A 72,089-nucleotide genomic window follows, 5' to 3' on the forward strand; every position below is an offset into this window, starting at 1 on the left:
GTTCCGGTGATATTCATAATGTAGTTTATATTCAAAGAAGTAAATTGTGTCAGGAACTCGTTGGCTGCAGTAAATAAATAGTTTGTATCATATCCAATTTTAGTCGAAGTGCCGGAATCGAGCTCTTTGGTATTAACACCGCTTGAAAAAACCAATTATGTACATTGAAGACTAAACGCTGACTAAACAAAAGAAAAATATAAACTGATTGAAATTGCCATGCATTGCATACAATGACATACATGCAGTATTTTGTTTCTTTTACACAAAGAAAACTCAGACTATGCAGAAGCGGATCTAGAGGGGGGGGGGGGGTTGCAACCCCCCCCCCCCAAAAAAAAAAATAAAAAATCCGCGGACCATTTTTTAATTTAATTTTATTCTATTTCTATGTATTCATTTAACCTCTATACCAAAAATAGTGGAGTTTTAGATGCAAGAAAACGCCATTTTCACACACAGATTTTCAAAAAATTTCTCTCCTGTGGGAGGGGGGGGGGACACCCCCCTCCCACACCCTCTCCCCTCGCTCGGTCCGCTCGCTTGGACTCGGTCGCTTCGCTCCCTCGCATACCACCCCAACCCCCTTTATAAAAAGCTGGATCCGCCCCTGCTATGACACCCATCATGATTTTTGCTTACAATATGATTATATTTACATCACAATTTAGATGATTATAGACACCCCACGCACACATATGCGCTATGTACACAGTCCAATGTGAGTATGTTACATAATGCAATCTTGACTTAAATTTGCCTTTTAGTAATTCAGGAAAGAAATAATAATTCTCGAAAATGAAATCATTCATGTGTCAGGTTTATTCCGAGCATTTTCGAAAATCGTTTAGCCATCAATTTTCACAGATTAAGTGACAAAATTAAGCATTAAAGTGCAAAGTGATCATTACAAGGGAAAAGGTACGTAGAAAATATGACCTTACACCAGTATGGGACTAGATATCCGTCCCCGCAGACACGGCGATCAGCCAGTGTGCGCACGCTAAAATTTATCATTCTGCGGCTCGCGTGCTAGGAAATAACTGGATTTTTCTCTCAATTACGAAACTCATTGTGGAAAAGGTTATCCCCATGCATTGATATACTCGTAAAATTTAGCGTCATGTATCATTTACACACAAAAAATAGAATATAACCCTTCTTTTGGAGAACTATTAGTAAGTTGTTCGAATCTAACTATTTTCTTTTGAAAATATAAAAAAAAAATACCTGATTTCAAATGCCTGTCTTTTCCTTAAAAAAACTGGAGCACAAAATCCACTGCCGTTATCATTTATCAAAAATTCTAAAAAATGTACTAAGATGCTTTTAAAGAAAATGAAAATTTAAGGGGATTCGAAAATAAGGATTTTTCAATGTTATATCAAATTTCTGTTATATTTTCATCAATTTTGGGATTGCATCGAAATGACTGATAATTCGAAGTCTACCCACACAGTGCTTGTAAATTTGGTATATGTTGGTAAACTGATAGTTAACGTAAATGATAAACATTCATAGCCTCACTAAAATTTAACGATTCCACTGTTTTTATGATTTTAATGTCGCAGACATTTTAGAGAGTGAAAAAAGGGATGCTCACGAACGTCTCTAACAATACGGCTAAGCGAGAAGACCTTTCAATGGCGCGCTCCACTGATTTGAGGCCGTGAACATACGTGCGCCATATACACGGGGGTGTTACACGTAGGCCTACGTTGAAAGTGGACTGAGATCGGCCCTGTTGACGGCTATATAGAAGCATCTGTACCCCATCCATTGGGCCCTAGGCCTGGCCCCTTTAAAAATGAATTAAAAACATAGCCGAACGCCGTCTCGGTAAGTTCTCTGTATCTCTGGATGTGGTTTTAAAGTCGACTTCAATCCCGCTGTTTCTGCATCGGTCATGTCGGTACGCGTAACACCCCAGGTGGACTCAGACCGGCTAGGCTATACAAAAGCAAAAGCAAAACAAAACAAAACGATGAGCGATGTTTAAATTTAAAGTCAGGTGACATGGTGTACAATAATATACCTCGACCGGTCCATGTGTATCAGCCTATCAGGGGGATAATGATCTCAAAGCAGCTTCAAAATTTAATTACTGGCGTGAATGAGACTAAAAAAATAATCAGTTCTTCTATATAGCGCATATCACAATATGAATTAACACGTCTCTTAAAATCCGATGTTTTCTTGCTTTGATTAGATTTAGATTTCACTTATTGTTTACGTTCGACAAAATATAATCAAAGTAGCAATACATACTGTAATATAAAATATCACAAACAATCCAATTAATGTCCATTCATCATATTCATAAAAGAATATGAAAAATCTTTGAATCATTAAGTGAGTGCAATACTACATCATTTCATATTCCACCATGAAAAAAACTTTCCGGAGACGCTCTGCAAACAATGCAAAGCAATTCAACCAAAGCTTGGCATTAAACTCTTTGTAATGATTATGTCATTTAAGTCGACGCTTTATTCGGGGATAATTTACAACCTTTAAGACATGAAAGTAGGTAAGAAGTTGAAGATCTGAGATGACACCATTTTCATTGTGTTTTCTAGACGTAATGTCTTTATTGACCGAGCCATAAACAAACTGAATTGATGCTAATATGAAAATAATGAAAAGAGGATTTTATTTGATACTGGCAACATTATCTACAAAGTGGAGATAATTGCAATAATAAATCGTAAAACCGGTAGTCTTGTAAAGCAATATTACCACGGATATAAAACGATCGACATAAACTTTATGCCATCGTCACATTAAATTGTGATTTAATGATATGATAACAATGTCTATATACCTCTTGTATCAACATCATGTGACATTTAAAAAGTCTAGCATCGAATGAACCCTATATTCCCCCTCCCTATCATGCACGACCTATCTTGCCCTAAAACAAACTATTCAGTTCATTTCAAATCTACATTCATTTTTCTTCCATTTGACATTCCCAGTGGTTACGTAATATTGTACAAAATAAACTGAAAGAAAAGAAAAAAGAAAGATATATTAATAATAGTAGACCCTGTATTACCGTTATACAAAGTAAGAAAGAAAATGTAACTTTGCATTGTAGAGGATGCAAAAATGCAACACTGTGAATACACCTTCCGGGTATTATTTTGTGTACCATTTTTCCTGGACGACTATTTTGCCCCCTTTGCCCCCATTGATCTCCCGACGCAAGGTCCGATGATCTTGAGAATATGCATGGCATGCTATATATAACAGATCTTAACGGAATGATTCTGATGGTGTGATTTATTTCCATTTCATTTAGTTACATTCATTTCCATTTCCAACATTAATTAACAATAAATAATGCATTTGTTTCAATAATCAGAAAATAGATTATTCAAAGCGCATATTTCATTTACATTTTTTTCGTGCGTATAGAGTATCATGTAGGTAAGATCACATGACGCAAAATATCACACATTGAAATGCTGGTCATGAACCATGATAAAGGAAAAAAAAAAGAAATTTCATGAAATCTCGATAGCTCCTTTATTCAATACATGTTGGAAAATGTGATACTTCGGATACTATAGGTATACAAGGGGAAGGGGGGGGGGGTGACAACTAGTCAATTTGACTATTTTCGCCATCATGCTATATTTTTAACGTTTGTTTTCTTTAAAAAACAAATGAAAAGAGTAAAATTCAAATATTTTTTTTTTCCTTTCTTTTTCTTTGCTACGTTTTTTCTATCATTTCTTCTTTTTTTTATTAGGATATCTATACTAGGATTTAAAGTCGAGTAGGTGTGTCTCACAAATCAAAACCAGGGCCATTGCTAAAAATATGCTATATACATGATATAGGCCTACTAGTATGCAAGCAGGATGGAGATGACAGAGACAGAAATTAGGAAAGTCACAGCTCCAATCCTACACCCGTACCGGAATATGGGGATACGTCTGTCCCGTTGATGTGAACATCAACGTCAGAATGGTCAGTGAAGTCTCGATCTTTCCCGGAGACAAGACGCCTTTTCTCCGGACAGATCGGACAGTTATAGACGGCACATGAGAGTAATTCAACCGCGCGCAAAGCATGCCGGACAGGCGTAAGTAAAGATCACATGACTTTATTGATTAAAATAATTCATTAAAAATAGATCAAATGTTTGTATATCAAAAGAAAAATGATAGACATAATGCTATGTTCATACTCTTTCATAATCAAGGCGTTTGGGAAGGCTAGACTGCATTTTTGTATTTCATTTTAATCATTATTACCCACAATGCAGTTCTGGTTTTTCTGGCGATGAACTGGCCGGAATTATGGTTAGTCTTATTTCAGGCCATTTAACTTTTGATTGAGCTGGACAAGTACCTGTTTAACATATCAAGTCTTAATGTACTGTTAATTGTGACTGAAGTCAGTGAATTAAAGCAAGATCTATCGAGGGATTGATTTTTAATGATTTTTTGATGAGCTATGATATAACACGTGAGTAATGGGGGTCTGTAATACTCATGTGTGCCCTATATCGCGACTACACTTCTACACTGTCGTTGCTATGGCTGGGCGTCGTCTGCTAGAAATCGGTGGTGAGAATGCTTCAAACAGTTTCATGCAAAGTGATAGGTTATGTTTAACAACATTTGATAAGTATGTAATTCGGCATTTAGTGCATGCATTTATCGACTACGCTGCTTAAATGACGCTTTCAAATGTATATTCAATGCTTATCATTTATCATGCAGAAATGTGAGTTTCTACTGCCAATAGGAGATCTGGTTGGTTTGAGAGTGTGAAATGAAACAAGTACTAGTAGGAACTTCAAAATGATAAATAACTTCTAATTATCATCAGGATTCATATTTTCAATATTTAGAGCACGCAGAGAAAGAAAGATGAACAAAACATTAAAATACATAAACTTGTCTCAGTCAGATGTAAACATCATTGATTGCGCACTTGAATACTATTCACTTCGTTGAAAGCTACAGGAGGGGGGGGGTGCTGAGTCGGGGTACATACCCCCATCCTCCTGGCTTGTAAGCAGGGCGGGGTTGATGCCTATAACACCCCCCCTTCTTCCTCCAAATTAACGGTTATAATAGGGAAGAGAGGCGAAATGAGCAAAAGAAATGCTTACAATCTTTGTTATCAATTTTCTTTTATTTACTTTGTTTATTCTTATGCGAATACATAGGTAATAAATCACCTCGAACGAAATTAAACATGTAAACAAGAAGTTGTAAATCCACACAATACATATTTAGCCCATTGATGGACATCAAGCAAGTAGAACTTGTAGCTGCAATACCATAGGAAGCGCACAAAATATATGAATGGAACACTGCATTTTTACATTAAATTGAGGGGTGTCTAATGAGACGTTTTCTTTTCTTTTACACGTTTAGTCAGATTAGGTATTGAATGCAATGTATCAATCTCTTCAGGAGAACTCACTCTTTCTTTTGAGACCAAAATTTTCAACTTTTCGTCATTTGACCCACAGTATAGACCGCGCAATGAAACGCTCGGGAAGAGCGCCCCACAGCGTTGAGTAACGAACATTTTTACCTTGGCGTAGCGCGATATATGGTTGAGTACAAAATATAATGAGAGAAATAGTAAAGGGTAAAGCAATAGACGGGGTGTTTTTTCGTAATTTTTTCCCAAAAAAAATAGAGATATATATATTTCAGAGGTTTCTGGGTAACAAAAGGTGGAATTATTCCCACGAACCGCCCTCTCTATAGAACCCAGTCTCTCGAATTCCCCCATGTTTTATACCACTGATGAGTGGTTTCAGAAGCGTGCCGATGTGCGATGGTTACCAACGCTATTACGAGCACCCTTCCCCATGAGCATGCATCAATCGAGCGTTTAAAAAAATCGCCGAAGTGTCCGATCTTTCTATTATAGTATCTTTGTTCTTTTACAAAGGTTGGCTGTGAAAATGTTGGGGGAGGTGCAATGATGGTCCCTAAACACTTTGCGCGAAAAGAAAAACGAAAAGAAATGGCGCAGCAAAATTGCATTACTGTTTTTTCTTTGAAGTCTCGTGCAACTTTTGAGACCGAATTTACGATATATCATCGTGACGCTACGTGACTTTTTACGAGAAAGTTTCTTGCCGAAAATGGCTCATTTTTATACTTTGTGCACAAAGTCTTTGGTAGTAAACATTCAACCCTCGAATTTCCTCCTTATTTTTTATGAATTCTTTTTAAGTGCCACTTAACACACGGCCGGGGGGGGGGCACTCAGTATATAATGCATAGTGGGTATGTGCCGCGGAGGGGACCCCCATTTTCACACTCAAATTTCCGTTCCAAGGCATAGCATTTTTGCCTTGTTGAGAAAAAGAACAAAGAAAGCCGCTCCAAGACCTTGCATTTTCTTCTTATCGAGAAAAAAGAAGAGGGAAATCCGCTCCAAAGCTTCGCATATTTTTCTTACGCCGCTCCGATCGCATTGAATGAGTCGAATTTTGGTGAAAAGCGGCCGCAGAGCTCCCCCGGCGGAGGCCGCGCTAGCTGCATCATGCACGCATGACCGTTCCATAGGGATGCATACGCACTCACACGCTGGCGATCCGTTCCAAGGACCCCCGTTTTCACAAACATTTGTCGTTCCGAAGCCCGTTCCGAGGACCCTCCTTTTTACACACCCCCACCACATTTTTGGTCGAGTGCCCCCCCCCCCCCGGGACACACGGGTCTATGGGAAATGAATTAGGCCTGTGGTGCCGTAATCACAGCGATTTGACGAAGTACGCCCTCTACGTCCACTAGTGTAATAACAGCCTCATATGAAAAAAAACCACTGTACCCACTTACGAATATATTTCCCACAAATGTCATGGCGCACTTTACCAAGAGATGCGGTACACTTTACTCTCAAAATGCAATATTTTTATAATGTAATTCATTCACTTTTCCCTCAATTTTAAAACGACTGTTCCATAAGATATGAATGCAGGGGCGGCGATCCCGGCTCGGTGTAAAATTGCAGAGGTGAAAATGGCAGAGGTAAAAAATGCAGAGGTAAAGATGGCAGAGGTAATAATGGCAGAGGTAAAATTGGCAGAAGTAATAATGGCAGAGGTTAAATTGGCCAATGTAAAAATGGCAGAGTTAATAATGGCAGAGGTAAAATGGCAAGGGTTATAATGGAAGAGATAAAAATTACGGTTACACTTCGTAATTCCGAAACACTTAAATTGCCTGTACCTCGATGTTCTTTAATCCGAAAGCAAAATAGCGTTCGCTAATCCGAACATTAACTTTGTGGCGTTATTCCGAAACCGAAATAAGGTTCGTTGTTCCGAAGGTTCGTTAATCCGAAAACGAAATAAGGTTCGTTGTCCCGATGGCTCGATAATCCGAAAACGAAATAAGGTTCGTTGTTCTGAAGGTTCGTTAATCCGAAAACGAAATAAGGTTCGTTGTTCCGAAGGTTCGTTAATCCGAAAACGAAATAAGGTTCGTTGTTCCGAAGGTTCGTTAATCCGAAAAATGAAATCTGGGAAAGCAGAGGAAGGGCAAGTGTAGTGTGGGGAGGGGGGGGGGGGGGGGGGAGAAACACCGTTGCTGTTCAATTGTTATGAGAAAGGCAAGGGCGGCCGAATGAATTTTCGTTTTGGGGGTCAATTACTGTTAAAATATCATTATTGCGAGATGTTGCGAGCGTGAATTACAAGCTTAAACTTTAGGGCATTTCAATAAGAAATGAAAACAATTATTCCGAGCAGATTTTTGCTATCATTAAACCATTTAAGTCCATGAATTAACTAATGCGTTAACACGAGCGCAAAGCGCGAGATTAAATACACTGACCAGAAAAAGGAACCTGGTAAGGACTGCATTTAGTTACCTCTTTAGGATGCATGATTATTTCACCAATCGAATAATGCGAGTGCGAAGCGCGAGCTGAAAAAATTTTAATACTTCAGCCTGAAAATTAATCTAAAATGAATACTTTAAAGAGTAGCTTGGAAAAATAGCATTTCCATGTTATTTATTTTTGGGATGCAGGTGGCCCCTGCCCCCCCCCCCCGGCGGATCCAAGTTTCGCTAAGGGGGGGGGGGCGAAACATGTTTACCCATAATATCCTCGACCGGCAGCTCGAACTTTATCGTTGAAAATATGATGGCCAATATGTTGGTGATCTTCAAAACAAGAGCGCGAGCAGAAATTTTAAATAAAAGCTCTGACCTGATCTAAAAGGGACATGTTAAGGAATTTTTGCAGTTAGCCATGAAGACGATGCATGTTTCAACCAGGGGCGGTGGAACGTATTTTCCTGGGGGGGGGGGGGCAAAGCCAAAAAAAGTGCAAACTGATATTTTCACCATGAGATTGTCATCTGTGTTAAGTTGTATGTTTTTTTTTGTAATTACGTTGGGCAAAGTTGTTTTAATTGATTTTTGATTGATAATATATATTCAGGTTTTATTTTCGCGAGCAAGCGGTTTGGAAAAAAAATCAAATCTGAAGTTATATAACACGCTTTTAGGTCAATTATGGACCTAATCACTGTTAAAGGGCATCCTTGTGAAATATTGCGAGCGAATCACGAGCTCAAAATTTGGAAATTTCATGTAGACCTAATCACCTAATGATAATGACAATAATAATAATCTGGCCACTCCCCTCTTCCCGCCGACGGTCTCACACTGAGGCAGGGTTCCTTTCGGATATGGTCTGCTAGCTCTCCAGTCTATATACCGTCGTCGAGGAGGGGGTCGGCTAGTGTGAACAAAGACCACAACATTAAATAAATACAAAGACAATGAAGTTTATATAGATAGATTATTCTTGGTTCTTTAATTTTAAATATTAATTTGAAGTTGCCAGGGGAATACAAATAATCCCAATTGCTTCTTTTTAACAGTAACCAATTAATTAACATTAAAAGTGAACGGGTGTTAAATAGTTTTAGAAAGAAGAAACCTGTAGTTTCGGAAGATGGGCAAGGCCTTGTAGCAGTTCAGTCTATAAAAATGTTCAGTCCTCCCATGCAGCTGTTTTCTGCAGTCGTGTCCTAGCTCTCTGCCGCACTCGCTGTCTTTCCTTCTAATTGTTAGCATACAACGCTCTCCGAGTTCTCAAGTATTATCCGCAACCTCATCCTATTTCTAGAAGTTGCTGTCTATCGTCGAAAACGAAGTAGAAAAAGAGATGATATGTATTCAGCAGGTGAGGTACGATGGGATTAGATTCTGAGGAAAGATTAATTCTGAAGACATATAGTTCTGAAGACAAATAGGTTCTGAAGACAAATAGGTTTTGACAATTATGGTTGAAAATGACTTCCGATGATAAATGCTAGATTCCTGCTGGAGGGGAATGAGGTAGAATTCTGGTCTCTTATTTCTCTGTCCTGTTACTTTTGCCTGTTGTTTCTCCTCCTATTTCCTCCCGTTTCTGAAGATTCAACAGGTTTTAAACAGCTGGAAAACTGTCCGTGTGCAAATTGGCCAGCCCTTTTCTCCTAATTTACATGAGTACAGTCCAATGGAAGCACAGGATTTCGCCTGTACCACACCCTTTTCTACACCGCACTAAATACCCTGGGCTAAGATGACCCTCTCAACTTAACCTATCGTTCACATCGAAATATTTACTAATTATTTTAAAACAATAGTAGCTCACATCACTTTACTATTTTAAAGTCTAACATTAACTTATATTATGTATTCTTGATTGGAATGGGGTTTGTTTCGGTAAGCAGAGCATCAGGTGTTTAAAGATGGAGTATATTCAACCCAGTAATTAATTTCTTTATAGTAATTCAATTCTTTTTGCTCTTTCTTGTCTGCCTTCTTTTGGTCAGGTGACAGAACCTGGTTCACCTTGCCATAAACTTTCCTTTTTTAAAAATTCTTTTATATTATTGCTAGCACCCTAGGAACACTTTTAGAGTACCCTAGGAACACCTTTTCAATCCACTACAATAATATTGGTATTATCTACCAAGGGAAGCCACTTCAGTTCTGAAAACAGTTCTCCCAGAGGCCCCCGCTATTACCCCGGCTTTAGCTGGGCTGCCTATAGGCGTCCAAAGGACGGCATTTAATTAATTTCTTCCTACCGCTACCCATTCACCTCACCCGGGTTGAGTGCAGCGCAGTGTAAATAAATTTATCGTTGAAGGAAATTACGCCATTACGCCTTGGATTCGAACCTCTGTTTCGTAGTCAGTAGACTAATCCACCGGTCCACAACGCCCCACATAAAAATAAACATTCCGAGCATTTTTTGTAATCATACACACTAGGCGTAACGATCAATAAAACTTTACCAACATTTATATTCTTTATCCCCATTTTTATTATGATCATCATTAGTATTATTTTTATTTTTATTACCAGCAGAGGCTCTTATTAAAAAAGACACCCCCTCCGCAATCCTATTATCTGGAGGTTACTCGCACGCGACCAACATACTTAATCCCCTGCATCTTTAAACCATTTGCTTGGGCAGCAATTGCTCAGATAAAATAAAAATAAAGCGTATGCTTGATCCGGCCTCCTATTCTTAATGCACATGCCGGCCACAACACACACATGTATCAACGTTCGTTATTTTATTATTGCATAATCTCTTGTAAGGACAACACCGTTCTTTTTACCAAAATGAATTAATTTCATTTGCGGAAGTACGAACCTTATTTAATTTCGGATTAACGAACCTTATTTCGTTTTTCGGACTAATGAACCTTCGGTATTACGAACCTCATTTCGTTTTCGGACTAACGAACCTTCGAAATTACGAACCTCATTTCGTATTCGGATTAACGAACCTTATTTCGTTTTCGGGCTAATGAACCTTCGGAATTACGAACCTCATTTCGTTTTCGGACTAACGAACAGTCATTTTTCCTCATTTTTAAATTTACCCTTTTTTGTACTTCTCTTGGCATTAATCAAAATGGAAAAGACGCTATATAAATCAATTACGAATCTTATTTCGTTTTCGGATTAACGAACCTTCGGAATAACGAGCCTTCGGAATATCCGAATGTATGCGAAAATCACAGCTCTATAGGTAAAATATGGCCAGCTTTAACATGTCAAACCCCCATGCAATGAATGGTCAAAAGCCCCCGCATGTACGTCAAGGTTAGGCATTTCATCATCATCATGTCTTCATCGGCCTAACAATGTTATTTACGAATTCGGTGTACCGTGAAGGCTTTATAAAAAGAAATTAAACGACTTTTTTTTCATCAGTTTATCAGGAGCAAAATGAAACTGCACTATTCTCATTCATCATTTTATAACATTCCTTTTTGTCTGGGTGGTTTTTATATATCTAAAGTTTTGCCAGGTTTACCGTTACAAAAAGGAGGAAGAGTAGATATAAGAGAGCTGGAGAGACAGAGAGGGTTAGGGGGCGGGGGAAAATGTAGAGAACATAGCGGGGAAAGCTTATAGACCTTGAAATTGTCACGAATGATTGTGGTTAAATATAATGTCCTTATTTGTTGTGTCGTCTGTACTATTCTTTTTAAATATTTGAATGACAATAAGCATGCGTTCCCAGGCTTGGCACTGAATATGTAACTGATTATGAAAATCAATAATAATCTTGTTTTGACTGGTAAACCAATTTGGGGTCGATCGAGGGGACCGTCTGGTTCAGATTCTTGTAGAAAAATTGTAGAAAAATAGTGAAAAATCCTCCTGTTATTATAATTTACAAAATTATTTTTTTCCGTAAAACCTCTTTTTAATTTTTTCTTCTGAAGAATCTACTATTTTTTCTAATAATGTACCTCGGCCACCTTTACCTCTGCCATTATCACATCTTCCATTTTTACCTCTTGTCATTTATGCCTCTGCTTTTTTTTTTTTTTACCTCTACCGTTTTTACCTCTGCCATTTTTACTTCTGCCATTTTTACCTCTGCCATTTTTACCTCTGCCATTATTACCTCTGCCATTTTTACCTTGCACCGCGATCCCGGGGGGGGGGGGGTGTCGCACAGTGCCCCCACTTTTTTAAGCACTAAAAAGTTTTCCCCTTTTTACCCAAGAACAATACCCCCTTAGAACGCGTTCAGTGCCCCTTTCATCTTGAATAGAAGTACCAGTTTTTCTCCTACCGGATAAGTTTCCACTCTTAAAACCGCCCTTTTAATGCCCGTTTATCGCCCGTTTTCCTTATTTCGCGTCCTTATCCTTTCTAAAAGTGCATTTTTAAATAACAAAAAATCCTTTTTAAATATTCTCCTTGCCCCTTTTAGTTGCCCCTTTTCAGAGAGAAATTCTTCTCCTGCAGTGTGCACATTTCCACCTTTGATCAAGTGCCCCATATGAATATGCCCTTATTTACCTCTGATAAATGCCCCTTCTGTTCTGGTTTGTTCAAGTGTCCAGTTTGTTAATATGAGGTATATGCATTTGCAATTAGCGTTCTTTCTTTTCTGCAGGGGCATCTAAACCGGGAGAGGGGGGGGGGGGACTTGCCCCCCTTAAAAATTGACCTCGATCCATGGACCCCCAAAAACTTTTTAAGACCAAGAAAAAAAAAATGAAGAAAAAAGGAAAGAAAAGTGCTGAAATATGATTTTGTTCTCTATCTCAAAACCTATCACAAATTATCACAAATGCTATTTTTTCATTAAAAGTGTCAACATTTTGCTCGCTCACTTCGCTCGCTCGCTCGAAGCTTTAAAGAAATTTTGCCCCATACGCCATGTCTGTCCCCTCAATAATTTTTGCGCATTACACTACTAGAGTACATATCCTTTTTTTTTTCAAGTGCCCTTTTTCCCTGTGCCCCCCCCCCCTTTCAATTTCGCTCCGCCGACCCTGGAATCAGATGAATGTTTTTCTATTTTCTCAGACCTAGTGGACTATTCTGTATGAGACAAAGGGTGCTACTCTAAATTTTCGACCTTCTGATTTGTGACAAATCCATACCATTCCATTCCTTGTTTTTATTTGGCAATAAGTCATAATTGACTATTTTACGAAACGAATGCTGGTAGTCTCTTTTCCAGACCCAATACGACCGTACCATACAAGATGAATGTTATTAGTCTATTAATTTGAGACTACTACTTTGAGACTCTTGTCCATATAATCTTCCAAGCAACATGATAAACGCTATACCTGAGCTAGATTAAAGCGTAGTCTTTACTCAAATACTAGGTGGTTAAAAATGTAAATAAACTTTAAAACTTAGACCTCACCATCTTCCAAACCATTGCCATGTATCTAGCGTATGGATATAGACAGTATTCATTTTTCGAGACATTAAAAAAAATTGAATTGAAATTGAAAACTAGAAATTTCAAGCATTTTGTAAATATGAATACACTTTACAGTGGTTAATGCTCTTTAACAGTTAATGCGAGCTGAATAATTTTAAATAAAATGTAATGAAAAGGCATGGGGTTTGTGTTTGCTTATATAGAATAGAGTACATGGAGTACTCACCAATCAAATACGAGCGCGCAATAGGCCTACGTTTTGACAGTCACATCTGAAAATTGATATTTTGAGAACTTTATGGAATACGCGAAGGGGAACTTGGCCAATCAATTAACGCGACCACGCAACATGAGCTTGAATGTTGAAGACCATATTAACGGACATTTTACAGAGTGCATTACATTTGTAAATGGAGAAAATAATGAAAGCTCGATGTCCGGCCGAGATAAAATGTTTTGTATATTGACTTCAAAACTTGATAGTTTAAGCTCCATATCAGCCTATTGAGCAAGATATGAATTTCATCGTTCGAGCGCGATGCGCGAGCGCGAAGCGCGAGCGAAAATTTTATTTAGCAACATGATAGATTTTTTGTTTTGCAAGTCTTCCCACGTTATTTTATTCAATATCGTCTTCCTCCTATTTTTTCCTTCTGTCTTTCTCCCTTTGATAATTCTTCTTTCCCTTTTTTTGCTCCGCCAATTTTTTCAGGGGGGGGGGGACGTGCCCCCAGTCCCCCGTAGCTACGCCACTAGTACCCACAACCCTGCCTCTTTGAAAAGCTTCTCCACGTACTATATATGCAGGCAGGTTTCACATTATAAACAATAATGTTATGTATTTCATGAGAGCCTTAATATTGCTAAAAACAATGATTTGAACCGATATCCCGGAGGTGTTTGCACATTTCCCTTGAAAATTGTTCATTTGCACATATTATCCCGTCGTCATGTTTGCACATATGCCGTTGATGGACTTTGACAGATTTGCATATTTCCCCCACGTGGCGTTTGCACAAATACCGTTGTTTGCACAAATCCCCGGCGAAATTTTGCACATGTACCTACCGTTGTTTGCACAAATCCCATGCGAAATTTTGCACATATACCGTTGTTTGCACATATCCCGGCGTTCGCACATAAACCACCTCCACGCGCGTACCCCCGGCCCTTAATTACTTCTCAGATGGATTGGGTTGAGTCCTAGCTTGTTGGAGGGAAATGCTAAGTTGTGGGAAACGTGTTGGCATGAAAAAAATGCATACAATTACTGTGACAATGGAGCCAGGCCTGAATGCAGCTGACAAATTATAGCTATTGTAATTTGAAATGGCTGTCTTGACGATTTCAACTAGATAAAACTAGAAAGACGCGTCAGTCATAATGGTAGTCCACTGGATCCAACCTGAGTTTGAGCACTCATCACACAGACTGTTCGATTCTTTTACGAGGCTCTGAGAGTCTTCCATGCATCACTTCTACCCTACCCAGCTCTGATGATTGTAGCTTCAAAGTATCAGGTATGCAAGAGCCTTAGTGATATTGATATTTGTGGCTGATATCCTAGTGTTTGTATAATAGCCCGGGGGGGGGGGGGGTACTTCCATTCACGAGTGGATACAATGCGCCGGGCAATGCGCACCCTAAACACGTAATTTCCATATTCTGAAAATGCACCCCTAACAAGTATTGGCGTGTGAAACCTTACCCTTAACAATTATCGGAAACAAAGCGATGCTCTTGGCAAATATTCCCTGAAATGAACCCCTAAACAAGTACATAGGAATGTTTTATTGTTACCTGGTCCTTTGGTCGTCGGCTTTACCTTATTTGGTTTAGTACGACCCCCACCTTCTACACCTCGCGCAAATCGGACTCTAAACACGAAGTGTTGGGGGCAAAAAGGACTTCCTTTTTAAAACTTTTTAATTTTGTTTTATCATCCCCGCAAATTCGACCCTAAACACGTAATTTTCTTATCGAAATAGATACCTTTTTTTCATTAATTGTGTTTTTGACACCGTTATCACGTTACGTATACGTAACGTGCCCTACCTGTTTTTCTGGTCGCGCATGGTATCCACTCGTCAATGTAAGTGCCCCCCCCCCCCGGGATAATAGCAAAGACACTACAAGGCCCTTGTAGTGTCTTTACTTGCAGTACAGAGCAATGTCTGTGTTTTAATACATAGCAACAAAAACTTGTTTAGGGGGTTATTTTGCACACAGAGATAAACTCGTTTAGGGGGTGTTTGGAATCATTGGTCACGCGTGTGTACAGCAATATATTTGACTGCCCCCCGGCTTTGATAATAATTGGAAGTAACTCGTGGCGCTACGAATGGGCACACGCATATGTCTATGACATAGGTTACACACCTAATAATATAAGGAAAATCCCGGCTTGCGGACCACGTAAGTTAGCCCACAATCTAGCTGGACCAGAGATCGTAGGCGTGGTGCTATACAACGCGTGCCCAATTGCTGCGCCAAGGCACGTAATAAACAAGACAATAAATGGAGCTGTAGCCTCAGTTCTTTGGCTAAATTAATTCTGCTCCCCAGTAGGGTCAGCACGGCAAGCTCAATGTTTATTTCCAATTTCATTGGACACACAGACCCTCAATCATTTTGAACTGACAATAGACCTAGGGATACCCCCCCCCCCCGTACTGCTGCCATATTGAATTGTGCAATGCAGGCGATACTGCCAGGGGCGTTCCATTTAGACATTTAAGCTGAACCTAGACTTCTCCGTATAGTAAGGTAGAACCAAAACATAACCGTCAAGTTCCACACGACTGCATTTTTTTGTTGGAAGTTGTAGTATAGGGTGTCAACTCCAAGAATCTGACGGTTGCCAACTGGGCACCTTTGGGCATGTTTTATTGACGTTATAGACCACGCCCACTTTTTACATACCTCTTAAATATGATTTCCATATTTTACGGAATTAATATGTCATGTTTGGTATCAAATTATAGCTAATGAAAAATCAAACGCAGTTTTACGAATTACTGGACATTTAAACCATGCATTGGTCAGTTAAAGGTCATTTAAGGTCATACAGATCGAAATGGTTCATGAATGCAAGTAGTGCAAGATAATGTGGAATATGTAATTTTCGGAATACGAACATGTTAGGTATCATATATAAACTACCAAGGGATTGATTATAATGTCTCTCAGTAGCCAACAAGGTCTTTCAAATTCCATTAACTTATCAAGCATTATTTGCCTTAGGTCATCAAAGGGTTAAATCTACTGCAGTTCTCAGAAATTCAAGGCATTTTTTTCAGAACTACGGCTACGTTTTTATACAAAGATTTAATAACTAAATCATCTATATCGTATCTTTAAAATGGAGCATTTATAAGGAGGAGAAACAATTTGGGATCTATGCTGCCGGGGGTCGTATGCGTGTGTGTGAGAGTGACTGCAGTAGATGGGTGAGGGCTAACTTCTCCACAAGACTCCATTAAAAAATTAATTATGTAAATTTGTGCAAATTTCTTCGAAAAAAAAGAATGTTACCTCTCTGTATCGCAGCGGATTTTGACTTTGTTTTAACTGCTGGAGCTTATAATTGGTAGGGGCTTTCAATCTTCTAGAAAGACTTATTTTTTAATTATGCAAACTTATTCAAATTTCGCTGATGTGGTTTACGGTACACCATGTGGAGTGTTATAGAAACAGCGGAAAGAAGAAGAAAAAGGAAATGGATAGGCGAGATTTGAGAGAAGAGTATTCTTTCTTGAATGTAGTACTGAAAAGGACTGTAAACCAGAAGAGATTGATGGGTTAAAAAAATAGCTTGAGTAGTAGGGTGGATGGGGAGATCCTAGCTTGTGTCGGCGAGTAGAAATGATGAGTAGAAACAGTAGAGAGACTCGACGTTTCGGGCAGGTTGACAGTCCTTTCTCGCCTATATCCATTTCCCTTTTCTTCTATCCACTGTTTCTATAACACTCCACATGGTGTACCGTAAACCACATCAGCGATTGTACATGCCACCATGCAAACCTTCAAACAACATCTTATGCAAATTCATTGAAAATTTACATAAAATTTCACATCTGCATTATACAGCGGATATTGGTTCTGTTTTATCTGAAAGGATTTAATGGGGGCCTGCTATAAAACATCTTACTAAAAATCTGAAAGATAACTAATTTCGTGTGTACATGTATTTCATGATCGTTTTCTATATAAGTTTTTGCTTACTCTTTCAACAATTCTTCCCACTTCGTCAAACCTCCAGAAAAATCCTGGAAATTCTAAAACAATCTGGAAAATTCCCAGGGATTCAACGGTTTCTGAAACAATCTTGGAAAATTTGAAAACATCTTAAAATTTGTCTTTTTTCGGGAGAAGTTACAAATTGTCTTCATATAAACATGGCCACTCGTTATGGCTGACCAGGAGTTGAATATGCTCCTCTTTACAAAGAAAATTCTGCCTGAACTGTGATATACTTTTCATTAGTCACTTAGCAATTAGCGCGTAGATCTTTTGGATTAAAGAGGTCACTTTCTATCTGTTGCTCATTGTATCTCTTAAGTTTATTTTAAAACACAATTAACGGTACTTGTTTTGTTTTTTGCCTTTCCCCACCTCAGGATGAAGTTCCTAAGATGCATAGGGCTATTGCTGCTCTTGGTAGCAGTGGTCAAGAGTCAGGGAAAGAAAAGGACATCTGCTATGACTGATGTGACCTATGATACAATAGTAAAGCTCATCGAAGGTTCTTTCAATGTTGCATGTGCTCAAAGAACCACCGAGGAAAAATCCGCCATAACGCGATACAACAGATACAGAGGAAGGTTCAGTTTGCAAGGTGATCCGCCAAAGCTATACTTAGACGAAGAAATGGTATTGAAAAAGTCGCAAATACCAGACATTGTCATGGAAGAGTACTTCAAGGCAAATGGAGCAGGAGCAAGGCGGATCTACCATAGGCTTAAGAGAAAGTTTTCCGGAATTTCAGAAGAAGTAGTTCGAAATATATTGTCTCAATGTTCAATGCATCGGCGCATGAATGTGACATTTACAAACAAGGCACCATATATACCCATTACAGCGAAACATGTCATGGAAAGAATCCAGATAGACCTTCTGAAAATGAGAACAGCAGCCACGTACAAGAAAAGGACTTACAGATACATACTGACCGCAATTGATGTGTTCAGTCGCTATACATGGTTGAGGCCTATGGAAACTAAATCAAGCACCAATGTGGCACGGCACTTGTCAAAAATTTTTGACATGTTTGGTACTCCGACCTACATACAACATGACCAGGGAACGGAATTTAAAGGAAGAGTAAAAATTATGTTAAGTCGTAGAGGAATTCAAGACCTAACGAGTGCCCCATATCATCCTAAATCACAGGGAAAGGTTGAAAGGTCTCACCGGTCAAAGATACTTTTCGACCTTATTTCTAGAAGATATGGCGTAAATTGGGTACCTAAACTTTCCAAATGCGCGAAGGTTCTCAATGACGAACCTAAGGAAGTATTGGGTTGGAACACCCCATTCAGTGTCTTCTTTGGCCGATGCTCCGATTCTTCCTGCAGTAAAAACATTACTGAAAGAAATCTGAAAAGGCACAAATATAAAATTGCTTTAACAAATCCACGTACGAATAACAAAACAGAGCAGTGGTTTAGTCTGGTTGACATAACTGCTGATACTTTGTCTTATCCAAACCAACGCGAACGAGTCACCATTCCAAGAAGGGAGCACGTTGAGAAGTACTATATAGTTATAACTCGGGAAAGTTGCATTGAACAGTTATTCGAAGACTCTGGACTCACTGTACGTCTAAATCCGAAGGGCAATGGGAACTGCCAATTCAGTGCTGTATCTGATCAGTTAGCAACTTTGGGAATCTTTAGATCCCATATTACTATAAGACAAGAGGTTGTTCGATTCCTGGCAAGTAACACATATCTTGGGAACGGAAGAGAATGGACAGCATTTCTTACTGAAGTGCCCGAAGATTACCTTGCTCGTATGTCAAGCGATGGAAGTTACGGAGACCACCTCACCTTGCAGGCAATTGCTGACATATTTCACATCCAAATCCTTGTCATAAGTTCATTAAACGGAGGAACAACATTAATTTCACCGGAAGTCAATGAGGGGAATATTTTCACATTAAATATGCCATACATTGTGTTGGGACATCTGTCAGAAGGCAACGGAGAACACTACTTGTCACTTACAAGCAATCAAGAGCAGGTACTTAGAATAATTCGTAACAGTGCCCAGATTGTGTTTGAAGGAGACATGACTCCGCATGTCGAAGGACAGCAATTAATCGATGAAGACACTGATGGCCGAGTAAACGACGAGGTTACCGACGAAGGCTTCGACAATGGAGTAAGAGATGGCTTAGACGAAGGAGTAAGCGATAGCTTGGACGAAGGAGTGAAAGATGGCTTGGATGGAGTAAGAGATTGTTTACACGAAGGAGTAAGGGGTGGCCTAGACGAAGGGGAAAGAACTTGCAATGAAGGCTTAATCAAAGAAATCAACGATGGCATATGCACATACGGTGAAAACAGTGTGTAGCTGAAGACTTGTTTGAGAGTTCGAAAATGAAAACAAAGGTCTCAACATGAATATAAAGTTTCATGTCATCCTTTTATTTCTTAATTCATTTTCTTCTGTGTATTTTGACATGAAGCAAATTCCAAGTAAGTACAAAAGCAATTAACCTTTACATCATTTATGACTTTTACCATTATAAATTGATTATTTTGACCTGAATATAAATCACAATCCAGTTTCAAGATACGTCGACATAATAGCACTGAAAAGCTTCTCACCCAATTGTAATACAACCAAACAACTTCAGCAATCAACATTAAATTAATCTTGTGAAATTCATGTACTTAATACAAATATATAATTGTCTCTTAGACATCATTTAGAATTACTCTATAGCATTACAGGTGTTAACCTTTCAAGTGATATGCAGTTGACAAACATGCTTTCTGTATAAACTGGGTATGTACTTTCACATACATTAATGCATTAAGCTTACTTGTGCCATGCCAGTATGCAATTCAAATTAATATATCAGTCTTTCTTGCAATGTACATTCAAAATTCATGAAGTACATATAAATCAATGTTTTAACTAACCTCTTTGCCTCCAAAAATCTTCTAATAAATAGCATTCCCGTTTAGGATGCTTCAGATTGGTGAAGATTAACTCCCAAAACAAAATCTCCAGCACTGATTCCATGTTATCACCTCTATCACCTCAGTTGACCAAGAGATGGCGCTAACAATAGAAACCTCAGGCAAGGCATACACATCACATGCATTTAAAAACATGTACTGTGTGTACTATCTATGTACAATATATAAAAAGGTGTGTATATGCTCACCCAAGCACATTACATACAAAACTAGCAGATCAAACACAATTAGTCTGATCCTCAGACCCAAGGAGATTCATTTATAACTGTTGATGGTTTTTCAGAACAAAACAGATATGTATATGTATATACACATATTGTGTATGTGTGGGTGTATATGTGTATATATGTATATCTGTCGCCTGCATGCTTATCACTCCCTTCTATTATTTATGCCATGAGGCATTTATAAGGAGACATAAATTGTTTCTCTTTTTGACGAAATACTATTTTGTTTTTGTTTATTTGAATATATTCCTTGAATTGTATATTTGTTTTGTATTATTTTGTACTTCTTGTTTTGAAGAAAATATTGGCGAATGCCAGTGACATTCTAATACATTCAATTCACATCCGAAGACCATAGCGATTATTATAACATTTTTTTTCTGGGGGAGGGGGGGGGGGTGGTAGTGGGGACATTGTAGTAGTTTATGGACCAGTGATTTATCACACCAACTTAACAATTTTACAACTATTCAGGAAGCTACAGGTTACAAGGTAAAGACTACGTTCTATATCTATGATTTATTACTAGGGTTAGTTATGAAGATTTTTTTTAATGGGTCTGTGGTAAAGACTATATTTTACACCTAATATGCTTTAAAATGCATCTTTGGCCAAAAATATTTCTTGATAAGTGAAAAGATAAGTGAAAAGGTATATTTCAGTAATCTATTCCACCAATACTTTGCGTAAAAAGGTTGCATATACGTAAAGAAAGATACAATCAAAGTTATAAAAATATGATTTGAGTGCTTACCAGTTTCACCACAGGTAATCCAACGTTATGAAGTGTATAAATGCCTGAGGAAGCTGAATACACTTAAAGCCGGGCATCCAGCTGATTGTCCAACACGCCTCCTGAAGGAATTTGCTTTTGAGATATCTGAGCCATTTCAGTTAATGGTTCAGATATCTCAAAAGCAAATTCCTTCAGGTTCTAGGTTTAAATATGCATGACTATTAATCATGATATTTTAAAAGTGTGAATGTTGATTTATATATGTTTTTAATACTCGCAACTTTGCTGATTTAATTTTGACAATGATAGTTTTACAATGTTATAATTTCAGTTTTATTTTCAGATTGTCCAAAGTGATTTTTTCTGGCTTTATTTGTTGATTATTTATCTAGCACTAGAATTGTGATTATTGTAATCTTTTAATAATGTACATGTACATTTTTACTTTGTAAATATGATAATATGAGTCTTCGGACTTTTGTCATGTACCATTTTCACAATAAAACCAGAATTGAATTGAATTGAATTGTCTGACAAAAGTACTATATCTTGGCTATCGTTTTCCTGCTGCTTAATCTTTCCTGGTTCCCTGATCCTATGCTGGTTCCGTAATCCCTTGCTGGTTCCTGTGAACACACACACAAAAAAAGTTTCTTCTTTCAGACCTCATAGTCTAGTACTATTTTTTATCATTAAATCTTGTATTATTGCTTTACTTATTGACCCAATTTTCTGAATAATGGTGGAATTGAACACTAACTTGCACCCAACTCTTTTCACATGTCTAAAAACAATATTTGGGTAGAGATACACATTAAATTTATATTCTAATTTATTACCTTGTGGGTGCTGCGTTTGCTTTACTGTATCTTTTAGAAAAGAGTATTATTACATTTGTGGATAGAGATTGGGTGTTTTTTTTACAGTTTTGTGTCAGTAAAGCATTATTATATTGTGAGTATAATTTTCCCGTGCCTGAGTTGAAAACAATACTCTTGGGCCCATTCACCCATTTGCTTTAAAAGTGCCCGATACCGTGTTCGAAACAGTACTGAGTGCTCCACCCTGGCCTCTTTGAAAAACGATGGTCGATGGTCCTGAATCTACTGCCCCATTCAGGCAGAAATAGTATTGATAAAAACAGTGATTTGCACATATCCCGTCGTCATGTTTGCACATATGCCGTTGATAAATTTGGACAGATTTGTGCATGTCCCCGCGTGGCGTTTGCACAAATACCGTTGTTTCCACGAATCCTGGCGAAATTTTGCACAACGTTGTTTGCACATAATTATCCCGGCGTCTGCACGTAACACGCTCCACAATCCCTCCTGCCCTCAAAGCTCGCCGGAATATCCTAGGCACTGATCATGAAGCCTTCAAACTCCGCAAGGATAGAGGTGCATGTGTCTACCAAAATTGTTGAGCAGGGAGTAAATGTAGTTCTCAAATGGATAAAGAAAGGATATTCGAGGTGGAGTATTCATCGGTGATCTATGGGTGTGTCCATATACTGACACTCCGATTTCTGGCACCCTCTTTCCAAGTCACGTTTGGACATGTAGTGAATATTCATGATGTTTCATGTATTTTTTCATTAAAAGAGGCGTGGCCAATTCCCTTCCTGTGATTGGCTTTTATTAATATTGCTAATATCCATTAGCCATCAACGCTTATTCGCGCGAGGGCAAGAATGGGAAATGGTAACGAGGTCTTGTCCCAGTGATCTACCAACCTTGCCGGCAGGCGCGCCGGAACACTCAGTTTTTTTGGGGCAAAATCCCGAAGGGGGCACAATATTTTTGACAGCGTGAGATACCGAAGCGATCGAGCTGGAGAGGCTGTGGGACCCCCCCCCCCCCCGGTAAGGACTTTGTCTAAAAATGGAGTATAAAAGTTGCGTTTCTAAAAGCATTCAAAAATAAATTTCTTGAGAATTAAATTACAGTCCTGAAGTTCTCTTTGCTCCTTCTGTTTCCTCCCTTCTGACCCAGACTGGTGTTTCTTCATGATCAGGGTCGCAGTTCCAGCAAATTACGAGCCTTATTGCAAACGAAATTGTTTCAAACAAACCAATGTAATATAAGCCTTTTAAAGACTTTAAGATGACAAACATGACCGTACGCAGCCGGGGGCCGCCGATCGAGAGGGCAAAATTCACAAAATTCACCAAAAGTGTGCACGAAATCCTTCAATTTTATTCTAGAAAATGCAAAAGCTCCCCCATCACAAACCCCCTCGCTCTTAAGTTTCTTCGAAAATTTAGGTCTTGCAGCCCCACCCACTCCCGGATTGTTTTTTTTATTTTTGCAAACGTCCATGAATAACAAAGCTGGGATGAACCAGAGCTAGCTGCCATCTCGATCTGATTAGTAACAGGTAATGGGAAGAAGTTTTGGAATCTAAAATACATAAGTGCTATATCATATGAGCTGAAATAGTATCAGACAAAACGCTTTCCAATCATGCCAATGAAAAGGAATAGAGGAAAATACGGGGCTGTGAAAATATCTTAAGATTTTTTTTTATAGTAGAGCAGTACTGTAACGCTTTTTTTCTTTTATATTCTTTATTTACATTTTTATTCATATCTCGGATAATATGAGTCCGGTCAAGAAGACACTTTCACAGATGATTTTATTTTTTTCATGTCTAAACATTATCTCTAAGTTGCTTTCGAGTGGGATTCACCATTTTCACAAATTATAAATTATAATCCTCTACACATGATTATTCTGTGTGTAATTTTCTGATAACATGTCTATATTGAGTTGAAATGACCTTGGTATTTTCTTTAGGGCACTGACTTGTTATCACTGTATTAACTCAATTTATATTTAGTTGAAAATGAAATAATTGAAACAAGTTTCTCGAAATGTTATGGTTTCTGGGCTTGACAGCTATGACATAGATTCCATATGTTGCTCGAGTAACTATAGTGTTCACGCGCGTTAGTGATATCGGGTCCGGTCTGAGCGTTTCTGGGCGACCGCGCGTTTGTTAGACGACACAGCAATCATAGAATTATAAACCTAATCATTGGTGGACCACTATCAATTTGCCATTCGCTTTTAGTCTGAAATGTATTCATTAAAAGGTTAAACGTTATCACACTGTAATAAGATGGAAAATGGGCTTATCAAAGGTATGTTTCACAGAGGAACTGTTCGTCAAAAGACGCTAGGTTACTATGATAATGTATTTGCCCCGTCAGGGGCAAAATTTTTTCATTTTTGACAATGGAAATGACAATTTTCAGGCGGAAAAGTGCCTTCGTTTACTTTTGTCCTTAAATAATTTATCATTTTTCTACTTTCAGGGGGGCACAGTGAGGGGGGGGGGGCAAAATCTCGTTTTGCCCCCCCCCCAAATTTTATTTGGGGGGCAAGTGTCCCCCCTGGCCCCCCCCCCCCCCCGCTTCCGGCACCCTTGCTTGCAGGCCAGAGATTTTGTCTTGCGTCTTCGGAATACTGAAGAGTACGCATGCGCGTGGACAAAAATACAAAATAGTGGTCGCAATGATCATGATGATCAAGTCCATCTTCATACGTATACTCGTATTCCGAGAAAATGATCACACAAAACTTTTATTGGCAGTTATTAAAAAACGAATCTTCTTCGATCACTACTCTCACTTTTTGAGACATAACTTGTATCTTGAAGAAGATGACACCAATCAGGACATTCTTTCTGATATTAGAGAAAGAGTTAGAGAACGGCATGGACATTCGAAAGGCAATCCAACGGGTGTTGGCCAGACACGGAATAAAGTTTGATGCCCTATTCCAATACCAGGAAGAAGATGCAGATGAAGAAGAACTGGAAGGAACTGAAGAAAGTGACAACTAGCATGACTAGTGCATTAGAAAAGACTTTGTAGAAATATGATCATGTTGGCATGCAATGGTACTCTTGTTGATTCCAAGAAAGTGACCTGATATGAAAATATGCATTTTCATACTCTTTGGTACTGAAAGTAAAATTGAAACTTCATTTACAATCTTCATAAAAACATATAAATCAAGAAATATGAATATTTCAAATAAAATATAACATAAGTAAGAACATTTAAGATTAGTGGAAGGATCACAGAAAAGTTACAAAGGACTTACAAATTGATGCTCCTGAAAAATACACACTGGATTAACAAAAAAGCACAATGAAATCAAACGCAGTCGAAACATTCAGAACAAACAAACAAACATAACATGACATAATTTGATCTCTACCAGTATTACCATGATTACTATTAATATAAGGCTTGATCACTCCATTCAACGGATTTAAAATGTCTTCTTAAGCTTTGCAGAGTTTGATAGGGTTATGATCGGCATTGTTTGTCATTATCTATTTTTAATCTTTTTTCTGTTTTAAATCATATTTATTTCTTCCTCATATCACATGTAAAAAAATATATATAACATGACATCATTAAAACTAAATTGTTTCAAGTTTACACATAAACATTTTAACATGGTGAGAAAAGGAATATATATCAATTTCAAATGTAAACTTAGAATTAATCTGCTCACATTTCTTTAACAACTTATAATCACGAAGGGATAAATACAGAACAGAATCCGGGTACAACAGCAAAATTCTAAATTACGGAAATAAACTTACAATCTGTATATAAAACTCAAGTTAAGATTCTCCATTCTCTTCAATCAAAATGATTAATGAGGAAGTTATATTAATAAAAAAAACATACACACAACGTAAAGCCAGACCCTTAGCTACACTTAACCCCCCTACCCCCATAAACTACAAATAAAGAATAATAATAATGGTAATAAAGAAAAAAAAATCTTGAATTAAAGTAACGATATTAGCTGATGTAGAATATATTTCTGCGAAATAGTGTACTTCCTTTACTTAAATCAATTCCTTGAAAGCATACAAGGTTTTGTATTCTGTATTTTGAGATTTGATATGACTTAATTAGCAGCCTCTCTGTAATTATACTTTTTTTTCATAACAGATATTCTGAACTTGTCTAAATTATTTTTTCTTGACAGAAGTATTCAAAATGATATAGGGACCTTTATCGGCAACAGTGACACAAATTTGCTCTAATAGAATTGACTTTTCGGATAATCATTTGTTCCCTCGATAATATTGAAAATAAACGGAGGAGGGCTGACAGGATCATTCTGACAATTTCGACAATTGGAAAATGTGTTAACCCCCTCTATCGGATAAAATAAAGTGTGTGTTTAAATTGATTCTTCATGTACGTGTATCGATGAGTTATGAATCTTTACGTCTTGCGGAACGACATATAACATTTTCAATCACCTTCCTAAGTTCACCGCTTCTTTCGGCAACATTGACACATTCTTGCCCTTATAGAATTGACTTTCTGAATAATCATTTGCTTCCTTGATGATTTTTTTTCAGTAAACGGAGGAGGGCTTGCAGGATCATTCTGACAATTTCGACAATTCGAAGAGGTATTAACCCCCTCTGTCGGACAACGAGAGATAGTGTGTGTGGGGGCGTTTTGTTTAAATTGATTCTTTACATATGTATCGATCAGATGTGATTTTTTACGTCTTGGGACGAAGTTTAACGTCTTCATTCACCAAAGTGTCACCAAATCGCTGCGAAAGGATAAACGCTTACCATCCGGGTGGGTGTTTCATAAAGCTGTTCGTAAAGTTACGAACGACTTTACGCACGACTGGAACATGTTCTTAGGTCATAACTCAATTACACAGGGATATCACATAGCACAAGAAAGGATCACCAGTTGTGCGTAAAGTCATTCGTATCTTACGAACAGCTTTATGAAACACCCACCTGTTGCCTTTACAACCCCATAATGCTGGTGTTACGCCATAGACGCCACAATGTTAAATAATGGCGGAATCATACCCTCCTATTACCCCACAGCCCCTTGATGGTATGTTACACCGTAGACGCTGCAACGCCACAAAGTGTCCCTCTAATGAAAGACACCATACCTTTGTCACATTTGATCTACGGCGGTCGTACGGCGAGTCGACAACGGCCGTTTTATTAATTTCAATTCAAACCACCTTATGTAGTTGGTACAAAAAATGTTGAAACGACTGTTTTCGACTCGCCGTACGACCGCCGTAGAGCAAATGTGACCATGGTATAACCAATGAAAGGGATGTCATAGGTTTAAACCCCGACCGAGTCATACCATACCCAATTCTTCAGGGTATCTACCTAGAAATACCCTCTCTCTTCTTGCTATTAAATTTCCTGAACTATTAAAATTACTCAACTATTACAGCCGGTCCTTTGTGAAGCATCCGACTTTACAAGAAAGGATTCATTCGCGTTTGCTGAATCCATGTGCGATTGCTTGGTTTGACCATGGACCTACTAACACAGTATTAGGTCCATGGTTTGACTGCGACAGTACTGTCATAATGTGTTCTTTTTTCATTGTTAGCCTGACTCTCACCTTGTAATCAGAGGGTCATGTGTTCGAATCCCACCATGGCCTAGCGTCCTTTGGCAAGGCGTCAATTCACAATTTGCCACTCTCCACCGAGGTATTAAAAATGGGTACCTGGTATGATGCGACAGCCTATGTAGTATGCCTACAAATTGAGTCTTGGAACACTTGTTGGAATGCTCCCCAGGGAGAGGAGAAGGTGCATACATTGTATGCGGGCATGCAAGGATCCGATGACCGGGGTAATAATATATCTGTAAAGCGCTTAGAGAGGTCGTTCCGATGCATTGAGCGCTATATAAAAATACTGAATATTATCATTACTATTATTTTTTCACTAACGTCCACTCGATGAAGCGATTGACATTTGCGCAAAGTTGCTTTCAATACTACAGGAACTGTGATGTGCCCCCCCCCCCTCTATCCCTGAATCCGTTAAAAAAAAAACTGATGGTGGGCCACGTGCGACATGGAATTTAGTTTTGATAATTGGGTTTTCCGTTGGCCCTATACTTGCGAATAATAGGTTTTCATGAGAAACGTGCGTTTTCCGACGTACACCTATTCTGTTAATGTATTATCGCTTTGTAGATGCATACTTAATGATATTTCTATTCCCAGATTTCCATTTCGGACAATGAAATGTGGATTTTCATGGAAAACCTTTTGCTTTGTTCACCAACCGAGCAGCGTGTGAGAACTTTCTTGCACAACTGTTTGCGTTTCTGTTTGTGGTAACTCCCGTAGGAACTCGGCAGGACAGCATTTTTTGCTGGTAAACGCCATGCAGGTATATAACCAATTACCTTGGAAACATTTTACGTCTAGGTTAATCAGCCATAGTGGCTAACATAATAGACGACAGATATCACTCTTGGGCCTTTTTATCAAAGTGGAGACAATGGCAGAGTTGGGATTCGAACTCAAAACCTTGCGATTATGAGTCCAAAGCTCAAACCACTAGCTGGACCACACGACCTTGCGATTATGAGTCCAAAGCTCAAACCACTGGACCACACGACCCCAAAACGCTCTATCCGCCTCTCAAATACACAATTAAGATCATACAGGATTGTATGCTTCTGTTCTCAGATGTACCAATTGAAAAGTCGGCGAAAAGGTTTAACACTTCTGTTTATCGGAAACCTATGTTCACATGCTTGAACATGTCAGTACGCTGCGACTCCTTCAGTCTCATTCGCTACAAAACCGGACATCACCATGATACAAATGTTATGCAATATCGTTATGCTCGAACCAAACATGCATTCATTTCACGCCCGGGGAAAAACCTCTATTACCCTTCTCATTAACACCTCTCTAATTAAAACACTATTGGCTTCATGCATGGGAAAATACCCATTTTCCCCTCCTCTTGAACACCTACATAATTGAAACAGGAAATGACATCATACATAACCATGATGATGTAATATCCGTATTTAGGTATGACGTCATTGTGGAGCTTACCTTGCTCCACCTGCTCCACTGGGTGCCGAGGGGTACCTATATATACTATTATTGTTATAATAATGATATTGATCCAGTGGCCTGGAATGAATGTTACTCTAATTTCATTTCATGCTCTGTTAACGCATGACCTTGATGATCCAAGTTTCAACAGGTTCTATTCTTAATGATCTGCAACAATTTAATATAAGCCAGGATAGACTAGAAAACCTGCACTTTGATCATGTTGATGGTTTCGCAATTGTTGATGTCTTTTATGGAAATGAGGGTCCTGATCCTGATGAAAATTGTTTTCAAAATTTGTCTAAACCCCAATGTAATTACTTTAATATTGATAAGTTTGTCATCAAGCTCAGGGATATTAATGCCAGTGACACCCTTTTTTAATACACTCAATTCGAAGAGCATTAATAAACACTTATGATTTCGAAGACTTACTTAAATGTTATTAGTTTGTCTGAAACTTGGCGAAACGATGTTTAAGTGTTGCCTAATATAATGCTTTAACTCTGTATGTTCCAATTGATATGGAACATTAGGAGGTGGAGTTGGAATTTATGTACAGAACACCTATTCATTTTTTTGAGAGACGTGATCTTGCAAGTGATGGAACTTTTCATGAGTCTATCCATGTTATTGAAATTAGTCAACAAGCAGGTGAAAATATTGTGATTGATGTGGTATATAAGCCTCATGGTGTAAATCTGAATAACTTTAAATGCAGCATTTGACTCCTGTTGAAAGATAAGGATTTCACCACCGTTGAAAGATATCATAATGACATACATCGTACATCTTGGGTGATTTCAATATTGATTCATTGAACTTTAAGGCCTGGTCACACCGCCCGAGCGTTGTTGGAGCGGTCGTGGAGCGGAGAGAAAAAAATCACCACCGCTCGCTACCGTTCACCATTTTCGATTTCGATTGTTTTTTTTTTGTTTCGATTTTTGTTTTCGATTTTTCCCCCCAATTTTGTGAGCGAAATTCAACCCTCTCTCCCTACCGCTCCAAGACCGCTCCAACAACGCTCGGGCGGTGTGACCAGGCCTATAGCATTGATAATAATGTAACAGAATTTGTTAATACTCTATTCAGTAGTTATTGTGTGCCTCTTATAACGTGGTAAGCCCGTCATGAGGACCACATGTTATAATATTTCCCTGGGGTGATACGTGTATGCGATTAGATTTTCAACGACTTTGTTATGAACAGCCAAATCTGTGAATTCCTCACAATCAAAGTTCCAAATACCGTTATAAATACTAAAATCTACTGTATTTCGAGCTCCCTTGTAGGAACAAAAGCAAATTCAATTCCAAACTCGAATGACTTCACCACCGGCTACGACCTGCGCACATCGAATTGGACTTTACTCCATGCACCTCAAAAAGACTTGTAGCGCAGACGAATAATGTTAGTGTTCATTGTATTATTGCCGAACTTAAAATCAGATAAACTTGACTTCTATAGGAATATTCATAATGACAAAAAAAAACGCCTCGTAGTCGGATTGTGTCGTGTGCGGCGGTGTATACTGCATCCGCCGATCGAGGGGCACTGGCGAGGTATTAAAGTTCCAGGTTTAAAGCGTTTTGACTACGATGTGAATACAAATACTGTATATAGGCCTAGATCCCTTGGACTGCAGGGTTAGTATGTGTCATCACGGACCTGGAAGCGGGACACATGTCGGGGCAATGGTGTAGCTCTATCGTGTTCAGTGGGGGATAGATCTCTGCCCCATATGTTTTCATTCCAACATCTTTGACAACAGCGGAGGCACCGACCTTTAAGGGGGCTCATGGCGCCCTCCCCCCTTTAATACCCCTAGACCCGCCACTACATTGCTAATGACTATCAACGTGCTCGTGAGATCTTGACTACGAAAACATGTATCATTAATACAGGACCAAACAAATGGTGGCATACAGGCGCGCCGGAACACTTTCAGTTTTTTGGGGGGCAAAATCCCGAAGGGGGCACAATATTTTTGACAGCGTGAGATACCGAAACGATCTAGCGGGAGAGGCTGTTGGACCTCCCCCCCCCCCCCACGGTAAGGACTTTGTGTAAAAAATGGAGTATAAAAGTTGTGTTTCTAAGAGCATTCAAAAATAAATTTCTTGAGAATTAAACAGTATTGGAGTTCCTTTTGCTCCTTCTGTTTCCCCCCTCTTCTGACCCAGACTGGTGTTTCTTCATGGTCAGGGTCGCAGTTTCAGCAAATTACGAGCCTTATTGCAAACGAAATTGTTTTCAAACCAATGTAATATAGGCCTTTGACAGTACGCAGCCGGGGGCCGCCGATTGAAAGGGCAAAATTAACCAAAATTGTGCACGAAATCCTTCAATTTTATTCTAGAAAATGCAAAAGCTCCCCCATCACAAGCCCCCTCGCTCTTAAGTTTCTTCGAAAATTTAGGTCTTGCAGCCCCACCCACTGCCGGATTGTTTTTTTTTCAAACGTCCATGAATAACAAAAGCTGGGATGAACCAGAGCTAGCTGCCATCTCGATCTGATTAATAACAGGTAATGGGAAGAAGTTTTGAAATCTAAAATACGTACATATAAGTGCTATATCATATGATCTGAAATAGCATCAGACAAAACGCTTTTCAATCATGCCAATGAAAAGAAATGGAGGAAAATACGGGGCTGTGAAAATATTTTAAGATTGTTTCTATAGGTGAGCAGTACTGTAACGCTTATTTTTTCTTTTACATTCTTTATTTACATTTTTATTCATATCTCGGATAATATGAGTCCGGTTAAGAAGACACTTTCACAGATGATTTTATTTTTGTCATGTCTAAACATCTCTAAGTTGCTTTCGAATGGGATTCACCATTTTCAAAATATGAATTATAATCCTCTACACATGATTATTCTGTGTATAATTTTCTGATAACAAGTCTATATTCAGTTGACATGACCTTGGTATTTTCTTTAGGGTACTGTCTTGTTATCACTGTATCAACTCAATTTATATTTAGTTGAAAATGAAATAATTGAAACAAGTTTCTCGAGATGTTATGGTTTCTGGGTTTGACAGCTATGACATAGATCTCGGGGGGGGGGGGGGGGGTGGGGCACTTCCATTCACGAGTGGATACCTTGCGCGACCATGGGGTATACCAAGTATTGGAAACAAAACGATACTCTTAGTAAATATTCCCTGAAATCAACCCCTAAACAGGTCAGGAATGTTTTATTGTTACGGGTCCTTCGGTCGTCTGCTTTACCTTATTTGGTTTAGTACGACCCCCACCTTCTAAACCTTGCGCAAATCGGACTCTAAACACGAAGTGTTGGGGCAAAAAGGACATCCTTTATAAAACATTTTAATTTTATTTTATCATTCCCACAAATTCGACCCAAAACACGTAATTTTCCTAGCGAAATAGATACCCTTTTTTCATTATTTTTGTGTTTTTGACACCCTTATCACGTTACGTACGTAACGTGCCATATCGTGAAAAAGACATCCTTTTTACGTGTTTTTTTTGTGGTCGCGCATGGTATCCACTCGTCAATGTAAGTGCCCCCCCCCGGGACATAGATTCCATTATGTTGCTCGAGTAACTAGTGTTCACGCGCGTTAGTGATATCGGGTCCGGTCTGAGCGTTTCTGGGCGACCGCGCGTTTGTTAGACGACACAGCCAGCATCATAGAGTTATAAACCTAATCATTGGTGGACCACTATCAATTTGCCATTCGCTTTTAGTCTGAAATGTATTCATTAAAAGGTTGAACGTTATCACACTGTAATAAGATGGAAAAGGGGCTTATCAAAGGTATGTTTCACAGAGGAACACTGTTCGTCAAAAGACGCGAGGCTTACTATGATAATGTATTTGCCCCGTCAGGGGCAAATTTTTTTCATTTTTGACAATGGAAATGACAATTATCAGGCAGAAAAGTGCCTTCGTTTACTTTTGTCCTTAAATAATTTATCATTTTTCTACTTTCAGGGGGGCACATTGGGTAGGGGGGGCAAAATCTCGTTTTGCCCCCCCCAAAAAAAATTTATTTGGGGGGGGGGGGGCAAGTGCCCCCCCCCCTGCCCCCCCCCCCCCGCTTTCGGCGCCCTTGGTGGCATATACGTACAAACTCTTCATCTGATATTATGCCTGACTCTGCTTGATCTGTCTATGGAAGAAAATAAGATGTAAATGATATTCATGAATGTCTTTTGCCTTGACCATCTTGCACAAGAGGCTTTTAACTTTCAGAATTGTAACGGCTGCGTATTTGTGATATAATGTACATAACACGGCACATCCCTTCATTCATTTGTCATGATCTTATTGTATTAAAACAATAATGGAAGGATAACAGAATTGAATTGGATACTCTATCGGATTCTATCGATGGTGCAATATTAAATGGGAATGTTATGAAAGCTTTTTCGCAGTAAATGCACAAACTCTGTTAACACATTAATGTTATTATGATCTCATCTATCTGATGAATGTTACCCTGAAATACTATGTAGAATGATCCAAGCAGATTTCCGTCGCCAGTATTATATGCGTGATTCTACTCGCTGTAAGAAAACAAAAATGAATAAAATCTAAATTTTCACGAATTATGTTCTTCTCGCGGTAACACGTTTTATGATTGATAATTGAATAGATTTAATAAATGAATGTTTGTAAGTGAATGTTTTCTCGAACAAAGCAATTTTGTTTTTCAACAAGTTTTCCTCCAAATTAATGTTCCTAGTCATGCTAGTGTTCCTCTGTCTGTTCCGCTGTATGAGTAAATCACCCTTTTTATTTAATCTTTATTGTACTTTGAAATAAGCTGTTTATTATTTGCTTTATATACTGATATAAAAATCCAGACAACAATCAATGGTTCACGGCATATGGAAAATAAAATCAGATGAGGAAGGAAACTATTCATAAGAAGAACCACTCGACCAGTCATTTTTAATCAATCAATGGATGACTTCGAGGTAACATATGTTGTTTACGTATTAATACTTACTAGAACTAATGGAAATACCTTTCCGCATGTCGGCCTACAAACTAATTTGTTGGATCTTTAAAATAATACAATAGACTTAAAACAAAACATTGGAAAGTACACTGTAAAAACTGTGGTGTTAAAACTGACACCAATCGGTATTAATAGAGGACCACACCCTGAGGTGTTAAAATTACACCCTAAAGATTGAACACAACACCAAAGAGTGTAAATGTAACAACCAAAGGTGTTGTAATAACACCTATAGGTTTAAAACTAACACCACCGATTAACTAAGCACCGGTGTAAAATAACTGATGTGGTCCTCTATGTACACCGGTTAACACCACAGTTTTTGCTGTGTACACAGTGTCCCACATTGTATGCACACATACTGTTAAATTTGAGCATTTCAACAGTGCATGTGAATCAAAATAATGTTCATACAGTCGACCATGTGAACACGCTATCAACAATCACACTGTCGAGGTGCCCACAAGGTTATATTCACACTTTTCAATTTCAGCATATTTTAAGAGTGTGAATCAGATATTTTGACATGGTCCAATATGTGTACACACTGGGTGATTTTAAGTTAAGTGTTGACCTTTTGGTGTTGGTGTTGCCATTTTTACACGATTATAACACCAAACATAAAATGAGGATGGTCCCGAAAAGTCACTCACTTGTTGAGATGTCAATAATGTGCTCTCGATCAGTTTTACAAAATCTGAATAAGTTTTGGAGCTAAGGGAAGCAATCGAAATTAGAACACCAACATCAAGGCTAACACCGAACTTGAAATCACCCACTGTGCTCACCGCACGTTTGACAACGTTATGAGCATGGTCGTCATGTACAGAGTAGACACTGAAACCTCATTCATTTTGGATGTCGCTCAGCCATGGACTTAACTATGAACGTTGGACATCAATATCAATATATAGCTCATTGCCAATGGAATGATATTCGAGATTGACAAAAAATGTTGGTATTAAAATGGTGTAAAAAACTATGACATCTTCTTCATGAAAACGGCATTATTCTTGTTATATTTTTTGAAGAAAAAAATACAGATAAATTAGTAGTCGTTTTATTACTGATGTACAATATTTTGTTTAAGAAGATAAAGTTACTTTGAGTAAACAAATATTCATTTGAATATTTTGTATGTAAAATAATATGTTTTGCCAAATGCAAATAAATTGCATTGATACAAAATGCTTCAAATCTGTTGAACTTTCATTTATCTGTTTTGCATTATATTTGTTGTATTTGTTTGTATTTATATTTGTTAAACATGTTAAAACTAAGAAATTTGTCTTCTTTGGTAGTAGATTGAGAAGCATTCTTTCACTGTAGATTTATTATTTTGACTACGCCAACTTTATTATTTTGCTGTGTTATTGTAGGCCTATATAATATTACATAAGTATAGTATGTGGTGTGTTATTTTATTATTGTAGAAAATAATTAAGAAATTAAACGATTTGAACACGAAATACCACCAACAGCAGAACCAATTCGCGTGTTGTGTGTTTGTCAGGATGAAACAGAATCCTACCCTGTTAATTATCAAGTATACCAGCAAACCAATAATCACCTTCTAAAGTTACTGACATCGCTTATATACCTTGCGAGCACTGTGTGTTCTTTGGCTACTCCGTTTGAAATTTGAGGAGACCATGGAGCATTCCCCCACAGAAGAAGGTCAAAAGAAGGTCTAATTCATGTCCCTTTTTTGTGCATGGAGTGCAGCCACTCCTTCAAATTTCCTCAGCTTTCAACGTGCACATGTACAGCAAACTTGGATCGAACGATCGCAGTCTATGATTTTGTTCCATGGCGTGATTTGGTTGGATGCGTTCTGACGCAAATAAAAAAAAAAGCAATGGCATAACGTATTGTAAACTTAACCCGTAGGCCAACTTATTGCTTTTTAGTTTGCTTCCACCACCAATCCGCTGCATCCTAAACAGCCAAATCAAAGGTTTTCAGCTTAAGAGTTGAAATTTCTTCAAGATATTGTCACGAAAGGGTAAGTAACTTTCCTTTTTTTTTAAATTTCATTATAAGTAATTTACCTATCGATCCTTTGAGATTATCTGCAGAGTAACTCTTGTATTTTTGTGTTATTATTATGTGTATTCTCATCTTGATTTACACCAGACTTTAGTTAATTATTTTGTTTCGACAATTCAACAGCGTGAATGATCTTGAAAAGGGAATAGTTTCTTTTTGAATTAGTTGGTTTGAATAAAAGCATAACCAACCATAACAAGATATTAGACATTACTACTTTTAACTATTAAATTAACTGTCAGTCCCAGCCTCTTATCTAAATACACATTCGTTTATATCGTACATATATATATATATATATATATGTATATATATATATATATATATATATATATAAATATACATATATATACATAAACACATACATTTGCATATGTAAATACATAATTAATATCACATCAATATTCCTATTATATGCAAAACATGCTGGCGGGGCCCGTAATTCTGTTGAATTCAATCAAGTTCAATATTTTTTTCTAATGTGAAATTAATGGATTGTCTGTTTTATTTTGATTATGTATTGTTACACCGTTGTATTTCGTGAATTTTGATGAACGGAAATGAATAATTCGAAATCTGAAAAATAAGACATTTACCATGCTTACCATGCATTAATTAATGGAACGGGAGGATTGCCGTTTATAATTATGAATAGTTCACAGTCTCAACTTTTCTCATGTCATAAAATCCAGAAAGGATGCATAACCGATAGAAAAGACGTTTGTAATTGTATGGAAATATGTCTGGCAGGAATTAACCTCAACGCATGAAATCTACTTCACTCTATTATTAAATCAATAAGGATTAGGGTTAGTAACACAAATTTCGCAAATTGCTCTCAAACTAATCCTAATTGAAATTGATCCGAATACTTTACTACCACCACCACCACTATACTACTACTACTACTACTACTACTGCTACTACCATCACCACCACTACTACTACTACTACTAATTTTTTATATAGCACTCTCCGATAATAATTATCATGCTTAATTCAGAAACCTGATAAGAACTTTTTTTCTCACAGATGCATTTCCACGCAGTTACCATGAAGTTTGTATGAAAATGCTTTCGTGCATGATATTGTTGAGTTAAACCTTATATCACATGCTCAAAAAGGCTCTCCTTAAAAAGGCATTCAAGTATAATTCACTTTGAAAGTTATCCATGCATATATAATAGTCGGTATAGTGCAGTTTGAAAAATATGTAAACCACACACGGAATAGATTAAAGACACGAATGCACTATGAATGGAGTAAAGAAAACCCAAATTTACACATTGAATGGACACACTATTTGATAGTTGAGATGTTTAATCATTTTCTGTTCATTAAGTTCAAAATTAATATTGTAGATTTCTACTTTTTACAGTTTGAAATGCTAATTATGACCGTGTATTAGTGTTGTGCTTCCATACGGAAATATACTAGAAATATTGAACATGCACAAATCTAATGTAATGTGCTCAACGTAAATTACTGCAAATGTAGAATATGCATGATATGATAATGGCAAAGGTATATGTATACTGTATATGAAATAGAATGAGATTTATGTTTCGTTTAATCATAGTTATAGCGTGCACATTCCCGGTAGTGATTAGAGTTATACAAATCGAATGCATTTAATTGGTAATATTATAGCAATGGTAGACAAGTTATTCATTTGATTGCGATATTCATGATAATGGCTGCGAACATCTGTTGTATATCAGTTTCTACAGAAATGCACCTAAAACATGTAAAAGATGGGTTCGATATCTAAACTTGTCTAAAATGAACTTAGCCTTATTTTTTTACCTTTGGGCAATTCTATTAATTATGTAAGTCCGCCTCCGTATGTGGGACCTTCAAGAAAATTTCTGTCTACAATATCTGGATCTTTTGACAGTCTGTAATGCTCTAAAATGACCATGACTTGGTCAGAAATGAAGTGAAATCGAACTTGAGAGAAAATGGGGGTCGGATGTTCCAAAATGTCGTTTATTTTACGGACGTGCCCCTTTTGACAATCACATGTTCATCGGGCCTAAATGAATTGCAATGATTGGACATTCACCTGCAATTGCGAGCGATATCCAGGTGTTTGTATTTATATCTTGTTAATTCAACTCTCGGTACCCTTGTTTTCCTGTCCCATGAATCTTATTGTAGGGCTAAGAATTTGCACCTGGGGCCCGTTGCATAAAACTTTTTACCTGAGAAAACTCAGGTTGTTTTTACCAGAGTTTTTGCCCTGTGTTAAAGTCAATGGCAGAAATCAGACTAACCTTAGTTTCCAGTTTTTACCAGAGTTTTCTCAGGTAAAAAGTTTTATGCAATGGGCCCCAGGGGCCCATTGCATAAAACTATGGTATACATAAAAAATCACCTGCCGATGATGACATGGGAGTAGGATTTTTTTAAAGGATGTTTTATTATATTCTCTCAAATCAAAATACACAATCACATTCTATAAGCAATTTGTACAAACTATTTGAAACATAATTACAAATTATACAATAAATCCATTACAAATATAATTATATAAATTATACATCAAGCTTCATAAATACTAGATATTAATACTAATGCGTTTAAGCAATTACAAAATGAAATATTAACTATTAACAAAATATACGGCATGATAAGAGAGAAAAAAAATATTTAAAAAAATCTGTTGGATCGACCCCAACCTGCCGCACTCAAGTGAATTACCCCTAAACGCGCGTCACAGAATTACTCTCGACCTTTCACTCTAAAAATAATGAAATGCTAACTCAACATTTTAAAAGGTTGGAGGGATGACGGGTCGTGTGGTCCAGTGGTTTGAGCATTGGACTCATAATCGCAAGGTTGTGAGTTCGAATCCCAACTCTGCCATTGTCTCCACTTTGATAAAAAGGCCCAAGAGTGATACCTGTCGTCTATTATGTCAGCCACTATGGCTGATTTACCTAGACGTAAAATGTTTCCAAGGTAATTGGTTATATACCAGCTTGGCGTTTACCAGCAAAAAATGCTGTCATGCCGAGTTCCTACGGGAGTTACCACAACAGAAACAGAAACCTTTTCTAAATGTTGCGTTGTTTGTTGTTTTTGAAATAAAAATGCACCGCCCTCGCAACCAATGTAATTTGCTCAATTGCGCTCAAATCGGGCGTTGTGCGTGCGCCTGTAATCCAAGCTGGGTAGAGTCCGAGGTTCGAATCCTGTTAACGCCTTTCTTATGGCGACGTTCTAGATCCTTAACACTTTGACCTTTTGAAGTAATTAAAATCATTTTTACAATTATAGCTGGTACCTCTAAATCGTTACATATATCCAGCTGATGCAGTAGAAAGAGAAGCACTATTCGACTATTTTTGCATCAGACATTACCGGCCTATACTACTAGGAATTCACTAGATTACTCTAACTCGAACAAAAGGCGAAAACATTGAAATATGGATGATGCTTGAAATATTGTTTATAATAATCTGATGAAAGATTTCTCAAACATGACAAAGAAAAATGTAAAATATGTATGTGTGATACGCGTGTATCAGACCTTTCCTACCTTCTTTTGGAAGATAAAAACAAATCGTATCCGTCATTTTCAATAAGAAACCAAGTTATGGAATTTATGGCATTTATCTATGAATGCTATATGTATAGATGGGGAGGCTGATCGCATATTACGTCACGTATTCTTTGACGAACTTTCATCAAGCCTTTATCCATATTTTCTCATTTTGTCATGTTCATTCCAATCAACGTATTGCCGAATGTGCTTCTCTTTCTACTGCATCAGCTGGATATATGTAACGATTTAGAGGTACCAGCTATAATTGTAAAAATGATTTTAATTACTTCAAAAGGTCAAAGTATTTCATATCCATGAGTGTAACACCACGTTCGTCTTGAATAATCGTCATCTACACGTGCGCCTGTTATCTTGCCATAAAAACATTGACATCACACCTGTCACTCACAGACCAAAATATGTAACCAGCTACCCCCAAAAGAAACAATAATTCGACTGAGAATGTTTTCTGTAAAAACCGAAATAACTATTGGCTGTTCAAAAAGCACAGAAAACGAAGAAAATTATCTTAAAACAAATCAGTCAAATTGACTAGACCAGTAGTCAGCGTGGAGCAACTGATATTGCAATCACTGATATGCACATTTCTGACATATATTCTAGTCAGAAATAACTCTTTTTAGTACAACATGACTAGAAAATAGTCAAATATGACTAGAATAACCGTTGCACCCACCTGACCCCATTAGCTAGTCATTTTTGACTGATTTGTTTTTAGAGTGATAGCATAGAGCAGTTCGTAGTTAGTTCATGGGCAATTTTGGTCAAATGACCTTTCATTTATTTCATTATGATAGGCAGATTTCAAAACAAGATATTGTGTAAGCATGCTTTACATATAGCAAAATACATCAGGGGCCTGTTGCAGAATGAGTCGCGTTTAAACGCAAGTCAAAATATCAAAGCGCAAGTCACGAATACGGAAGATTCATTGGCTGAAAATAAAGTTGCGTAAGATTTTTTTTTTTTGATTTACGTTTGATCTCTTTCTGCAACGGGCTCCAGGGGCCTGTTGCATAAAACTTTTCTACCTGAGAAAACTGAAAACTGAGGTTAGTCTGATTTCTTTAACACAGGGAAAAATTCCGGTAAAAATAATCTGAGTTTTCTCAGGTAAAAACTTTTATGCAACGTGCCCCAGGTGATTAGAATCACCCATCAATGAACCCTCCATAAATGTTTTTGTTGCATTTCTACTTTGAATGCACTTAGCATGTTGTTATAGCAATGTACTTGGCCAACTGTAAAATACCAGTAGCTAGCGGACTATTATTTTTTTTATGGATGTGATGAAAAAACCAATTCAAAAGAATACATGAATTATCAAGACATCAAAGTTGGCGCTAATCTCATAAAATATTAGAACCAATTTAGAACAAATGACCTTCTTCTGTTCATGCGCAAAATGGAACAACAAACTGGTTTATTCTCCAGAATTTTATGTTTAATAAAGATAAATACAAGATGCAAAAGCTTAATCACATAACTGCCATATCAAAACAAGACTTAAAGAAAGAAATCACGAAAGTACAAACATATTGATAGAGAGCTTTAGGTTTTCGTCGGCCATCTAAGCACTAAACATTTCCCAAAACGCAAGTGATTATTATTCGAAATTACCTAGCATCGTATACATTCATAATTCCGAAGCTTCGTTATTCCGAAGGTTCGTTATTCCGAAAGTGAAATGAGGTTCGTTGTTCCGAAGGTTCGTAAATCCGAAAACGAAATAAGGTTCGTTGTTCCGAAGGTTCGTTTATCCGAAAACGAAATGAGGTTCCTTGTTCATTTCGTTTTCGGACTAACGAACCTTCGGAAATACGAACCTCATTTCCTTTTCGGACTAACGAACCTTCGGAATTACGAACCTCATTTCCTTTTCGGACTAACGAACCTTCGGAATTACGACTATCATTCCTTTTCGGATTAACGAACCTTCGGAATTACGCCACAAATGTCCGGATTAACGAACCCTTTTTCGTCTTCGAATTAACGAATATCGAGGTATATAGGCAATTCACGTGTTTCGGACTAACGAACCTTCGGAATTACGATTATCATTCCTTTTCGGATTAACGAACCTTCGGAATTACGCCACAAATGTCCGGATTAACGAACCCTTTTTCGTCTTCGAATTAACGAATATCGAGGTATATAGGCAATTCACGTGTTTCGGAATTACGAAGTGTAACCACCTAGCATGACGTTATAAAAGACTAGAAGTTGGGTTCCGCAAGGCTTGTGGTCTTTTTTTATGTTCTAAAGCTTTTGAAAATGTTATTTATCATCCTTCCATCGGTGTAAAGTTTCAGTTTGTCTTTTTCAGTTTATTCATTTGAATACCGTGTATAGAGAGAAAAAAAAAACATGCTATCATCTATCAAACTGTCTTCAGCATGTCCATAGGCATATACAGTATAAATAGAAAAAACAAACAAGAATATTATTTACAAAGTATACCAATTCTTGGATGATAATAATGATCTTATATAGTTAAATATAATATACATGTATATTTGTTTGCTTCCAAAAAGATCTTTAACACTACTGTAAAGAATCATGGCAATATTTTTTCCACGGTTTTTATGTCAATAATCGAGTAACCCCTATACATTGTTGTGTCTTCATCGAGTTTCGGGGACGTTTAACAAAATCCTGGGAGTGACTTTTTTAAAATTAGAAATAAATACGTTAGAGAAAGCTAGAGGCCGCTTATAATCCATTGATTCAAATTTTTAAAAAAATTAATGGATGAAAACAAATCAACGGTCACATACACTTGTCTAAAATAGAAACATTAGGTGACCGTCTTACAAAATACACATTATTGGACCTGTACCAAAGTTTCATTCATCAAATTGATATCTTTTTTCATAAATATTCTCTTGCTGCAGAAATGTCGGATACTACCTGATACTCTATTAAGGGGCATTTCCTATTGGTAGCATTGCTGGTAACAAGTGACATCAGTTGAGTCAGCCACAATGGATGGAAACGGACAAAACACTTGCGTCAAGTTCTTGAAGACGCTTAGTCGAAAGAAGCAGTTTAGCCCAGATGAAGACACGTATTCGACGCCTTTACGACGTTACCTGAGCACTATCGACCTGACTTTCCTTGGCATTGGTTCCATGTTTGGTGCCGGGTTGTATGTCCTGACTGGAACCGTTGCCAAGGAATATGCCGGTCCTGCCGTGTTTATTTCCTACTTCATCGCCGGTCTGGCTTCCTTGTTCGCTTCGTTGTGCTATGCAGAGTTCTCGTGTCGGATTCCAAGGACCGGTTCTGCGTACCTGTTCACTTATGTCACGATTGGTGAGCTGTGGGCATTCCTTATCGGATGGAACATGATCCTCGAGTACACTGCTTCTGCTGCTTCGGTTGGACGCTCCTTCAGTGGTTACATCGATGAGCTATCGAATGGAGCTTATTCGAACTTCACAATAACCTACGTAATGGGGAATAAAACATGGGACGTACCATTTATAGCCCCATATCCTGATATCCTGGGAGCGGCATATTGTCTATTTGTCATGATCTTTGTTCTCCTTGGGGTAGGAACATCATCGACCTTGAACAATATCTTCTTAGTGGTTAATGTTATTGTCGTAGGAATCATTGTCGGGTTGGGTGCAAAGTATGTGAATATAGAGAACTGGGAAGGACCAGGTGGATTCACTCCATATGGTTTTAAGGGGGTTATAACAGGAGCAGCGACGTGTTTCTATTCATACGTTGGTTTCGACGTCATTGCAATATCTAGTGAGGAGACTCTTAACCCTAGAAAAAGTATACCCATCGCAATGGTTTCATCTATTGTTATCATAACAATCTTATACATGATTCCATCAGCAATACTGACATTGATTATACCATATTGGAAACTTAATGCCGCCTCCGCCTTTTCGCAGGCCTTCCAATACAATGGTGTCCTATGGGCCGAGTGGGTGGTTGGGGTTGGAGCCATATGTTCTACCTTTACTTGTATCTTAACGTCCCTCTTTTGTCTGCCTCGATCCCTGTACGCGATGGCATCAGATGGACTGATATTTGAATTCCTTGCCACAGTCAACAGCAGGACCCAGGTACCTGTCACCGCCGGGATCATATTCGGATTCTTCGTTGCCCTCCTAGATATATTTTTCACCTTAGTAGACCTTGTCGCGTTTCTATCGATCGGTGTTCTCTGTGCCTATGCCATTGTTGCAGCTTCAATAGTGGTGTTACGCTACAGACCTGGTGGCTACAACATCAACGTCAGCATCCACGATTCCTTTTTAAGAGATCAGTACGACGCAAAAGGTGACAATCACAATCTGATGCCCTTGGAATATCCTCTGCGCTCGGCATCATCGGCAGATCCCATCGTGACCCACACGGATAATGCCTATGATCTCCATCTTGCTGGGACTCTAATAGAAAAATACAGAGGATGGCCCATCATATGGCGGCTCTATGGCTACACACCGGGAAAGGTCGTCTTAGTGGCCCTTCTTGTAGGAGTCCTATTTGGAGTCGGAGCCATCGCCATTGTTCTCCATGGATACGAGTATTTAGCTGCTTGTGACTGGTGGGCCATCCTCCTTTTGATTTCGACGTCCATTGTGAGTTTGACCTGTTTTAGTTTGATACCTCTGCATTACCAGAACGACCCGGGTCAGCAGTTCAGTGTAAGTTTATACTATGTTCCCATTCTTAATGGACAAGTCCGCCCCCCAAAAAAGTTGATGTGTATCCAAAGATTAAACTCCGACAAGCATAAGACTGACGATATCATCAAATTGGATGTAAAATAAGATAGTTATTACATCTTTAAATTTCACTTACTCTCACATATTAAATTATGCACATTCTGTCGATATTCAAATGAAGATACTTATGCCATCCACTCACTATATTCCACGAAGTATGAAATATTCAAATTTTCTCCTCATCTGTCCTGTGTATTGGCGGTTTGAAGACATTGGATGAGAGCTGAATATTGAGATAATGATCCTAGCAGTTACCAAAATGTGCCGTTTATGTCCTACATATTTTGGTATATCTACTAAAATTTGTCGTAACACAGCAACTACACATTATATTGGTAAAATTGCACCCAACACAGTATGTACCAAATTGTGCAACTTACCTTGATATTCGGTAACAGAGCCTCTCGTTTCCATGACTCACTAGGTTGTGTGTATAATTTACCTCACATTCAATTATGATGCAATTTTCAGCTTTATATATTTGATTTTGCCCTATTGATTTTAATCAACATTTTCTTGGGTGGATTAGACCTTTAATGATAAAATGCTGGTATTATGCTTTACCCGATGAAGTGAGATAATGAATACTGACCAGGTAAAAAATTATTTGGCTCGCCATTGTCTAGCTATTCAGCGAAAGTATTTACGTTTTCCACGCTCAGAAACGTCTGAATTATTAAATAATTCCAATCCGCAATCCCTTGTTTATCACAGAACCCGTTGTAATTATATTAACAAAGGAATAAGCAATAATTAACCCCCCTCGAAGGTTACTGATTACTAACAGTATTTGAATCAAGGCCTTTGTTGCCTATTATTTAGAAAAAAATCACTCTAAATGCAAAAGAGCTAATCTGGTCCCCTATCATACTCCTCTCAGATTGAGACTAGGGACCAATCATTTTGGACTGAGATTATCAAATTTTCAGAGTGAATTTACTTCCTTTTGGAGTGAAAATGTCTTTAAAAAACACTGTTCACTCCAGAAGGGCTAAAATTCACTCTCAAAAGATGTAAATCCCACTCAAAACTGATTGGTACCTCGTCTTACAAAAATGAGAGGAGTGTGGGGAGGGACCAGACTACCTCATTGCATTTAGAGTGACATGGAAAGGTAAGGTAAGATTGCACAAATAACTCTTACCATGCTTACGATTGAGCTATGTTTATTCTTTTATCCTATATCTTGCAGGTTCCCTTTGTCCCCTTGGTACCTATTCTGAGCGTTCTTCTTAATTGTGGATTGATGCTTATGCTTACTCTTATCACATGGATCCGGTTCTTTGTATGGATTGCCATAGGTAAGTTGTACACACTTAAAACAAATCAGTCAAATTGACTAGACCAGTATTCAGCTGGGAGCAACTGATATGGCAATCACTGATATTCACATTTCTGACATATATTCTAGTCAGAAATAACTCCTTTTTAGTACAATATGACTAGAAAATAGTCAAATATGACTAGAATAACAGTTGCACCCAGCTGACCCTATTAACTAGTCATGTTTGACTGATTTGTTTAGAGTGTATAATCATGCACTAGACATTCAAAACCTTCCTCTCCTCCTGCCACAATCAAGTCCAGGGGGGCGTTTCATCAATATCTTCTTCCGACAAGTTGTCGGATCTGACAACTTTCCTGGATTCTGATTGGTTGAGAAGCACTGTTACTATAGTAACTGTCGGATAAAACAGGACTTGTCGGATAAACCGCCCGACAACTCCTCTCATGAAACGCTCCCCAGATGAAGACCCATTAAAAGGTCGAAAGTTTGGTTATCAAACCGACAGTTTACAAAACTTCAGCCTTTTTGTTCGTCAAAAAAAAAAACGTGAATAGATTTAGATCCGTTGATTCGTTAACTGGTTAACGGATCTCAATTTATTCATCTTGTTATTGTTTGTTCTCATTAAAAGTGGATAAGATAATTAAAAAGCACCCGCTCCGAAGATTGGTGACTCCAGGATTTTAAAAAGTGGTTGGTGGGGGGGGGGGGCAAATGCGAACCTTAAAATGTTTTGCTTGTTTCACAAAATCGAGCGTTAAGCATGCTAAGCACGAGCTAAAACAAATTAATGCAGGTCCTACAAAATTCGATAAGGGACATGTCAAGATCTGTTAGCAGTGACTTGTAAAGATGAGGTCTCAAAAAAAATAATGCTAGCGCGAAGCTCGAGCTGAAAATGTTTAATATCCTGAGAGGATAACTGGACGTTTTAATTAAGCACTTTTAGACATAAATGGAATGGATATATCACTTAACAATTTATTGATGGGAGAGCAAGCTGAAAATTGTCACATTTAGCACTAACAGGATGCGTATCTCGCTAAGACATATCATTAAAACTAAAATCATGAAAAGTACAAGAAGAATAATTTGTGTATCTGGACTTGAAATTCGATTTTTTAACCCCATATTTTCATATTCAACAGGTCGTTTATCTCAATCAACAGCTACTGCAATCGCGAACAAGCATTTATTTATTTATTTATTTATTCTCGAATATTTATACAGAGTGGCCTGATCAGCATTAAAATACATACAATGCACGAAAAACATAGTAACAGGACATTATGAGATACAGAAAAAGGGAATAAATACAAGGTAAAAATACGAAAATGTGATACGAGTTACCGATGGCAAGATACATGATAAAAATATGCAAAATATTAACATTAAAAGCTGGTCTACCTCAGGGCTCTGTGATTATATATAAGCATTTAAAAAGATGAAAGATCGTTAAAACACAAGGCAATGTATTATACAGTACTAATAAATTTACTTTTGGAATTAAAAAAACAAAAAAAAAAACAAGCAGAAGACATATTGCATCATTTGATAATTTTATCACTTATATACATCAAGATAAAAAGATTAAAAAAAACAAATAAAACACAACACGTTTTAATGTCTAGATAATAAGTGGTAATAACAGAAAGACAAGAAATGAGCAGCAATCGATACCAAATGTACTATAGGAACGGCACGGACAATAGAATAGTGTATGATAAGTGTATTGTATAATGATTAAAATGAACGATATGATTTGTCTATATGTGTTTAAGTTGGAATTTAAAGGAATGAACAGATCTTGAAAATCTTATATGTTCAGGCAGTTTGTTCCAAGTTTAAGTATATGATCTTATAGTTTAAGATCAGTTTGTTATTTCTTATCCATGAATAGGTCTCGTATAGTGCCTGGGTTAGATTGGTTTCGACCTCTGTTTTAGTCTTACCAGATACTGAAATAGTAGTGTCATCTGCGTACATATACACTGAGGCACTAGTAACATGATTCGGTAAGTCATTGATAAATAGTGAGAACAGAACCGGGGCAAGAATTGAGCCCTGAGGGACACCTACATTAATTTTTTTTGTAGAAGACTTTTCATTACCAATAGAAACGAATTGTCTGCGATTTACTAAGTACGACTCAAACCATTTTAAACACGATCGAGAGCAGCCACATGATTTAAGTTTATTGAGGAGAAGCGAATGGTCTACGGTGTCGAAAGCACGACGTAAGTCAATGAATGCAACACCGTTCAGTCTCCCATTATCTACCTGCTTCGACCAATCATCAACCATACAAAGTAGTGCTGTCTCGCATGAATGATTAGGCCTGAAGCCAAACTGATTTGGAGACAGTATTTCTTGTTGAAGAAGATGTTTAAGAAGGCTTGAACTTACAGCTCTTTCAATGATCTTGGAGAGCACAGGTAAAATAGCTATCGGTCTATAATTCTGAACAAATGCTTTATCACCTGATTTGGGAATTGGTTGAATTCTAGCAGTTTTCCATTCGGTTGGAAACAGTCCTTCATTTAATGATAGGTTCAAGATATAAACAAGCGTAGACAGAACGATAGGGACTGTAATTAAAAGTTTTAACAGTTTTACAGACAAGTTATCATGTCCAGTAGCTTTCTTGCACGACAGATTATTGATAGTTTTTACCACAAAGTCGTGAGTAATCAATGGTGCATTGTATTCTACGTTTTCAGTGCGAACATCATATTGAGATGTCAAGGAAAATGGAGAGATTTCATTTGCACTATTAATTTCACCCACAAGTTCTCCGATCGAGTTGGTAAAATAATCATTAAAGCAATCTGCCACCTCCTTAGGCTGTTAAGCATCAGACTTAACAGCTAAATGAATATGAAGAATAATCCCCAGACAAATACCACAAACAAACAACCAGGCTCGGATCATGGGGGTGACAGAAGACGCGGGCACTCTTCATACAATTTGCAATCGCGCACCTTGTATAATGAGCAATATGATTTTTTTTTCGGGAGACGAAATGTGTAATGGTTTTTTTTTTCTCAATTTTTTTTGAAAAAAAAATCGCATCCCGTAAAAGTCCGACCCTAGATTCCTGAGTAATTCAATAATTGTCTTTCCATGAGTGTGTTTGATTCATATGTATTTGTGTGTTTAGTGTTTACACATATTCGTCTTCAATGTTATTTGGATAATGCGTCCTGTTCCAATAAAGTTCAGAATAGTTGTATCATTATTGCTATGCACTTGCACGCCTGCATGATCAGAATGAAAAGAGCTAAAATCTTACCTATTTGACATTCAATTTCATGCACTAATGTCTGTTTTCAATAGTGGCTTTCATGTCAAACAGTTAGATTTGAAAATTCCCCTTTTTAAAATCACGACTCAAACATCTGTCGAGCTCAGAATATTTGCTGAGTACTCTGTCTATCCATTTCTTTTCTGATTATACAAGACACACAATAGAATTTGGAAGTCGAATACTGCTTTCACATTAAGTACGGTCGCCATCTTTAACACCGCCGTCAAAATTTGGTCAGGCCCTAAGCGATCGGTCGCTGTATAATATGCGCATCATGATCTGCGCATATTTTACGCTATGCGCATTGACGTCACAAAGGATGAATACAGCATGACATTGCATTTCGATCGATCGCTGAGTATGCTGTGCTTTCACATCAAGCTTGCATCCGTCACAATCTGGGGAGTGTTTCAGGGGTTTCATCAACATTTTTGTCCGACAAGTTGTCAGATCTGAAATCTTTCCTTGAATCTGATTGGCTGAGAAACACCATTACTCTGGTAAATGTCGGATAAAACATCTGACAAGTCCTTTCATGAAGCGCTCTCCAGGCCATACTCAAAACGATCGGTAGCATTTCATCGTACTTAGTGACCAATACGATCGGTCGTTGAGTACGATGAAATTTTAACACCATGATTTTATCGGTCGCTGGGTACGGTCACTGCGATCGTACCAGCGATCTCACCTTGATGTGAAACTATTGTGTACCAAATTTACACTGTCCCACCTTAGGTGAATACTAATGTTTTCACATTGAATGTGCTAAAAACATATTTCGTCAAAAGCAAAACGTTCGCCAATGCAGAATATATTACAATTTGTTAAAAGTCGACCCGTCTTTCCTCAAATAAGAGGATGGAAATATCTCTAATGTTCAGCTGCTGCGTTTAATATCCGAGTTCTCTTTTAACCATGGAATTGTCTTTTGTCAGAAGCATTCAAACCATGATCAATCACATGCCCCTTGATCTCTGAAAGATGGTAGCTTGTTCGCTTTTGCCAAATTTGTTTTCCTGCTTGTCCTTTGCGATTGTTTGAAGGTCCTCGGGAGGTTTCCATTAAAAAAATATCGAGAGAGAGAAAGTCAGAGAAATTGGAATTCCAATGTTAGAATCCCAATATCAAAATGCTGTATCGTGATGAAGGTTAAATTTTTTTAAAATATTTTTCTTGTCTTTTATATGTCTTCTTCAGGTTTGTTGATATACGCCCTCTATGGATATAAACACAGTAAAGTGGGACAGAAGGCGAGACAAGAGGCCGAGGAAGCACAGAGCGGCTCATCAACTAGTCCAACGCCCTCTTACGGCTCTCTACAGAACGATAGAAACGGTATCTTGACGCCAAGCTGATAGATGCAGTGTCCGTAGAAATGAAATAGAAAATATACTTTATCTGTCGTTTGAATAAACGCATTCGGGCGACCTAAAGTTCATCCTTGCGATAAGTTGGCTTTAGCACAAGCAGAAATCAAATAGAGAAATTAATGGTGAAGAATGATGATCCATTAATGATTAAGAGCTATGTATTTAAAGTTTTTCATTTGTGACGTCATCTGAGCGGCCCCTCCATATCAAGTAGTATGAATTTTATAAATTCCATGGAACATGACGTGAAATAAGTCATTGAAGGGGGTATATCATGACCCGGCCCCTTCCGCGAATATATAACCACTCTATCAATGATTTTTCCCAGAATTTGGGGGAATTCAAATCACACAAAACGATTACGGACTCGGATGTTAACAAGTTATAACCCAGTCATTAGTTGATGGATTTCATCGAAACTTCACCATTATTTTTCTCTATTCCGTTTTTGCCTTTACTAAAATTAAGCCAGGGTCAGCTTGCCCGATCTGTTTGGGGAGCGTTTTATAATACGACTTGTCTATTTTTGTCCAAAAGTTGTCATGTTAGTAAGTCAAACATTTGTCGTTCTGCGTTTGAAAAATCCACCATCATGGAAACCCGCAGTTATTATTGTACCATGATATCATTGGTCAATAGCAATTATTTCAATCTCGGCACACATTATAGTAACCATAATTGTAATTCCCATGGAGGGGCCCCAAGACCTTGAACAGTTACTGTCATAGGTTTTCTTTTTATTCGCAGATAATGAGTCTATTTCATGTTTTAAAAGATGTGTTTTGATTGTAAGACGAGGGCGTTGTATTGGCAATAAAATGTATAGATATTTATGGAAATTGGAACTTGAAATCATTTTCAGAATAATCATAGAAATGATTTAAAAAGAAAAAAAATATAGCCATCATAATTATCCTTTTTGGTGTTATCACCTCTACTCATTCAATTATTAGTCTAGCAGTGTATGATATGCAACAGAAACAAACCCCTCATTTGACCCCCCCCTTCTATAAATATCCTGCTCCTTAAAAAGGTCTGCATGGGGCTTAAACTATTTATAATCACAATTTGTATATACATTAGAATCAACTTTAAAAAGTATTGCTTTTAATAAAAGAAACAAATGATGCAACATATAAAATCCTTTGTCAAGTGTTGATTTGTATCGCAGTGTTTATAGGTGCAAGGCTATACGAACAATCGGTGATTCCCGGAAAGCGCATATTCGTTCGAGATTCTACCCGTGTACGAGATTTGTTGGCTAATTTCTTGTCGAGAGATATTTATATACATATATTCAAATCCCTCTTATGAATATTCATGGGTATTCTAGATAAACAACTGGTCAATTTGCGATCACTGGCGTACCTAGGATTTTCCAAAAGGGGGCAAATTTGTGGAGGATAATTCTTCCGCGAAAAAATTAGACAAGCCAAAAAAAGGGTCTTCAACCAAAAATCAATGATTTCTTACCAGAAAAAATGAAAAGAAAAAAAGAAAGAAAAAGGTCTTCAGGTTCAAAAGAGGGGGCAAACGTCTTTTTTCATTGCATTCTTACATTTCATATTATTAATTTGGCTTCTCAAGGGGGGGGGGCAGGGATACGTCCCCTGCATGAGTTGCGACTCGTCAGGAGGGGGGGGATCTGCCCCCTCCCCCCCATTAGGTACGCTAGTGTTTGCGATCATTTGACAACTTCATTCGGGAAGCACATTGCTGCAAATAGCTTTGTATAGTTTTCTTCCAGCTCCGTATATTTATCGATATACTTTCCCATTTCGCATGTTTAGAGAAATGGATTGTAAGAGTCCCCCTTATTGTTGCCTTTTTTTCTCTCTTTGAACCCCTCTAACAGGGGCCGAGGAACGATTTTCTAAGTGGGGGTGGGGGGGGGGGGGTGCTGACCATGCCAAAAAATCACAATCCTATGGTAATTTTACGTTTTTCTACACGGTATTGAAAAAAAAGCCCCCCGCTTCCGCGACCCCTGTCTAATACTTTTCCTCTTTTTTTTTCATTCAGTGAGGAAAATCTTTTTTATTCTCGGTTTTGTAAATAAGATATTTAACTAAAATAAAAACATGATAACATTTATTAATATTGACTTTTACTTCACTCCTGCTTCCCGAAAGTAATTTCTTGCCAACTAATTTTGTTTTATTTCAAAATTTAAACTTCTTGCATAAAGATGATCCCAAAGTGATTTTGAAAATTCGCAAGCATAAAATAAATGTTGATCCCTTTCTTCTTCCTTTTCACAGAATGGGCATAAATTGGTCGAAACAAGTCAAAACGGAAAAGGTGGTGGTTCGTGTATATAATATTATGCAAGACTTTATGCTGAAACTCCCTTTATCGACTATTCAGTGTGCAATATCTCAATCTTAGATTTGTACTTTCTACTTCCTTATTGGTGAGATCATAATCCGTTCTTTTTCTGTCGAAAATAGAGGATTTAATTTAATTTCTATACAACAGCTGTTAGTATATTTCTTTCGATTTTAAAAACATAAAAATAGTTGTTTTCTTGCCCAAAGTGAAATCGATTTCAGACTTATACATGTTTTTTTTTTCATTTTATTTCGATATTGTTCTTCCAACTAACCGGTAAACAGGTATATTATGGTTGATATTTTCAATATCATTTGCATCTAAATAATTTGGTTTACCATTATTTTCCAAAATATGATGCAATTTATAAACCTCTTTATCGTATAGCATCTTATCGAATATATAACTCCCTTTATAATAAATACTTTATGATTTGTATAGCGCACGTATCCACCTTGCTAGGTGCTCAAGGCGCTCCTATCATTATAATATACCCCGGCTAAGCTAGTTTACCGATTCTGGTGCGTACAGTTTTTTTAGGAATTACTTCTTGCCAGTACCCATTTACCTCACCTGAGTCGAGTGCAGCAGAGTGTGGATAAATTTCTTGCTGAAGGAAAACACACCACGGCTAGGATTCGAACCCGCAACCCTCTGTTGAAATGCGAGAGTCAAAACCACTGGAGACAACGACGCGCCCATGCTATTATTATTAAAGGACAAGTCCACCCCAACAAAAACTTGATTTGAATAAAAAGAGAAAAGTTCAACAAGATTAACATTGAAAATTTCATCAAAATCGGACGTAAAATAAGAAAGTTATGAGGTTTTAAAGCTTCGCTTCATTTCCCAAAACAGTTGTATGCATATCTCGGTCGGTATGCAAATGAGGGAACTGATGACATCACTCACTCACTATTTCGTTTGTAATTTACAATATGAAATGTGAAATATTTTGATTTTCTCGTCATTGTCACGTGAAATGAAGTTTCATTCCTCCCTAAATATGTGGAATTCCATTATTTTAACATTTTGTGCTTCAGGCAATGGAGGTCCTAATCGTCAAATTCGTAAAAATTGAAATATTGTATAATTCAAACAATAAAAAACAAAAGAAATAGCGAGTGAGTGACATCATCGACTCTCTTATTTGGATGTAACTGGCTCGTTCATATAACTATTTTGTTAAAAGTAAGCGAAACTTTGAAATGTCATAACTTTCTTATTTTACATCCGATATTGATGAAATTTTCAGCATTGTGCTCGTCTGATTTTTCTCGATTGATTCAAATCAACATTATTCTGAGGTGGACTTGACCTTTAAAATCACCACTTTCCGTAACTCTGTACTTCTTATTTACCCACACTTCTAACAAGTCCATGTAAAATTTGGAAGCTGTGACTTTAAAACCTGGTATATAGTCACATGAAAATATCAAATCTACACCCAAATGTTTAGTGGCAAAATTAAAGTACTGTTTCCATTTGATAACTTCATCGTTATTTAAAAGTTAATTTTTAATCCACATTATTCGCTGTGCCTTTACCTGCATAGAGACCATTAACATCTGTAATCCCCTTGATTATAGTTTAAAATCATTGTCTCCTATTAATTTTGTCTTTCTTTCGTTTCCATAAGAAATCAAAAGTTAGTTCATCCAATGATTCATAAATCCATTTTGGAACAGGAGTAAGAGACGCTCGAATGTTTTAATTTTGCATAGGATTTCTTTGTAATTTACATCTTCTTTCTTACGTTCATCTAGAGTGAAAAATACTCTTAAAACTTTAAAAATCTACTATCTCGCCGAAGGCGAAGTCATAATCCAAATGCTTACATGAACCTAATACTTTTGTTTTGTCATTATTGATTTTTAATCCAGAATGTTTTTTAAATTTTGCAAATTAATAAAACCTTTAGTCTATCAACTGATGTTACATTACGAGCAAAAATGTCATATCATCTGCATAAAATGCTTATTTAATTTCTTTATCTTCAAATTCAATTCCTTCTATCAAATTATCTTTTTGTAATTGATGAGCCATTACTTCAATACAGAAGATAAAAAAAGGTAAGGACTAAGAGGATCCCCTTGGACACGAATGACATTAGTACTATGAACATTATGAATGGTAATTGATTCTACCAGCATACTACAACATCCCCGCTCTTCAAATAAAATAAAAGCTCAGGCCTATAGAATTTCACCTCTAGATATTTTCCACCTGGTAATTTATACCATCAGACACTGACTTCTATACAGCTGGCATAAGGAACACTTTCACAGTGTTGAGGCAGCGACAATGTGCAATTATCGGTGCGAGTGGTGTTCTTCATACGCATGTGAATAGGCGATATCACGTTTTCGTAATATGTGGATCCGGATTGCATAGAGCGTAATCGCAAATTCCATTAGCCACTCAGGTGTATGTGAGTGGTCAAGCACTAATCATTCAGGCTCAAGAAGAAATCACGGAGGTAAGTTTTGTGTGTGTGTGTGTGTAAAACCAGAGAGTTGTTAGGGAGGACCGGGATGAAGTTGCTTTCCTTTGATTCCATGCTCGAGACCGCCCGATAAGTTGCACGCTAATATCTGTTCAAGCTGATATAGAAATAATGCATAATAAATTCTTTAAAACTCAAGTACCATGAGCGAACGCATTTATTCAACTGCAAAATGATAAAATAATACTAATAAAAAAAACCCACACACAAAGTACCCTATATTATGTATACCGAAAATTATAAACCATTGATTGAGTGATTGGAACAAGCTCTAATGTTGAATTTTCGTGAGAAAATAGTTTTCCTCTTATCCACTCTCATGACTCTGGATAGAGCACAAATATTGTTTGATTGGCAAAGTGTTAAATATGAGAAGCATGTTCTAACACAAACCACTGCTATGCCAGTACATACAGTATCCGTTTTATGGACAGTCGATGCCCCCCCACGGGTGCCTTCATTGGTGTGTTATTAAGATTAAGGTTGAAAGTTGTTTGTGTTGGGTAATAGCATGCAGCGCTTTGAAACATTTGTATTAAGCGCTATATAAAAAATTGCATATCATTATTATTATTATTGTGTTGTTGAAGGGATGTGTATCGATTGTTTGCTTGAAGTGAAAGCTTTCATAAACTTAAAATGCTCAACAACAATGAAACCAACATTCTCACCTTTTGCAAATTAAACATCTTTAAACTTTTTTAAATAACAGGCTTCAACATTATTCCAAGCATATTTAATCTGTTACCATAAGAATACACCATGTGTGGACTTACACGCATTGGCTCATTCAAACCCGGTCCATCCTCCAAGCAATTGGAAATTCACGATTAGGAACATCGCTAACATGATATCATTAGCATTAAAATGACGCAGCATTGTAAAGAGGAATAGTCATGCTTTCCGACGATTGTTACGGTCTTAAACTGTAAACTCTTGCTTTAGTGTAACTCGCTCCCTAGCTTATTAAAAATGTGTCCAGTGTGTGCGCGCACTGCCTCTGTGTTGTTTGGTACCATTTGTTTGTATACCAACGCAACGGATGCACGCATAGGATTCACTGCATGCACACGACACAATTGCCTTGCCAAGACAAGAGCATTCAAAGCAATCACCGCAATATTTGTTGGCAATATTATTACATACAAATATCGAATGAAGTGCATTAGATTGTACAAATTAACGCCCGCAATTATATAATTACTCCCTAACATTACACAACTGATATAGTACGATTCTTTCAATAATACTCGCGTATTTTATGGAAAATTGATGGTACCGTGAAGGCCTACAGAAGTATGCGCTCGTAAATTAGATTTGCAATAGAACACTTTTCACGAACTTACCCGGCGAGTTACACAATAAGCCCATGTCGCTTTTAAGATCGTAATAGACGATACCATATTTATGTATGATGATGGTACACTAAGAAATCAATTATCCTTCAAACCCGAGTTGCAGAACATTTATTGAGGGGTTTATACGCCTAAATTTCTTTGTGGGTGCCGATGTAACTGTATAAATGTATAAAACACACTTTTCCACATTTTAAAATACTTGTGAATAAAATTGAATATTAAATATTATTTGACACATGGTTTATTTGTTTGTAAACCACTTAACGCAAGTGTCAAGTGTCTGAAAGAACTTATTGAATGATCGCATGAACCTATAACAGCTGCTGTCTGAGTTTTCTAAAACATCTGTCATAACGTAATCAATAATTATTACAGAACTGGGTAGAAATAGTAATTAAGGCGTGGGCCGGTTTCGATTACTATTCATGTATTCAATGATTATATGCTACTGCCGTTTCGTTTGTATTTCTCGTCATTTTCAGTTTATGCTGGGAAACTATAATAGGGAAACGCGATCTACGCAGTAAGTCCTGTTCTTTCAATTATGCCTGTTTCATTTTGCTTTCTAATCTAAACAATAATTACTGTTGAAAGTGATTTGCCATATGTTGTGATTATGTAATCATGAAATGTGCAATTACTCTGAAAAAATTATTCATTTTGCTTTCTAATCTAAACAATAATTACTGTTGAAAGTACTTAATATAATCTTGTACGTTTTAAGTATTCATATCGTTGGTGATTTTAAGTCCATTTGATTTATTTCAAGATACACCCATCAGCGGTGACAGCCCGCTAGATCGAAGGTCCGCGAGACCGAGGGTCCGCGAGACCGAGGGTCCGTGAGAACGTGGGCCCGCGAGACCGAGGGTCCGCGAGGCCGAAGGTCCGCGAGACCGACCTTTTTTCCTTTCATCGGTACCCGGTACCGCGGTCAAGTGGTTTAAGGCGCCTCGTTGCTGCGGCGTTTGTTTTATGTAAACAGGATCATGGTCCTTCAATTGAAAGTAGCTAACAATTGAATAATTTGAGCAATGTTTATCTTTAACCAAAATGTTTTCCCCTTTTCTGGTATACAACTCCAAATTAATTTCGATTCACATAAATGATTTCCTTTTTTCTTTAATTATGCATGAAAACACAGTATATCCAATTAATAGTCCATCGTTGTTATTAACGGAGGGAGAGAAAATGTTGAATTGCGGAAAATCCGACGATTCTTTGAATCGTTCCTTGTCTGTATCCGCTCTTCTTACGTTTTTTGCCTGAAATGGGGAGGGACACAGCCAAAAATTTTCCGTTATCTAAGTCTAAAATTAGTGGGGAAGCTAGGATTTAATTCAAGGGGGCGGTAGTGAGCACGCGAAGCGTGTGAAACACTAACTATGCTAACTGAGCGCGCAAAACGCGTTTCCGGGGGGGGGGGGGGGTCATGCATGGAGGGAGAAGCTGTGACTATTTCTTGAACTATTCCTTGTCTGCTCACGCTCGTATGTTCTCTTATACTTTTTTTCTCGCTCACGTCCCCCCCCCTTTTTTTTTGGGGGGGGGGTGGCGGTTGTGAGCACGCGAAGCGTGTGAAACACTTACTGAGCGCGCAAAACGCGTTTCCGGGGGGGGGGGGGGGGGTCATGCATGGAGGGAGAAGCTGTGACGATCCCTTGAACTATTCCTTGTCTGCTCTCGCTCGTCTTACGTTCTCCTCTACCATGTACTTTTTATTTTCTCGCTCACGTTCCCCCTTTTTCGGGGGGGGGGGGGTGACGTTGTTGTTGTTTTTTGCTACGAAGGTGTAATCAATTAATACACATATTGTTCAATTTTATTCATTCATTCAACTACTACAGTATTCAGTAATAGATTCCTTTTTTCATATCATTTTTTTAGATAACATTTCAGCTTCTGCCGGAGTATTATCATACTGGGAATAGTTTGTAAAAATGATTTTCATAATACTACGAAATCGGACACCCCATCACCTCTCTCACTTCATTGTCTAACGAAATCATACCATGGTCTCTGAAAAAAATCTACACAATGGAGGTGAAACCAAAAATGTTACAACAAGTAGACTGATGAACCCAAATACAGTGTCGCCGCATCCGAAGTGGGCTGTTGCAAATTTCAAGATTTTTTAATAGAAATATCCTTACCATATTTTGCATAGAAACGCACACACTCATTCCACACACTGATATAGACACAGAGCACATTCAAATAAATTGGATATTCTTCTCAATTCTTTCCCTCTGTACTTTTCTCACAGCTCTTTTTACCTTCAGTTTTTCCTATCGTCCCTCTTGAACCCACCCCCCCCCCCTCTCTCCTCCGTTCTCTTTATATAATTGTGTTAACATCTTATTCCTAAATAATTTCGCCTCACTTTTTTTCGTGATTTTGTCTCCGTCTTTTCTATATGTTGTAGGTGAACTCGGTGCTTCTATTAATTGATTTTCCTTCCCTTTTACGGCAATTTTTTATTATCATTCACCTCACCTACCATTATTTTTCTTCATCTGGATTTCAGAGACATAACTGTAACATACAGGACTGTTTATAAAACGTTGTCTGGTTTTGGAAAATTATTCATCCATTTATTTGGAGTGTCGGTTTTAAAAGTTGATTGAATAAACTAAAGTGATGAGTAAAACAAAGGAAACAAAATGAAACATAGCTAAACAAAAATGCCGAATAATGTTAACGATTTAAATAATAATAATAATGATAATGATGATAAAAACAACAACAATAATATAACTGCTAATACTATACTACTACTACGACTACTATACAACTACTACGACTACTATACAACTACTACAAGAACGAATACTACTACTACGACGACTTCTAATTCTACTACTGCTGTAGCTGCTGATATCATGGTGGCAAAAATAGTAACAACAACAATAAAAAATGGGTTTTAGTACAACTCCCCGAGATGACTACACCTCCGGAGGGCGACTCCCCCATGACAACTCCCCAATGAAAACTCCCCGACCATTCTCCCGAGGACAGGCTTCCCGGAGGAAAACTGATTTAAACTGGCAGTTCCATTTGAGTGACAAATTAATGTACGTTCTTTTCTTTAGAACTTTCACCTTCTTCTTCTTATTATTATTCTGTTTAAATGAAAAAAGCTAAGACAGGATTGCCCATAATGAAGGTTCAATGTTCCAGGTGTATGTATTTCCATAATATTTCCAGTTTTCTTGTTAAACATTAAATGCACAAGTAGAATCACCATAAAAATAAATGTAAAATGAGCAGAGTTAATGATAAAGTAGTGTCAGTGAAATAAGGCATCGTAAGTTTATTCTGTAAGTAGCAGAAATACCCCTCCCTGCACCCCCCCCCCGAGAGACGTTTCGTGTGCGCAGTACGTGTTTCGCACGATTCGCGTGCTCACCAACGCCCACTAAACGCCATTGAAGCTATTTAGTTACCGTGAATTATTTGCCCCCCCCCCCCCGATAACAGGCACCTGTTACGCCGCTGTATCGAGGCGTCTTAAACCACTCGACCGTGGCAACCGATTGACCGGGACAAAAGTCGGTCTCGCGGGTCTTCGGTCTCGCGGACCCTCGGCCTCGCGGATCCTCGGCCTCGCGGACCCTCGGCCTCGCGGACCTTCGGTCCAGTGGTCGGACCCCACATCGGTGTATTTTAATTAGGTAAATTTGTTTAACTAATCACTCTAATTTTCCGTTTAATGAAAGGGGATGGGCGAAAATTGACTAGTAATCAGACATTTACTTAATTACATTAAAAAAGAATGACTCCCTAGAAACAAGTTGGATTGTTTCAAAAAAGTGCTGTCCTTTCTTTGTTTAAACTGAAATACTGAACACAACCTGTTAGGAAACAAATCTTCAGCTACAAATATCATGACAGTTACCAAAGACATAATATTTACTGTATACAATGAATATATATATATCTTTAAATACATACTGTGCTTATACAGTATGCTGGCCTGCCGAGAGGGAGAGGGGGCTTTAAAAATGGGTAACATTATCTGTGTAAATGGAGGAGATGTGTAGTAATATTTCGAGCATGCTCTCCCTGCTGTACAGATGAGGGGTGAGGGATGGGGGACATGGACCCTAACATTTTCACAACGAAAAGAAAAGAAAGAGAAAAGCAATTAAGAAAATGATAAAAAGATAATTGTAAGGGTGAATTTAATTATTCTATGAATATCGTCTAAAAATGTGGTAGTTTTGGTTTTAACAAGATTGAAACGTTTGCTCGCTCCCTCGCATCTCTTTTTTTAATTTTTGCCCCACACACTATTTCTGGCCTCCTAAAAATATTTGGCTTTTTAAAGCTTCTTTTCAAATTTCCTGTTTTGAATAATCACGAAACCAACAATGACGGATTTAGTCTTAAAAGAGTTTTAAGATCCCGCGTATCATTCAATTCGAACGCATGGATGGACCTTGTGGCGCTTTACCCCATTCATTGACAGGTCAAGAAGTTCATTTAGCCTAGTTTATATAAAAGACGTGTTTTCTCTTGAGGTGGTGGTGCTTATAACGTATAGAAGCGTGGTCCTTATACGTTATAAACTGATGAAGGAAAATAGGCAGTGAAATACGGCGATTTTGTGCAATATGAATTCGGGAACTTTCGTCAACATCATGGTTTCAACTTTTCCCACCCGTTTTTTGGATGTGACGATATTATACAGGTGAATATGTTGTATTAACCGTACGATTTATTTGATCATGTTTAATCAGAATAATGGTAACATTTCCATATTTTTTTCGAGAATAAAGGCAAAAGCTTCACTCTTCTCTCGGGGGGGGGGGGGGGCACTTACATTGAGGAGTGGCTACCATGCGCGACCACGATGCACGATAGGGCACGTTACGTACGTAACGTGATAAGGGTGTCAAAAACACAAAAATAATAAATATATATTTTCTGATGAATTTATCCCTAAGTATCATTCTACTTGTGACAACTTTTCTATATTACATGTTAATTCCAGAAGTCTTGTTCGTAATTTTGACGACTTACAGCTTCTTCTGAAATCTCTAGATTATAAATTTACCGCTGTCGGGATTTCTGAAACATGGTTTCGTGATAATATTTCAATTGATATGTATAATATTGATGGATATTCCCTTGTTCACACTGATAGAGTTGGTAGAAATGGAGGAGGTGTAGCATTGTATATAAGAGATGGCATTAATTATAACTTGTGCAATATGATATCATTAAGTAAAGATCACTGTGATACTGTTTTTGTTGAAATTAATCAACCAAAAAAGAAATCTCTTGTAGTTGGTTGCATTTACAGAGTACCCAATACTGATATAACTTTATTCTCACTGACATTAACTACTCAAAAAAGACATTTATCTATTAGGTGATTTCAATATTAACTTAATCAATTATAACGTTGACAAAAAGACAAATGAATTCTTAAATACTCTTTTTTCATGTGGCCTTTTTCCATCTATTAACAAACCTACACGTGTGACAAGGCACTCTGCTACGTTAATAGATAACATTTTTACTAACTGTATTGATATGAACAATAAGTGTGGTATAATTTATTCTGATCTTTCGGATCACTTTCCAATTTTTCATGTTACTGACACCATGTCTATTCCAATTCATTTGCATCATTGTAAGTCACGTATTATAACTGAAGAAAAAATATTGACATTTCAGAGAAAGCTTCTATTAATCGACTGGTCACCAATCTATAGTAATTCAGATGTTAATGTCTCATATGACCTATTTATTCATAAACTCACTTCCCTATACTCTGAATGTTTTCCTTTAACCAAAATTAAAATAAAAAAGTACAATAAACCTTGGATTACTCATGGTATCATGAAATCTATCAAGAGAAAACATAGACTTTATTGTTGCTATATAAAAAAAAAGAGACTCTCAAAGTCGAAATAAGTATACTGAGTATAAAAATACATTAACCTGTACTATTCGTCAGTGTAAAAAAATCTTTTATGAAAACCTATTTAGCAAAACAAAAGGCGATATGAAAAAACCTGGTCTGAAATGAATAATATATTAGGTAAAAAGAAAGACTCACCTCCATCTCATATGTATTTTAACCATGAAAAGATTTTTAGTAAAACATCAATCAGTGAAGCTTTTAACAAGTATTTTGTTAATGTTGGTAAAACCACGCAAGAAAAGATTCCTAATCCCGTCTCTCATTTCACTGACTATTTATCAAACCCTGTACCTTCTTCTTTATTCTTTAATCCCACTTCCAATACTGAAATAATTAATGTTCTGTCGTCCATGAAAACTTCTGCTTCACCTGGTCCTGACTCTATTGCTGGTCGTGTTATAAAGAAGTGTATTCATTCCATTGTAAACCCTCTTTGTTATATCTTAAATGAATCTTTATCACAAGGAATAGTGCCAGATAAGCTTAAGACTGCTTTAGTTGTTCCCATCTTTAAAAGGGGTGATCGACATGACATTGTAAACTACCGTCCAATTGCTTTATTACCATTCTTTTCCAAGTTATTAGAAAAGTTAGTATATACCAGGTTGTACAAATTTCTAACAGTTAATCATGTTTTAATACCTCAACAATTTGGATTTAGGAAGAACTTTTCTACTGACCTTGGTGTCCTAAATTTATTTAACAAAATTTCAAAAGAAATTGAATTTGATGTTTAACAATTCTGCATTTATTCAAATCGTATTGGTGTGTAACACGTTTAAGTAGTCTTGAGATATAAAACGGCTTACAACTTCTCCCTCTCTCTCTTCTCTCTAGATTGAAGTTCAATGAAATAACAACCTTGGTTAGAGAAGAACATACATCTCCACTGCACTAGAAGATTCCCCGCCCGTTCGTCTTTCCCCTGAGATGCCATGGATTGCTGCGGGGATATTTGTAGCACCATCAGCCGCAGGAAGCAGCTTGGAAGTGCTGAAGAGGCCTTCGAGACATCCCTTAGGCGTTCGTTAACCACATTTCAGCTGACGATAATGGGCATAGCTGCGATGATTGGTGCCGGTCTTTTCGTTCTCACCGGCGTTGAGGCCAAGGAAGTTACTGGACCTGCCATTGTTGTCTCCTATGCCATTGCCACTGTTGCTTCGATACTGTCCGCTCTGTGCTATGTGGAGTTTGCCTGTAGGATTCCGAAGACAGGATCTGCATACACCTTCACGTACATCGCCATAGGCGAAATTTGGGCATTCCTTATTGGTTGGAACTTGATCCTTGAGTACGCCATATCCGCTGCATCTGTTTCCTCCTCATTCATGGGGTACCTGGACTTTTTGACTGGGTACCGGATAACCAACTTTACAGTTGACACTCTAATGGGTGGTGAGGTCTGGGACGTTTCTTACCTTTCCCCATACCCGAATATATTTGCCTCTTTATTGGTCATTCTGATATCGCTTTTCATAGCAGCAGGAGCAAACATTTCAGCAGGGGTCACCGTCATATTAATGATCATTAACCTGTCGATCATTGGCGTTATAGTTGTGATGGGATTTACTAAAGCAGATATCAAAAACTGGCAAGATTATGGTGGGTTCGTCCCCAACGGACCAGGGAGCGTGATTGCAGGAGGAGCAACCCTGTTCTTCTCCTTCGTTGGCTTTGATACAATAGCCATGGCGAATGAAGAGACCTTGAATCCTAGAAAGAGTATCCCCAGGGCTACCTTTATTTCAATCCTGTTGACGAGTGTATGCTACATCCTCGCATCTGCCGCGCTAACCCTCATGGTACCTTACACAGATTTGGATGAACAATCTGCATTTGCTGCTGCCTTCCAGCAGCGTGGTATAGAGTGGGCAAGGTGGATGGTAGGCGTGGGTGCCCTTTGTGCAATGTTTACTACAATAATAATGAGTCTCTATAGCCTCCCAAGGTCGATCTACGCCATGGCTTCTGACGGAATACTCTTCGAATTTCTAAGCATTGTAAATCAGCATACCAAAGTGCCTGTCTATGCAGTAATGTTCTCCACAATTCTCGTTATCATACCTGCCATGTTCTTTACCTTGTCCCAACTTGTCGAGTTCCTCTCCATTGGTGTCCTTCTTGGTTACTCTTTTGTTGCCGTTGCTGTCATCACCCTCCGATATGGACCTGATGATATAATGCCTGACGCCAGTGCTGGTTTGGAGATGACTTCGCAGGAGAACAAAAATCATAATCTTACTCAGACAGGAAATGCGAAGTCCTTCGATGACAACTCCATGCTTCTTGACGCAGCGTCCGCATACACACCTGGAACACTTAAACACCAGTTCCGTTCAACACCTTTCCTTCGTGAACTTTGTCGTTTCAAACCAGGGGTGGCAGTCAAGATCGGACTTTGGAGTTCCGTTTTCTTCCAGCTCTGCGCCCTTTCTCTCGTAGAATTCGGGCACGCTGAATTAGCTACAGCAAAAGTTTGGGCAATTCTTCTTCTAATTTTCTTTTGCGTTTCTTCACTGGTCGGCTTGATAGTAATCTCCCTTCATTACCAGAATGTAGACACACGAGATTATTACAGGGTAAGTATTAGCACGACTTAAAAAAATGTTATGGACCTACTGCCAACCATTACCAGGGTCCATTTCAGAAAGATTTACAAGTATGGTATCTTTGACATAGCTGTATTACCGTGGGCACCTTGGTTTTAATTAGTTGCTTAACCTTGTTATCATGGTATTTGTCATAATGACAAATCAATTATAGTTGTAACTCTCAATGAAACGTAGCCGTGGTGCATCAAAACCTGTCAACCAATATCGTGGCTTGAAATCTTTACTGGAGAGCTAAAAACAATGCAGTTGCAATTGTCAAAGATAATCCTTGGCACCGTAACAGGGTAAATCCAGAAAATCAGCAATCTGCACGACTTTTTTCAACCTGCTATTGAAACGAAGAAATTTAATTCGATATGTGGTGAAAATAAAGTTCTACCGGGTAGTCATGTACAAAAATGACAACCAACAAAAAAAAATTCTGTCGTCCATGGGTAAATCAGAGGTAAAAATGTTCCGTGTCCTACGGGACATTTCCGAGTCCCGTACTTGGCACAACATTCACACCTTTAATCCACCCATAACCAAACACTTTTGATATTAGAAAATAACTGTAGCATCGGTGCCATGATGCCTAGTTTACGCTAATCTCGGAAACAGTGAAAATTTCGCCAGAAAAGTTGAGGAAGTGCATGACGTCTGTCTGTTTCTTTAAACAGGGTTTGAAGAAACTGATATCATCAATCCCCCAAACTCACAACATTTAATTAGTGGGGGTTTTGAAAAGTAATGTTACAATTATTAATGAGTATTTGGCATCTGCAGTGATAATCGGGAAACTCGAGCGAGTTAACCAAATTATTATAATACGAACAGCCGAATTGAATCTCAACAATTACTTTCTACTATTTATTGCGTTTATTTTTTTTAGGTCCCATTCGTTCCTCTGTTTCCTTGGCTTGCTATTTTTGTCAATATATTACTACTACTGAAACTAAAACCGATCACGTGGTTACGATTCCTGGTCTGGGTCGTCGTGGGTAAGTTAATTTCTAGATTTTATTCTTTATGTTCAAACTATGCGAGTATGCCACTTTAAATAGCGCAGTTACTATATTTTACTGCGCTTGACACTTTGTGTCGTACTTTTAATGGTAGAAATTATTTCTAGATAGAAGGCGCAATATAAATGTCTATTTTTAGTATTATTATAATTAATGAATACAAAAAAATGAAAATATTTATATAAAAACTGTCATAATTATATTGTATAGTCACTAATAGGTCCGTAAGGCAGTTTCTAAATTTGTCTTTACTACGAATGCCAGCCTGCTGTATCATGTTGTCCTTTAAACATTTAAATTATCAGGATGTTTGAAGCTCTATGGAACAACTGGCAGCGGTAGCTATATATTTTTTTGTTTGTGCAGAATACGTATTGTTTTGCTTTAGTTTTCAGAAAGCTAGACTATGAACAACATTGTTACGAAATAGAATGTATTTCATTTGAATATGGCTCCTTATATGCCGGTCGTTTGGACACGATGACACATAATATTCAGTAGTTGAATTTACCCTACATGTAAACGTTACCAGCATATTATTGACAAATAATGTCAATTGAAATTCGATCCCTACATTTCAAAATCGGTATATGAGCTCATTATTCACCATCTGACAGCTTTACGTATCATGCTTATGGAGACTAATTTAACGCCTGTCTTTTAGCTTTGGTAAATGGTTAATAATGCAAACTATCCAAGAATCTCATTTTAATAACTTGTAGTAGTCGTTTTTTTTTCAACTACCTATTCACTATGAATATTTAATGCTGAAATGGAACATATCAATAATGTTAACTATACTCGAGCCTCGTCTAATATACCAGTCTTAACCCAATACAAACTGGAACCTTGTTATCCCAGTACAAAGCCTATGGGAATCATTAATTTCGGTAGGCAACATGTTAAAAAACCTTGTAGTAGCCGTTTAATTTCTTTATTGTCAACCTCCGATACTTCAGTATTCAAAATTAGTTAAACGTGTCTAGCGCCCCCTTAGACGATATGTGGATTTCTTTTATACGCCTACGAAACCCGCAAAATAATAATACAAGTGTATGTATATATATGCATACCGATACACATAAATTATAAACCCACACACAGACATGTATGCACACCCTCACACACACACACACAACATACACATATATAAATGCAGGAATTAACTATTCACTGTTGTCATTTTATCCCCCTTACATTCTGTTTGTTTGTTTTACTGCACTAGAGTTATTGTTTCATAAGCTGTACTACTACTACTTATGATTTATATATAGTTTCTGTTCCATTTTAATTAAATGCTCAAGGCGCTTGAAAGATAGCAAGACATGAAGTAAAGAGAACTAAGTACAAGAAAGAGTAAATTACAAATGAGGAAAAACTTCTGTCTTGAAACCTAGTATCTGATGGTGAACAAATGCAATTTTAGATTGCCCTTATAGGATTCTGCAGATATTAACATTAAGCTTCATCGAGTGGCTGATGAATCTTCGGGTGTAACAGTCTGTACTCTGTACAAATAAACATCTAATTAAATAGCCCCATCCTATCATGACACTACACGAGCTCTTGTATAAAATGTAGCTAAGCACGTTTCAGTAACTGCAGTTTTATATTGTCCTAATCCATTATAGAAAGGAATCACAATTGGTAAATGTAGAATGACATAAAAACTTAGAAAAAATGAAAGTCACACCTTTTTTATGGCTATTGTCTGCTTTAATTTAGTAGATAATTATGAGTAATATTATTCAGCGGAATTTTATTAATCAATTTGGCACAATATTTCTCATTTTCTAGGTATATTCATTTACATGACATACGGCTATCGGCACAGTAAAGCTGGGAGAATATCACCCCAGAGATTTGGAAATGATGACCTCGATGCTGGAAACCATGGCAACGGATCTACAGAGAATGCTGCATCATATGGAAGTACCGATTAGGGATCAAAAGAGGAAACTCCAGGCATTCGTCTGTTGTAACTACCTTCTAGGGGAATATCCTAATTCATCAGTGGCCCGTATTCTGAAGTCAAGTGGGACCATGGTCAGTCAGCAAAGTATCTGGGGGCCGTGTGGGTTATCTATGGGCTCATCTGGGCTTAGATTATGGGCCCCATATGAGCTGCCCATATGGGCTTTGCACCATCCAAACCATCAGAGGCCCATATGGGCCATGTGGGTTTCATATGGGGAAAATCTGGTCAAGCCCACATGAAACCCATGTAAACCCCACATGGCTCATCTGGGCCCCATATGAAAACGATACTGTGTTTTATATGGGTCCCATGTGGGCCACATGTAGGTTCACGATGTTTTAATCAATGAAAAAAAAAATTGAATTGTGTCATAAAGGTGACTTTACAACCCAATATTCTAATCACTAACATCTTTTCATATCCTATAATCCTACATTCTAACCGTAACTCGTAATCCTATCCTCATCCTATCCTACATCTAACCGCTAAATCTTGTTATCGACTTCTATATATAGAGCGAGTATGCTATACTTGACAGGCTATGGTTAATAACAATTTTAAATATTTAACATTGAAAATTTTCTCCTGACATTAAATGTTTCGATTCTTAATTTTATAGTAATATATTACATACTTTTCTGAAACTTTTCATGGTGGAATCCTTGCATAAACATAAACATATTAATTGTTGTAGCTGTATTAGCTAAAATTTTGGTCATTTACTGTTGTACAATGTATGTTCATGAGTGCAGTCCAGATCGATCGATACTAATGATGCCACATGGCCCATATATATCCCATATGGGGCCCAGATGATTTTAGCCATATGGGTTTCAAGTGGGCCAGCCCATACGGGGATTATATGGGACATATGGCCCACATGAAACCCATGTGGGGCCAATGTTGGCCCAGATACTTTGCTGACTGGGCTGTGTTAAAATCGTGGGGGCCAAAAACTAAAAAAAATAACAAAAACAAAGAAGAAGCTGATATTGTAGATCTATATTTGATATTTATTTTCCCTTTGCTGCCACAATACAGAATAAGAGTGGATAAATTAAAATAAAAAAAGATTTGTCCCCAAATTGGCTTTCCATAGTTAAAGTTTAAATCCACCCCAGAAAAATGTCGATTGTGATAAATAAAGAAAAATTAAAATAGGATAACGCTGAAAATTGGATGTAATAAGAAAGTAATGACATTTTAAAGTTTTGCTTATTTTTCACAAAAACAGTGAAATGCACAACTTAGTGACATGCAAATAACAAAAAAAAATTAATGATGATAATGATGATAATAATAAGAATAATATTAACGGTACATTTACCCAGGGTAGCCACTTCAGTTCCGAAAACTATTCTCCCAGTGGGCCTACGACACTCCAAACGAGACAGACGATGATGTATCTCACTATTTTTTTTAATTACACAATATTTCATTTATTCAAACAGATTTGATAATAATAATAATCAACTTGACTTAACCATATAGCATTAAAAAATGCTAATTCCACATGTTCATGGTGGAATTAATCGTTGTTTCACTTGACAATGAAGAGAAATATTTCATAATCAATATAGTACAATACAAAAGAAATAGTGAGTGGATGACGTCACCTGTCTCCTCATTTGCATACCGACAAGGATGTGGATATAGCTGTTTTGTAAAATTTGCGAAACTTTAAAGCTTGTGTATAGTTTTGGTAAATCCACCAAAATGCACCTATCACTATTCCAATTCATTGCTAGCTAATATGAATGGATATGCCCTATAACAGTTATGATGTGGAGGATATGAAATGAAAATGTGTTTTACAGGATAAATTTTGCGATTTTACATGGAAATTTAACTTGATCGGGTCACCCGATCAAATTAAAATATCTGTGTGTTTTTGTCTTTCAATTAAATCCTATTCCAAATCATGGAATGGGCTGAAACTTTCAAGATATGTTCTTTGTAACTTTTGGATATCTAATCACTAAATTTATAAGATAAGTGCTTGAATGCCCATTTTTTAAATTTAAAACAAGCATCGCCGAGAGAGGGCGCTATATATCCAAGATTTGAATATTTGAAATTTTCTCAGAGAAGTGCAGTTGGAAAAATATCTAACGGTCTCTACGCTTCAGTAAGACTGTCATATTAGATGATATTCGATTATCAATCACATTATTGACCCTTTACCAAAGCTATACACAGGCTTTAAAATATCACAAACTTTCTCATCCGATCTTGAAGAATTTTCAGTGTTCCGGTTGTTGGATTTTTCTCTTTTTATTAAAACCAACTTTTATTTGGGTGGACTTCTCCTTTAAACTAAAACTTAAACCCAGGGGGGGGGGTCATCAATATTTTTGTCCGACAAGTCAGATCTGACAACTTTCCTGGATTCTGATTGGTCGAGAAGCACTGTTACTATGGTAACTGTCGGATGAAACAGGACTTGTCAGATAAAACGTCCGACAAGTCCTTTCATGAAACGCTCCCCAGGATTTTATTTAAACCTGAGTTCAAAATACGGCCCATTGAGCAGAGGCATCTCGAAATCCATTTTCAAATTATGAAGAACCTGCAATCAGTCGACGATATACATGTATTGTTGTTCGCAGCCAAGAGTGTATTCATTATCAGGCAGATACTAACGTCCAGGAACCAAGTCTATTATAACTTTGCCATTATCGTCACTTCCATGCAAACTATGACTGTTATTGAATTCAGAGCCTAGTTGTCATGGTAGTTCCAAAAATGTCAAAGTTTCCATAGTTGTTATCTTTTATGAAACGGGCCATGGTCCGCGAGTCCATGTTTGAATCGAGGAAGATTCCCAGGACACGGTCAAGATCCTGCCGACCTTGTCCAACTCTATTTGGAAACACTGTACCTTTACAAAATTTCGTTTTAAATCATTTTTAGATTCTGTTATAACTTGAACGTTGCTCCACTACGAGCAACCATTTTGTTCGCTTATTTCAAACTCTTTTGGCAAATTCTAAAAACTTGATCCCAAACGGGAGTCAAACTTTATATCGGGGATGGGGTTATACCTAACACGAAAAAGCTGTGCCTTTTCCCCTCTTTCCAGCAATGAAGCTGCACGACACCACAAGATATTACATTACTAAAAATAAATAATTTCCCTCTTTTTTCTTAATCTTTCTCTCACTTCGTCGCCACTTGATAAAAAATAGAAAAAATGAGGGTGGGGGGGGGGGGGGGGGGCAAGGCGATGTAGCTTCACACTACTGTTGATTGAGCGACTTTGGCTTCCAAATTATGTCTTCTGTATGCTCAAGAAAAGCAAACAAGGATTGAAATATTCTCCTAACAATAGAACGCATGAGAGTATGCGAACTCAAAGTGAATTGTTTGTCTTCTCAGTTTTTTTTATCATAGCGTATTTGGTAATTTATTGTTTGACTCTGTGATCAGTATGATCCCAATAGACTAGCATAGCCTAGTTCAAATCAAGGTCGGATTCTATTCAATTGTATTGTCATGTACTTTATGAAATTACACAGGACGAGATTTAAATGGCAAACAGAGCAAGGTTACGACCAAATACTGAATACTTCAATAGGCTGTATTTTTTTTAGTTTTTTGGAAGAAACTTGCTTACGTGGTTTTCTCTTGTTTAGTTTGGTTTCATGAGTTTCTATTTCAGATTATAATTAGGGTGAAAGGGCTCCGTATTTAAATTCTAATGTTTAAATCTAACTTTAAAACACAATTGG

The 72,089-nt window shown here is 37.5% G+C and overlaps 3 protein-coding genes across 3 annotated transcripts; all 3 read left to right on the forward strand.

The window, feature by feature from the left end:
- The first annotated feature begins 14,324 nt into the window (after positions 1–14,324).
- Positions 14,325–19,785, forward strand: LOC121427848. Its single transcript, XM_041624420.1, has 2 exons — positions 14,325–14,729; positions 17,829–19,785. Exon 2 carries the CDS (start codon positions 17,830–17,832, stop codon positions 19,783–19,785), a length of 1,956 nt encoding a protein of 651 aa, XP_041480354.1. The 5' UTR covers positions 14,325–14,729; position 17,829.
- A 16,144-nt stretch (positions 19,786–35,929) lies between these two features.
- LOC121427828 (cationic amino acid transporter 4-like) lies at positions 35,930–50,681 on the forward strand. The gene is made up of 4 exons (XM_041624394.1): positions 35,930–36,300; positions 42,810–44,585; positions 45,859–45,967; positions 50,459–50,681. The coding sequence occupies exons 2-4, from the start codon at positions 42,900–42,902 to the stop codon at positions 50,614–50,616; spliced, it is 1,953 nt and encodes a 650-aa protein (XP_041480328.1). The 5' UTR covers positions 35,930–36,300; positions 42,810–42,899; the 3' UTR covers positions 50,617–50,681.
- Positions 50,682–63,671: 12,990 nt separating this feature from the next.
- Positions 63,672–69,484, forward strand: LOC121427591 (cationic amino acid transporter 4-like). Its single transcript, XM_041624060.1, has 3 exons — positions 63,672–65,343; positions 66,248–66,356; positions 68,178–69,484. The coding sequence occupies exons 1-3, from the start codon at positions 63,697–63,699 to the stop codon at positions 68,321–68,323; spliced, it is 1,902 nt and encodes a 633-aa protein (XP_041479994.1). The 5' UTR covers positions 63,672–63,696; the 3' UTR covers positions 68,324–69,484.
- The last annotated feature ends 2,605 nt before the right edge of the window (positions 69,485–72,089 follow it).

The sequence above is a fragment of the Lytechinus variegatus genome, chromosome 14 (genome assembly GCF_018143015.1).
Source record: "Lytechinus variegatus isolate NC3 chromosome 14, Lvar_3.0, whole genome shotgun sequence".
NCBI classification, from domain to species: Eukaryota; Metazoa; Echinodermata; class Echinoidea; order Temnopleuroida; family Toxopneustidae; genus Lytechinus; species Lytechinus variegatus.

What these genes read in the sequence shown, in the direction of transcription:
- LOC121427848 (XM_041624420.1), top strand. Translation starts at nt 17,830, where the DNA reads ATGAAGTTCCTAAGATGCATAGGGCTATTGCTGCTCTTGGTAGCAGTG.
- LOC121427828 (XM_041624394.1), top strand. Translation starts at nt 42,900, where the DNA reads ATGGATGGAAACGGACAAAACACTTGCGTCAAGTTCTTGAAGACGCTT. An exon ending in ACCCGGGTCAGCAGTTCAGT is followed by an intron (nt 44,586 to 45,858) that starts GTAAGTTTATAC and finishes TATATCTTGCAG; the next exon opens with GTTCCCTTTGTCCCCTTGGT. An exon ending in CTTTGTATGGATTGCCATAG is followed by an intron (nt 45,968 to 50,458) that starts GTAAGTTGTACA and finishes TGTCTTCTTCAG; the next exon opens with GTTTGTTGATATACGCCCTC.
- LOC121427591 (XM_041624060.1), top strand. Translation starts at nt 63,697, where the DNA reads ATGGATTGCTGCGGGGATATTTGTAGCACCATCAGCCGCAGGAAGCAG. An exon ending in ACACACGAGATTATTACAGG is followed by an intron (nt 65,344 to 66,247) that starts GTAAGTATTAGC and finishes TATTTTTTTTAG; the next exon opens with GTCCCATTCGTTCCTCTGTT. An exon ending in CCTGGTCTGGGTCGTCGTGG is followed by an intron (nt 66,357 to 68,177) that starts GTAAGTTAATTT and finishes CTCATTTTCTAG; the next exon opens with GTATATTCATTTACATGACA.